Source organism: Diadema antillarum, unplaced genomic scaffold (genome assembly GCF_040938485.1).
Source record: "Diadema antillarum isolate AM-2024a unplaced genomic scaffold, OU_Dant_1.0 seq00000854_RagTag, whole genome shotgun sequence".
NCBI lineage: Eukaryota > Metazoa > Echinodermata > Echinoidea > Diadematoida > Diadematidae > Diadema > Diadema antillarum.
The window spans coordinates 1,573,430-1,645,518 of NW_027271725.1; the positions used below are offsets into that span (position 1 = coordinate 1,573,430).

The 72,089-nt window shown below is 38.1% G+C and overlaps 6 protein-coding genes across 6 annotated transcripts; 2 read left to right on the top strand and 4 right to left on the bottom strand.

The window, feature by feature from the left end:
- The first annotated feature begins 3,639 nt into the window (after window positions 1-3,639).
- LOC139740440 (DNA repair protein complementing XP-A cells homolog) lies at window positions 3,640-13,213 on the top strand. The gene is made up of 7 exons (XM_071651033.1): window positions 3,640-3,678; window positions 5,401-5,596; window positions 8,198-8,319; window positions 8,642-8,747; window positions 9,288-9,453; window positions 12,409-12,526; window positions 13,062-13,213. The coding sequence occupies exons 2-7, from the start codon at window positions 5,415-5,417 to the stop codon at window positions 13,211-13,213; spliced, it is 846 nt and encodes a 281-aa protein (XP_071507134.1). The 5' UTR covers window positions 3,640-3,678; window positions 5,401-5,414.
- A 912-nt stretch (window positions 13,214-14,125) lies between these two features.
- On the bottom strand, window positions 14,126-19,135 carry LOC139740460 (uncharacterized). The gene is made up of 3 exons (XM_071651056.1): window positions 19,128-19,135; window positions 15,014-15,948; window positions 14,126-14,181 (listed from the first exon to the last, which is right to left on the bottom strand). Exons 1-3 carry the CDS (start codon window positions 19,133-19,135, stop codon window positions 14,126-14,128), a joined length of 999 nt encoding a protein of 332 aa, XP_071507157.1.
- A 3,629-nt stretch (window positions 19,136-22,764) lies between these two features.
- On the bottom strand, window positions 22,765-33,544 carry LOC139740441 (tetraspanin-36-like). The gene is made up of 7 exons (XM_071651034.1): window positions 33,361-33,544; window positions 30,503-30,697; window positions 27,143-27,217; window positions 25,334-25,429; window positions 24,847-25,023; window positions 24,315-24,398; window positions 22,765-23,418 (listed from the first exon to the last, which is right to left on the bottom strand). The coding sequence occupies exons 1-7, from the start codon at window positions 33,433-33,435 to the stop codon at window positions 23,308-23,310; spliced, it is 813 nt and encodes a 270-aa protein (XP_071507135.1). The 5' UTR covers window positions 33,436-33,544; the 3' UTR covers window positions 22,765-23,307.
- Window positions 33,545-38,249: 4,705 nt separating this feature from the next.
- On the bottom strand, window positions 38,250-45,892 carry LOC139740461 (NAD-dependent protein deacylase sirtuin-6-like). The gene is made up of 8 exons (XM_071651057.1): window positions 45,761-45,892; window positions 44,884-45,011; window positions 43,551-43,733; window positions 42,578-42,637; window positions 41,752-41,841; window positions 40,820-40,900; window positions 39,594-39,717; window positions 38,250-38,960 (listed from the first exon to the last, which is right to left on the bottom strand). The coding sequence occupies exons 1-8, from the start codon at window positions 45,824-45,826 to the stop codon at window positions 38,250-38,252; spliced, it is 1,443 nt and encodes a 480-aa protein (XP_071507158.1). The 5' UTR covers window positions 45,827-45,892.
- Window positions 45,893-47,409: 1,517 nt separating this feature from the next.
- LOC139740442 (coiled-coil domain-containing protein 124-like) lies at window positions 47,410-50,437 on the top strand. Its single transcript, XM_071651035.1, has 4 exons — window positions 47,410-47,676; window positions 48,711-48,879; window positions 49,317-49,458; window positions 49,868-50,437. Exons 1-4 carry the CDS (start codon window positions 47,518-47,520, stop codon window positions 50,073-50,075), a joined length of 678 nt encoding a protein of 225 aa, XP_071507136.1. The 5' UTR covers window positions 47,410-47,517; the 3' UTR covers window positions 50,076-50,437.
- Window positions 50,438-57,495: 7,058 nt separating this feature from the next.
- LOC139740443 (probable ribosome biogenesis protein RLP24) lies at window positions 57,496-62,017 on the bottom strand. The gene is made up of 5 exons (XM_071651036.1): window positions 61,937-62,017; window positions 60,508-60,621; window positions 59,741-59,877; window positions 58,705-58,790; window positions 57,496-58,002 (listed from the first exon to the last, which is right to left on the bottom strand). Exons 1-5 carry the CDS (start codon window positions 62,015-62,017, stop codon window positions 57,923-57,925), a joined length of 498 nt encoding a protein of 165 aa, XP_071507137.1. The 3' UTR covers window positions 57,496-57,922.
- Between the last annotated feature and the right edge of the window lie 10,072 nt (window positions 62,018-72,089).

Here is a 72,089-nt window from a genome sequence, read left to right on the forward strand (position 1 = left end):
AATCCCAATTCATGTCATAATGTTGCATTCACATGGCATTGTATCAAGAATAGACCATCAGTTTACAAACACATTCAACTTTTGTGTACACCTTCATAATGGATAATAAAAGCCAACAGAGCCACAACAAAAACATGCAAACCATAGCCGGCACCACGTTTCCAAATGTGGGGGTCCCACTTCAGACTTCTGGTGCCACTCGAAATTCCAGGTTTCATCAGATAACAAGCAAAAAAAAAAAAAAAAAGTCTACAGCGCAACATTCTGTAGTGTGCCAGAGATCAGGCACCTGTAGGTCAGCTGACCAAAAAAAAGAAAAAAAAAAAGAAGTAAAAACAAAAAAGGTCTTCAGCACAACTTCTGTAACTCACATTTCAAGGTTTCTATCTATTTCTTTCTTGTACCACTTATGCACTTCCAGGGTGAAAATAAAAGCATGTGTGTGCATGTGTGTGTGTGTGTGTGTGGGGGGGGGGGGGGGTATACCTTAAGTGTTCCTTTGTATGGTGAAAAAAAAAAGCGGGGAGAATGAACCCCCCCCCCCCATCTCCTGTTCAATTTCCCATTTCTATTATTGTTTTTTCTACTGTTTTTTACATTTTTGAAATCACTGTTCCCAAAGGTAAACAGGTCCTTTAAGGGTCAATGATACCTCCCTCATTCTTCTTCTTCCTGGTGAGTGGCCGCACTCAACATGCTGATTATTCTGTCACTTTGTCAGGTAGGTTGGTATTGCACGGTGCAGTAGGTTTTTGAGTTTTGAGTTTTGAGTTTTGAGTTTAACAGCAATATAATTTGTTTCGTTGAATAATAGGATAATCTCAAGAAATGATAAAAGTTCTTTGAAATAAAGAATAAAAAAAGAAACTTCAATGCTATACTCATTAGATTTTAGGCTAATTACAAATCAGATTCAGGGCCGGCGCACTGTTTTCAAAAGTGTGGGGACCCACTTCCGGGTTTCATGAGCTAACAAGCAAAAAAAAAAAAAAAAAAAAAAGGTCCTCAGTTCATCTCTCCCCGTCCACTTCCGGGTCTCTTCAGCTAACAAGCAAAAAAAAAAAAAAAAAAAAAAAAGGTCCTCAGCTCATTCTCTCCCCTTCCATTGTTACGTACTTCCGGGTTGAAAAAAGTGTGGGGGCCCTAAGTGATGACACCTTATGTATTCCTTTGTATGGTGCACAAAAAGTGTGGGGGCCCGAGCCCCCACGGCCCCCACAGCTGCGCCGCCCCTGAGATTTACGTCAGTTGAACATCTAGCCCTATGAGCACGATTGAGGGCGAAATCACATATATATTTTTAAAAAATGTGATGATACCCATCCTGATCGCGCATCCCAATTATTTTTTTATTTTATAATTCTTTATTCGAATTTTGTTTAATTTCATATCACAGAAACAGAACATTCAGAGAAACAAAAACAAAACATCATACAAAGACAAACTGCATTATACACAAACATTGTACAAAGTAACGTCAATCTTACACTATAGAAAGATAAAATGCAGTAACACCAACATTGTGCAAACTATTCTATGTCAAACATACATTGTAACTCTTTCAACTAAGGAAACGAAATCCGCTTTTTTTTTTGTTGAAACACATATTCTCGCAAAAAGCCCACAAAATGGGAACAAAATAGATAATTCGCTTAACACACAAAACTGGGCATATTTCATTGCTTCTTGAAAGAAAGAAAAAAAAGGAAAAAACAAGGCCATTTGCAAGAAAACATACACACATGCACACACACACCACCACACAATGCCAACATACACCACCACCCCCACATGCACCCATACACACACCCACACAATGCCAACATACACCACCACCCCCACATGCACCCATACACACACCCACACAATGCCAACATGCCCCCCCCCCCTCCACCCGTGCCTTCAGCCCTCAGGTTTCAGGTTTTATCACACTTGAATGACTCTGTCATGTAAATTGCCATTTTGTTTCTCATACAATAAAATGCATCCTAATCATAATGTGGATATGATGTGGAATTGGTAGAAGCAATAGAGAGGGGAAAATGAAAATGATGTTACAATAACTCGCATATACGGCAAAATCAAGACAGAAAAAGAAAATCACATATCATCCTCGCGGTATACACCATATATTCCCACTTTAACAAATGCATTCCAACTGTTCCTCTTTTATTTGCTATCTTATTTTCTTCTTCTTTACACATTTTTATATGCTTTGTAACATCATTAAACTTTGATACCTCTCCTTCTGATCTCGCTAAATATAGAATATATTTAACCATCAATATAATATTGTATCCTATCCTTTCACTTTTAATAAGTTTCCGGATATACCTGTATAAACAACTTCCCAATTCATGTTTCCTAATTCTTCTAAATTCAATTTCTGAATAATAATTTGCCACAATTCCTGCACTTTAATACACTCCCAAAATAAATGTGAATATGTCTCAGTGCTCTTTTTGCAGAAAGAACAAATATCATCCGAAACAAACCCAAATCTCAACAGATTAACTTTTATATAAAGTACACCATGAAGAAGTTTAAACTGAAATTCCCTAAGCTTTGGGATAAGAGTTGTGACTCAGGGTCAGAGAAAAATAACTTGGGTTTCTTTTGTAGAGAAGGCGAAATTACTCTCTTGATCTCGTATTTCCAATGTATATAACTGCTGTAAATCAGTTTAAAAATGCGTGTAAATCTTTCTCGAAGATATGTCACCTTTTTATGTCACTTTTTGAAAGTAAATAATCGGCTGTATACCTTTTCCATCAAAATGACATAATCTATAAATATTTTTCCTAAGAAGAGTTCATTATGATTTTATGTCATTTTACCTTTAAATAAACAAAAAAAATCTATTATTAAATACTATATATTTGATTAATATGCCCCTCTTATAAATTTCTCAGACTTCCCAAATCTTGCCACGCTTGTAAGATCTCTTTGTAAAATTTCGGAACTTTCAAAGAAAGTTTATTTGTTTCTAAATTACACTGAAAAATTAAAATGCCACCAAGTGACCTAAAAACATACTTAGTATTGAAAAAATCTTTTCCAGGTCATATTCTTTTCTCCACAAAAAAAAAAAAAATTAAAAAATATATGTATATATATATATATATATATATATATATATATTCACCCTCATTAATCTTTGAGCTTTAACAAACGACTCAAAATTCATCATTCTAAGTCCCCCTTCTCCATAATCTTGATACAAAATAGCCCTTTTAATGCAGTCTTTTCCTTTCCATAAGAATTCAAAACAAATCTTTTTAACATCTGCAAATACCCACGAAGGAACAACAATTGACGATGATATATAATTCAATTTAGATAATGCGTATGTTTTAAGTAAATGAATCTTACCCATCAAAGATAATTCTCTTTGTTTCCACCAACTTGATAATCTTTTTATTTTACTAAGTATCTCCTTATAATTCATTTCTTCTTCAGATCTGTCGAATTTCAATTTCAGATCTGTCGAAAAATAAACCCCCAATATCTTCACCTCCTGCCTCTCACTACATAACGTGTACTCGTAGTACATGTATGTTATTTCGTGCAAATCGTTGTTGTTGTCATTATTGCGCAATACAGTGCAAGCATGCTACTGCTACTCTAGGCGCCCGAGCCGATTCGTCTATTTCGTTGCTGAGTTCACAGGTTTCACAGGTATGTAGGCTACTGTGTGCTTTTATTTTACCAGGAGTTATCTCACAGAACAGATCTGATAACTGTCTCGAGACAGATTCGCATTCCCCATATGTAAAGAAGCTATGAAATTTAGTTGTGTCGGAATGAAACAATGAACTTTTCATTATATAATGTATGACCTCAGTCCCATGTACTAGCTTTAGTGTTTGTGTATGCTGTGCGTCCGCCCCCACCACTACACTCACTGTAACTAGTAGCTACTACCGTTGGTTGCGTTGTTGACCTTTCACAACAACGTTCTGTGACATGACCGGGAGTCTGTGATAGTCTATCTTATACTGTGTGCGTGAATTATGAAAGCAAGAAATATGAAAATGACATTTCTACAAATAGGAGTCGACTGCCTTTTTTTTTTTTTTTTTTGTGGCATGAACTTTTCGCGACTTGCCACAGCACAGCTCAGGCATCCATCAATCACCCATTTGACATAGGCATAGATCTAACGTTTGTTCTACTAAAGCCCGAACAGACGCTGTTTAATACGCTGTGCGAATACAGTGACTGGGCTGTGTATGGTTAGTTCTACTAGAGCTAGTACTACTTTTAGCTTTAATACTAATATCTACACACAAAAATCCGTCTGTCCGGAGGAGCCTTTTATTTATTTATTTATTTATTTTACTTTGTCGGCTCTCCTCCTTAGACATAGGAGGGAATTCCATGAAGCCAGATGCAGTCTCCGCGGAACATATCCCTGATGACCAGATACAGACCAATCTTCTTAATTTGGATCAAAAAGTCAAGGCACCCAATAGCAATGAATTGCCATTGGTGTGGACAAGAACTTAACTTTCGCTTGCATTTCAGTTCTGTGAATCTTGGCTGTTGTGAAATTGGAGAAATTAGAATGCACTCAAAAATTTCTCGTTTTACAGTAGTCTAGTGTATATAGCTGTAGCCTGTAGGGCAGTAGCCCTCTCTAGCACTAGAATAGCAGCTTTAGCAGTACTACTATTGGTATTAGCTAGTAGACGTAATTGTAAAAGAGGCTAGATAAGACCATGGGTCTGGTACTTTTTCAATTCAATTCAATTCAATTCATTTTAATCGTCCAATAAAAACATTACAGGAAATTCTTCAAAGCCTGACCTGTACCCTGACTGCACTTACTAAGTGATTCAAGAAGGTGAAGCAAAGAGGCAAACCTATGTAGGGTACCAGCAAACAAGTACTGTAAAACACGGTATTTTCGCAGCATTAAATTTTCGCGAATTGGAGCCAGCGGCCTTTCCACAGCATGACATTTTTGCGAGTTTCCTCTTACATTAAATGCATATACTATAGTGTAAACAAGAACTTTTGTGTGTATTTTAATTTTGCTAATCTTGGCTTGCAAAATTCACGCAATTCCTCGTACAAGCTTAAAACATGCCCAATGACCCAATGGTTCTACCTCCTTATGCAATGTTGGATGCATCTGCTTCAGAAGACTCTGTTTTGAATCTTCATAGATAAGAAATACTGTAAAAGTGGAAATTTTTGCGGTGTTGAAATTTTCGCGCGTTTCGCGCAACCTGAAACTAGCGCGAAAATGTAAGCACGCAATTATTTTTGCTTACCATATGTTCCAGTAGTCGATGTCTTGAGTCCGCGGAATTAAAAACAGTACATTACAGTACAAGAGATATCATAAGCCTACATGTATGATTATATGTACATCTTTTCCATCTCTATTCCCAGCCTGTGGTGTTGTCATGGATCCAGAACCCAGTCTGTTTGATGCATCTTCCTGTGCCTCAAGTGAGTCTCCAAGCAATAAATCCAAACTTTCAGCTGCGCAGAGAGCAAAAGTAGAAAGGAATCGACAGAGAGCATTGCTGCTGAGGCAGGCAAGACTCTCTGCCAGGCCCTACCCAGAGGGCAAAGGAGACAAAAGGTGAATATTTTGATGAAACTGACTTTCTGAAAGTGTTACACACAGCAGGTTTTTTTTGCTGACACACAGGGCCCCCGTTTCATAAAACTTGTTATCAGTGTCAAGTTACCATAGTTGTTAAAAACTACTGAAATCCTTGCATGTGATTGGCTAAGAGCAAATCTGTCATAGAAATGTGGCAGTTGTCACTGATAACAAAGTTTATGAAACAAGGCCCTGATCTGAAAAGTTTATATCCAAACGTCATAGTTAGTACTTGCTTGATGCAGGCTCCTATATTGCAGGCAGGGTAGGGTGGAAATGCATCACAAAACCAACACAAACTCGTACATTTTTGTAGAATAGTATGATTAAGTATGTCTCATGGGTCCCTTTTCATTTCTTAAAAGCCCTTTACACACTCATCATTTTTAAGACTGATAACTTTTGAAAAGATGGTGCTACTATGTTTAAAGGTATTATCAGTCAAGAATAGAACAAGTGTAGAAGTGTGCAAAATTTCAGCATCATCTCATAATCCCTTCATTGTGGTTGCTACGGAGATTTACATCCTTTTTTTTGTCGAGCCCACCGGAGGTGAGGGGAGACTAAGGGATCGCCTGCGGCGTCTGTCCGTCTGTCATCCATCCGTAACGCTACAAAAACTTCAATAACTCTTTACTCTGGGCTTCAATTGCAATCAAACTTCGAGGGAAGAGGGGTCATACAAAGTTTCACACTTTACTACATATGAAGGTCACCTCAAGGTCATAGCTCACGGGCAGGGGTCAATGAACTTTAGGGCCCACTGTTAAGTTTTTATGGCGTGTTTCTATTATGGGTCATAACTTTTGATCCATAACTCCATTTGTGACTTAACCTGGATGGTAGATGTCCCTTGGGGAGTGGATGATCACCACAAGGTCAAAGGTAAAAAGCAGGGGTCAACGAACTTTTAGAGCCCAATGTTAAGTTTTTGTGGCGCGTTTCTATTATGGGTCATAACTTTTGATCCATAGGTCCGTTTGTGACTAAACTTGGATGGTAGAAGTCCCTTGGGGAGTGGATGATCACCACAAGGTCAAAGGTCACAAGCATGGGTAAACAAACTTTTAGAGCCCAATGTTAAGTTTTTATGGCGCGTTTCTATGATGGGTCATAACTTTTGATCCATAACTCCAGTTGTGACTAAACTTGGATTTTAGATGTCCCTTGGGGAGTGGATGGTCATTACAAGGTCAATGGGCACAAGCATGGGTCAACGAACTTTTAGAGCCCAATGTTCAGTTTTTATGGCGCGTTTCTATTATGGGTCATAACTTTTGATCCATAGGTCCGTTTGTGACCAAAGTTGGATGGTAGATGTCCCTTGGGGAGTGGATGGTCACCACAAGGTCAAAGGTCACAGGCAGGGGTCAACGCACTTTAAGGGCCCAATATTAAGTTTTTATGGCAGGTTTCTTTTTTGCCATAAATTCTTACCCTTTTGTATCTCCTTTTATATCTGTTATATCTCTTTTATTTATCTGTTATATTCCATTCGCGTACAATTTCTTGTACCGGTACGCGAATGGGTGAGACGCATTATGGCACTTGCCTTGTTCATTCAATGCACATAGCGCAGCTGGGTAAGATCAAGTGCTTGAAAAGACCCTAAACTTCAAATCCTTTTTTTCTCAGAAACTTTTCCAGAATGTGTACTTTCCTTGAATTATTTAGATAGATCAAGAAATTCCATTTTTATTGAGTTACAAGTACATACATAATTTTAAAAGCTAAGAGTCTACTCTTTCAAAATCTCCCCTTAAAGGGACTGTACAGTACTGGTTTAGGTGGGGATTCACGTTTTGAACATTCTTAAGTGAGATAATGAGAAACCTCTTATGAAATATGAAAGAGCATGTAATTTTAAGAAGGATTCAACGTTTATTTGATAAAAATTGCTTTTCAAATGGCTGAGATATCCCAAAAAGTGCTAATAATAAAAGATGACATGCCACAACTTAATTAGGATCTCTTTGTTTCACCTCGTTTTTTGATTTTTCAGCCATTTCAAAACCGATTTTCATCGAATAAACTTTTGATACCCCTTAGAACTGCATGCTCTTTGGCATCTCATAGGGTGGTTTCTAAATATCTCGCAAAATGTTAAAAGCTATATCCTCACCTCGACCAGAACTGTACACACCCTTTAACTAAGATCCATGACTGGTGACTTTTTGATGTTTTTGTGATGCATGGTCACATTAAACCAGGATTACTGCTCAATTCTTGTTGAAATATTTAACAGGGAAACAGCAATTATAGGGATGCAATGTCAAGTTGAATGTGAGCTGTTATGACTTTATAAAATGCACAATTGCAAACACCAGTCACCTATAGCTTGATTTTTATAAGAAAAACCTCATACTTTAGAATTATTCTTAAGGTATTGTGCAGTGCTTGGTCATTACATTGACTGCAGTTGCAATAAAGAGTAGTTTATATGACACTTTTTGTACTTCTCTGCTTCTCTCTCTCTCTCTATCAAGTTTGAAATGTATTCAGAAATACTAGTTTTTGACATACAGCCTTTAGAGTGTGAGCTCTCCTTGTTTATGTCTACCCATGAATTTCTTGCAGTGGTGCATCAGGAAGGTCTGAACCGGTATTGAGGACAGGGCGTGTGATTGATACTGGGGCGGGGTTTCTCCTAGAGGAAGGGGATGAAACACCTCAAGAAGTGACAGTTATTCAGGAACCTGGTAAGGAGGTTGTACCTTGATACATTATTTTGAGTGTTTGAAACATTGTGGAAAGTTACTAGCGATAACAAATTTGCTTCAAAATATATATTTTTCTATGTCCCACATATCTGATATCTCTGTACAATAGATGCTGAAATTCTGTGAGTAAAAGATGCTAAGTAAACAAAGCTGAATCTATGACAGTCAGATTTTTGTCTCTTCCCCTGCACTTTCACTTGCCACATATTTCTCTGATTGGCTGATGAGGACAGATTTTTCCTTCAACCTTCAATGCAGAAAAGAATTGACATTATAGTTGGTGTTTTTTATATGTTTTTAGGACCAATTCTGGGAGGAGCTGGACTTCGCTGTGAAGAATGTGGGCGGGCTTTTCAGGATTCCTACCTCTTCAAACACTTTGATCATCCAGTTTGTGATGAGTGCAAGTGAGAAACAGATAACATCTATGTCTCAGCCTTATTTTGCTCTTCAGATTAGCTTGAAAGAGCTTGTTAACCCCTAAAACTGTGGTTTAAATGTATATTACATTGTCATTATAATGTAATGAAAGTAATAAAGGTAATATAACTTTAGCTTATCAAATATAATAGTGTGCTCTTCAAACATCTAAAAACAGTTTGCTTTTGTGTCTTCATATGATAATATTTCATAGGTCTCCCCTGCTAAAGCTCCCTATTATTGCACACCATTTCTAGCCTCTTGAACACTAAATAACACAACATGATTATCATGGGTAACACTGGATTATCTATGTATAGCTTTATACAACAGAGTATACCTCTTATGACTGATCAGTTGATTTTAATATTGAATGTAAAATTTTCAAGCTCCTTGCTCCCATCCCTTTTTAGCCTGCCATTGCGAACATCACCTTGCTTTATAAATGTAAACATCACTCACAATTTGAGATGCTCTGTTTCAGAGGGTTAAACATCTGACATATATACTGCCTTCATTCCCTTCAGAGATCTGGATGAGAAGCACGAACTCATCACCAAGACTGATGCGAGGAATACCTACCTGATGAAGGATGCAGACTTTGACAAGAGGGAACCAGCCCTCAAGTTCATCACAAGGAAAAACCCGCACAACATCCGATGGGGAGAGATGAAACTGTTTCTAAAATCGCAGGTGTGTTACATTTCTAAACCCCCCCCCCCATTTTATTTTCAAACCAGTATGACAATTGTCTCATCTCCCACAGGCCTGTATATTGTTTTTATGATCATGTTTCCTTTTTAATTTTGTTGTTGTTGCCATTCTTCTTCTTCTTCTTCATCTTATTGTTGTTGTTGTTTTTGTTGTTGTGGTGATGATTATGATGATGATCATCATCATCACCATAATCATTTTGGTCATCATCAACACTATTATCATAAGTGTTATCACTACTAGTTTCATGATTAGTATCATATGCTTTTGTTTGATTTTGGAGTAGAATTTGTCAGTTGTCTTTTAGCCCCCTTTTGAGGGTGGCATCCGTCTGCTTAAGTATTTCCATTTTTTCACATTTTTTGTTCATTCTTAATAACCATAAAGATGTTTACATCTGGAGGGGAAAAACAGAATGGTTCCAGATGGAAGTATGTTACATGGTAGCAACGGTTACATCTTTTAATGTCCATAGACAGACAGCTGAATCTTGTTTTATATGGCAAACTGTCCCTGTGACCACAGAAGAATGATGCTGAAAAGGCAACCAGCAGTGAGCTTTCACAAAACATGGGCTTCTTTCAGACATGTTGAGTAGTTAGTATTCTTAAAACCTTATATCACATTCATTGCCAGTGAAAGATTGATTTACATGTTATATGTGATATCCATAGAAAACAATGCTCAAACCATTCTGTCATGTAATGATGCATATTCACACCATGTATTAATGTATGATCATTTAGACATGCAGCACTAGAATAGATGTATATCCACATTCCACAGGACATTTCTTGACACAAAAACTCTAGTTTGAATGGGGGTATATACAGTGAAACCCCGTTATAACGAGTTCGGTTATAACGAGGAACCGCTTATAACGAGGTGATCGCGTCGGTCCCGTTTTCCTTCGCGTGTAAACCTATGGCAGAACGAATCGGTTATAACGAGTTCGGTTATAACGAGATTCCGGATATAACGAGGACAATTTCAGTGCATCATGATAAAGAAAAACATAAGCAATTTGATCGGATATAACGAGGTTCCATTTCTTGACTAAATTGTCGCTTTCAAACACGCGACAAACGAAACATTGAAAACCGAATTCACGCTATCCACGTCTTTTTCCCGTTTAATTTGCAGAGAGCCGTTCCTTCCATATTTTCTTCTAAACCACGCGATAAGACACAGGAATGCCTTTCGATGTTCGTAACTGAATTATTAAACATATCATTTGATTTTCAAGTCTTTTTCGCGAGATACGCGTGCGTGATATTAGGTCAGACCAAAGCGCAATGAGGGAAAAAAAAAAGGATAACGCATTCAAAAACTTTAACTTGTTGCCAAAAATGGACAATTGGAATGCATGTGCAGCTCATCATTATATCCTTTCTATTTTTAGTTCCAACTTCCAGTTCTTTTGCTGGTTAGCAAATATATGAGTGCGGATGATTAAAGCCGAAATAATTAATGAAATCATCGCGATCCCGCCGGGTGACAGTAGCGTAAAAATTGTTGAAGAACGCATGTTAACCTACCTAATCGGTGTTCAGAAAAAGAAACGAACGCATTTATTAGTTTGAATAGATCTTGATTTGTTCATTGTCATTTAACAAATGATAATTTGAATATGAATGTGGATGATTAAAGCCGAAATAATTAATGAAATCATCGCAATCCCGCCAAGGGACGTTAGCGTAAAAATAGTTGAATAACGCATGTTAACCTACTTAATCGGTTGTTCAGAAAAAGAAACAAACCCATTTATTATTTATTTGAATAGATCCGGATTTGTTCATTATCATTTCACAAATAATTTAAATATGAGTGTGTATGATTGAAGCCAAAATAATTAATGAAATCATCGCGATCTCGCCGGGTGACAGTTTATTAGCGTAAAAGATAGTTGAATAACGCATGTTAATAATCGGTGTTCGGAAATAGAAACAAACGCATTTAACAGTTTAAGAACGGAATCGATGTACAAAACGCGAAGAGATTTTCGGAAGAAAATAAAGAACGCATTATTAATCCCTTCGGACGCAACAATCATACTTTGTATAAAATTACAGCCGAAATGATTCATGAAATCATCGCTTTCCCGCTGGGCACCAACAGCGTAAAATAACTCGCAAGTTAAACAACGCATGTACGTTTAATATTCTGAAATCATCGCGATCTCGCCAGGTGACTGTAGCGTTAAAAAAGTTGATGACGCATGTCAACCTAAATCAGAAAAAGAAACATACGCATTTATTAGTTTGAATAGATCTGGGTTTGTTCATTATCACAATTTTAACACTGCATTTCACAATGAAGATTTTTCTTTCTTTCAGAATGGTCTACCATCCAGGTACAGATTTGCGTAAAAAGAATCACAACCTTCCACATTCAATCCTGTCGCATATTTTTCAAGAACGGATGTACAAAACGCGAAGAGATTTTTGGAAGAAAATAAAGAACGCATTTTTAATCCCTGCGGGCGCAACGATCGTACATTGTACAAGATTACAGCCGAAATGATTCATGAAATCATCGCATTCCCGCTGGGCACCAACAGCGTAAAAATACCTCGCATTGCAAGTTACGGGAAGCAATGCCTGTATGTTACTCTATTTGCGCTGGTGTTTAGAAAAAAAAAACACTTCAGAAACAAGAATTATTACAATAATGATTTAACTCATTTCAGCCCATACTTTTTCGTCTAATTCACAAATAATTTCCATTTATTCACTCAATAATAATGGTCCATTATTGTGTAATAACAACGCAAAGGATGTTCTTAGGTTTCATTGATGGGTATTATGATGTTGTGCTTATGTTTTTCTTTGTTTTTGATGCGTACGGATATAACGAGGTAATATCGCCGGTCCCACGGACCTCGTTATAACGGGGTTTCACTGTATATATATATATGCTCTTCTCATTATTAAGGTTGAGAAGCGAGCCCTGGAAGTTTGGGGAGATGAAGCATCTCTGGAGGAGGCTAGAGAACAGAGGATTCTTAACAGGGAGAAGCAGAAGCAGAAGAAATATGACAAAAAGGTCAAAGGTATGACTGCAATATTGACTTACACTTGCACTTAATTTACTCTGTAGGCATCAAGCCAAGGTGTTTTCATGTGTTTTAGGTGAGGCAGTGATCTCGTCACAAGAAATGAGGGACAAAAATTAGCAAAGCAACAATGAGCTTTTCACCTTCATTCCTTCAATGGTTCAAGATGCTACAAGATTAAACAGCACCATATCATTCTTAAAGTTGAATTCCCTGCCAGGTTCATGTGAGCTTTGATGTATTGTAAAGAAGCTGAACAGAAATAGAGAGGTTCATCAAAAAGTAAACCGAGATATCACTGATTTGTGAAAACATATGAAACATCAAATTCTTTACAATTTTCAGTCAAAGACCCATTTAGTTAAACCTCTGTTATTCCATAAATCAAAATCAATTGAGCGTATCGTAGCTGTCCACTTTAGAGGAAATATTCTTATGATTGAACGCTTAATCCACTGGGAATGTATTTGTGAAAGAAAACTCATTACCTGGTAGCTAAGAGAGGTAGGCTATGTTATTTGGCTGTCACCAGAGCTGAGGAGAGCAGTACGCACCAGTATGTGGACCAAAGACCTCAGTACGCACCAGCACACCTATGGGGCTGAGACTTACGATGAGGAGGAAGACATGTACAGCAAGAAGTGCACAGAATGTGGACACGTGGTCAGCTATGAGAAGATGTAGGACCATGAAAGAAGGTGAAGAAAGATGATGAAATGTTGCCAGTCTGAAGAGGGACAGCTATTAAAGGCTGATGGTATATCATGATTTTATAGAAATTGCATGAGAACATTTTTTTCAGGCTCCTAATAAGCTGTCTGCAGAAGGAAAAGCTGTCTTGAGATTAATGTGACAGAATGAAAACTTGAATAAAATCTTACATGGAATGAACAGTTTGATATACATAGGAAAGGCAGGAAAATAGCAGAAAACTGCAGAATGTAGGACACATGTAGATTTCAGCTTTGAGGTCCAAAGAGTTTTACCACAGAATCAAATATCTGTGGATCCATTGAAATGATGTGAATTGATAAATATGACGTGAGTCCAGTGGCCCTCAGCATTTGTAGTAAGTAGCTTGTAAGGCGCCTCAAGTATAGCCTGTTTATAACAAAAACTGCAATCCGCAATTCACATGCAGTGTGTTAACATCAAGTATTTTTGATAAGTTTTTTTTTTCACATATTTGATTGAATCTTTGGTGAAAAAGACTTTCTTGCCTGATGTAAGAATTAGAAATTCGAATGTGAAAACAATTATAATTAACCTGTTGAAGACTAGTCCCAAATATTCTTGGGCTGGGGTGAATGGGAAATGCATGTTGTTCGAAAATCAGTCCGTCTTCAACTGGTTAAGAAAAGACTAAAAGAAAGAAGAGGCATATGAGCGGATGTTTAATTAACCGACTGCTATCGTATAGAGTGACATGTGCACTGATTATTAATGAATTTGGTGGATGGGGTTTTGTCATACTTATATTAGAGCTTGCTGTTGATAGTTGAGAAGTACAGGTTGTGTTTGTTTTACTTTTCTCACTTTCTCACTCTTTTACTTTTTTTTTTTCACTTTTGTAGACATGCTCTTGAAATAGCACTACTAACTGGTGTCACACCAGTCATCAGAGAGGAAAGGGGAGACTGGTTTACATGTTCCTGGATTGACAGTCACAGATGAGAAGGCAAGCCTGGGAAAATCAGCAGGATGTGAGCTAGAATTCACAGCTTTCAGTGGAGAATCCAAGTGTGGGAGAGTACATCCTAGTATGTCCAGCTTGTAACACCATGTAGTGCCTTTTAAAGCTTAGATGAAGCATTCGACCACAACTCAGAATATTGCCGCCGTGCTAAATGTAAAGTACTGTCAACCTTGGTTACCTCGAATCAGTCGGGACTGAAGATAATGTTTTTGGTGCAAGTTTTTTCACTTTGTCTCCCTCTACAAATTAAATTTTTTAACATCGCAACTGTTGATCTGTAAATTAACAAACATGTCGGAAAAAAGGAACCAGTGGGACTTGAACCTGTCATCTACTGCTTTCCGGGCGGCAACACTACCACCAGGCTGTCCCTGATTGCCGGCAGTGACACGATAAACATGGAACAAATACCCAAGTTCCGAAATTCCGACATTGTTATGTTAAGTAGTCCAAGGCGGACAAGGCATATTAAATGAAAGAAAGATATCATTCAGAGGGGTGAAGGTTCAGGTGCAAGTTTCTTCACTTTGTCTCCCTCTATAAATTAAATTTGTTAAGATCGCAACTGCTGATCTTAATGTCTGTGAATGTTCTCAGTCATCCAGGTAAAGTATCACATGAACAATATCGGTAAATCTAGTCAACTGGACTTACTTGTAATTTGGAGTAGCAACGTTTTGCATCCGCTCTGGGACGCTTCATCAGGCCGACTGATCTTTGGCGGCAATTGGTTGTTGACCCGTAACAGGGTCGGGGAATTTCGGAAAGCGCCGAGGAATCTTCCGAACTGCCGGGTTGTAGGCTCCGGCTAGGTTGTGTCTCAGGCCCCCTCCTCGGTTTAGGGATGGCTCCTCCCTTTTTAACGTAGATGGACTCTTTGACTCCCCTCTCGAACCATCGTGCCTCGCGATCTAAGATGACTACGTCCTTGTGGTCAAAGGTGTGGTTACTGCTGTTCAGATGGGAGTATACGGCAGAGTCTCCACATCCAGACGAGCTAGCTCGTCTGTGCTGGTACATACGTTTGGCTAAGGTCTTATTTGTCTCTCCTATGTACAGCTCATCACACTCATCATCCTTGCATTGGATACCATAGACCACGTTGTTTTGTTGGTCCTTCGGGGTCTTGTCCTTAGGATGGACTAACTTCTGTCTCAGTGTGTTGGTAGGCTTGAAAGAGACAGGAATATGATGTTTGCTGGAGATTCTACGGATTTTCTCTGAAAGTCCGGAGACATAGGGAACCGTCACGTTGTACCTCTGCTTTTCTGTCGTTGTCTTGCTTTGGTTCGGTTTGTCTTTGTGTCTTGGTTTGGATTTATGAACTGCCTTCTGGAATGTCCAACCGCTGTATCCACATGTGCTGAGTGCCTCTTTAACGTGCCTGTTTTCCTTGATTTTCGTGTCCTCATCAGAACAGATGATATCTGCCCGGTGGAGTAGGGTTTTGATTACCCCTAGCTTGTGGACCAGGGGGTGATGCGAATCAAAGGAAAGGTACTGATCCGTGTGTGTTTCTTTCCTATAGACTGATGTGTGTAGCGTACCGTCACTCTGAATATTGACCAGGCAATCCAGAAAAGCGAGTTTTCCCTCCTTTGCTCTCTCTTGTATGAACTTGATGTACTTATTCACCTTGTTGATGTGGTCAAAGAAGGAATCCAGATTGTTCCTGATTGTTCGGTTCGGAAGATTCCTCGGCGCTTTCCGAAATTCCCCAACCCTGTTACGGGTCAACAACCAATTGCCGCCAAAGATCAGTCGGCCTGATGAAGCGTCCCGGAGCGGACGCGAAACGTCGCTACTCCAAATTACAAGTAAGTCCAGTTGACTAGATTTACCGATATTGTTCATGCTGATCTTAATGATAATGGTTTTATTAAGAACTTCAGAGTTCCCCCATGCTGAATTTGCCTCAAAAGATTTGTGACGTTGTCTTTGCTGCCCGTGCATGCTTAATCTTTTTAGTTTGTAATCTTGGTAGATATCCAAACCTTTGATTAAACTTCTTGCTCACATTTGAATAAGAGGAAATAAGACAATTAAAGTGATATTTGGCTGATTAATTGGTAAGGGAGTTGGATAGTCTTCAAAGGAAGGGGAAATACATGTGTAGCAAGCATGCAAGTTATATACAGTAAGGTTCTTTTGAGTCAAAGTCAATTAAGCCAAAAAGTTACCTTGGAAAAAAAAAAAAGGTCCAAATTTTTCCCCTTTTCTTCAGAAGCAATAAAAGTTTTGCTTAGGCAATGTTGTGAAGTGATGGAATGGAATATCAAATGAGGTGAAGAAAAAAACTTGGTTCCTTTGCTTGAACTACATGAGACATTTATCAGCAGAGTCAAAATGGCAGTGTCTTCCATTTACCATTGAAATCCTCCCCCCCCCCCCCTTACACAACACATTTAAGAACATTCCTTGGCCCGTGTTAATGCATGTGGATAAGATTCATACAGTAAACTTCAGTCTAAGGTGCTTAAGGAATTCAAGGTGCCTAGCAATCAGACATCATTATGCTGAAACTTGTTGGTTAAATATTGTAAGCAGATATTTGATTCTCAAATGAACCTTCCAAGAAGGTTCAAAAATAGTAATGAAGACTGTGTGGGATAAGTAAAGCCTACATCACCTCTGTTTAGCTGCCACCTTTTACTGTGTGAGGTATGGTTTTAGAGTTAGGTTTGTACTACATCCAACCCACTCTGATAGACATTTAGAAGTACACTGTGATGCAGTAAGTGTTAAACTTTTTCCTTCTCTGAGCACATTTCACACTTGATGTGTTCTGTGTACCGCACAGGTATTTGTAATTTCTTGTATTGAAAATATTATTCCTGAGTATATTGTTATCAAATGTACTAGTAAAGAAAGTGGTTTACATGACAGAATGAAATTAAATTAAAGAGAATTCTATATATGAAGATGAACCAAGAATATCAATTTCAAAAGATAAATATTACGTCTGTACCAGTGATACTACATGTACCTTTTTTTCTCAGAAAGTAGACTTTGTAAGAAAAAAGTGCAGTTCTCTAGTACATATTCAGAGCTGCAAAGCAGTATGTTTAAATGTCATTAAAAATGAAATATGTTCTCATAAATGCAAATTTTATCTCTTCAAAAGTTTGATTTAGCCTGCATTATGTGTGCAATTTTCCAATTTTTAAGTGAGAGCATGACTTTCGCCTTCCGTTTTTTTTTAGCTCACCTGAGCCAAAGGCTCAAGTGAGCTATTGCGATCGCCCTTCGTCCGGCGTCCGTCGTGCGTCGTGCGTCGTGCGTCGTGCGTCGTCCGTCGTCCGTCGTCCGTCGTCCGTCGTCCGTCGTCCGTCGTGCGTCGTGCGTAAACTTTTTACATTTTCATCTTCTTCTTGAAAACCCCAAGACCGATTTTCATCAAACTTGGCAGGTAGCATCCCTAGGGGGTTAGGAACTCAATTTGTTAAAATGGGCACCATGCCCCACCCAGGGGGCCCCCAGGGGGGCCCAAACCCCCCAAAATTAAGGAATCTGTAAAAATCTTCTTCTCTAGAACCAGAAGTGATAGAGCTAAGTTAATACTATGAGTTAGTACATTGATGACTGTAGTTTCAAGTTTGTTCATGGCAGAATCAGGGGTGCCCCCCTTGGGACCCAGGGGAGGGGGGTGGGGAAGGGTTCTAATGGGGCCTAAATTGTACATTTTCATCTTCTTCTTGAGAACCCCATGACCCATTTTCACCAAACTTGGCAGGTAGCATCCCTAGGGGGTTAGGAACTCAATTTGTTAAAATGGGCACCATGCCCCACCTAGGGGGCCCCCAGGGGGCCCAAACCCCCCAAAATTAAGGAATCCGCAAAAATCTTCTTCTCTAGAACCAGAAGTGATAGAGCTAAGTTAATACTATGAGTTAGTACATTGATGACTGTAGTTTCAAGTTTGTTCATGGCAGAATCAGGGGTGCCCCCCTTGGGACCCAGGGGAGGGGGTGAGGAGGGGTCCTAATGGGGCCTAAATTGTACATTTTTATCTTATTCTTGAAAACCCCATGACCCATTTTCACCAAACTTGGCAGGTAGCATCCCTAGGGGGTTAGGATCTCAATTTGTTAAAATGGGCACCATGCCCAACCCAGGGGGCCCCCAGGGGTCCCAAACCCCCCAAATGAAGGAATCTTTATAAATCTTCTCTAGAATCAGAAGTTATAGAGCTGAGATAATATTATGAGTGAGTACATTAATGACTGTAGTTTGAAGTTTGTTCATAGGAGATCCAGGGGTGCCCCTCTTGGGTAGGGGGGGGGGGGGGGGGTGGTTGGAAGGGTCCAAATGGGGGCCTGAATTGTACATTTTCATCTTCTTCCTGAAAACCTCATGATGGATTTTTGTCAAACTTGGCAGGTAGCATCCCTAGGGGGTCAGGATCTCAATTTATCAAAATGGGCACCATGCCCCACCCAGAGGGCCCCAGGGGGCCCCAATCCCCCCAAATTAAGGAATCTTTAAAAAATTGGGCCCTTATTGTACATTTTCATCTTCTACTTGAGAATGCCTGGTCAAATTTTAATTTAGATTAGTGACTGCGTGAAAGGTGAACTTGCGATACTCAGGTGAGCGCTAGACCCGCGGGTCTCTTGTTTAAATTGTGCATCAGCATGGTTTTAGAGGGGCAGAGGTTTTCAGCCCAGGCAATGCGCAGTCTCGAAGTACTGTATGTGTGTGTAATTATGTTTGACTGTACTTTGACTGTGTGTGTGTGTGTGTGTGTGTGTGTGCTTGCTTTTGAATTGACAGAGAAACAAAAGCTCTGGAAATGACAGAGAGTAAGAATACAATCAAGACATGTTACAAGAAGAGGTAGCTATGAGTGACTAAAAGGAAAGTGATAAAAACCCAATGGAGGTGACATTGATTACTGCTTACCAGCACATTGTGGGAAAGAGTCACTTTAGGTTTCAATTCTCAGGACTTCACACTTCATAGATCCTTAAAATTTGAACTTTAACTTTGCTGAAAAATCCAAATACATGTTCAATTTCCTTTATTTTCTTACCTTTATTGAAAAGAAAACATTGAAGATGTTTATAACATATTTATAAATGTATGAGAAAACTACTTCCAACCTTTAGCACTGCCAAAAAAAGAAGTTTGTGAAGTATTCACAAAATCACAAGTTTCATTTATTTGCCTTGTCACATTTATAGCCGGATATTCTTCCATATTTATTTTTGCTCCACAAGCATTGCAATTTGCCCATCAGACATTGCCATGTAAGGATTAAGTTTCAAGGATGTTGTAGATGAGTCATACATGTCATTTTATGTGTGTGTGAGTGAGTGTGTGTTGTGTGTGTGAGTGAGTGTGTTGTGTGTGTGTGTGTGTGTGCATGTGTGTGTGAGTGTGGTTGTTCGATTTTAGTGTTGCCAGATATTGTTGTGGGTATGGAAAAACAAAAACAAACAGAAAATCATGTTCCATTCTGACATCATTGTTTAAATGATGTCATGATGACCTCATCTAGTATCCTCTTGCTATTTGTATTCTGTAACATTTTTCAAAGGTCATGGATGATTGTTTCCTAGAGTGAATACCAGAGTAACAGACTGCTTTATGACATACAACGTATTACAAGCCAACCCCCTGACTCACCATCCTGTTTCATTTGTGTTGTTACAGTGCAGCCATTTCCTTGTGCTGGTAAAAGGAGGTTGATGTTATGACAATCGTGTTCCGAACTACAAGTATTGCTTCATTTTTTATTAGATGTGTAAGCAATGACAGATGTGGAAATTAAATTTTGTTGAACTTTCTTTTTCATATTTTTTGAGCAGGGGATGATTTCAGCGCAAAGCTTGCCTTGAAAGCTGCAGTTAACATGAAGGGTAAAGTTGAAATTGCTTCCTGAATTTTGGAAATTAGTGTCATGATATGAAGGGCATGACTTTTGTTTCAGTGTATTTTTGTATAAGTGCATAAGAAAAGTGCAGTCCTGAAGTATTTTCTTCTGTTGTTTATATAGAGCACTGCACCATTATGGTCAATGTGAATACCAAATTCTGATTTAAAAAAAAATATGTTGCACAAAACCGTTACATGTAAATGATCACTACCTATATCCATAAAAACTATGGCTAATGTGTGTGCATAAGTACAACTCTGAAAATATATTCCCTCTCTCTCTCTCTCCATCTATCTCTGTCTATCTATACACATACATACATACATACATACATACATACATACACATATATCTTAGAAGACTTGTCACAGAAACTCACTACATGTACATGTACTAGCGCTTTTTGACAAAGTAATTAAAGGCATCTCAAATCCTTTTCATACGACTTCTATAATGCTCCATTCCCTTTTCAGAGTAAAAAAAAAAACCTGAAATAGTTATGATCTTCAAGATGAAGATATATTGGCACTGTATTGGTACTGCGATAGTTGGATGACATAAGGATATTGCTAAAATAATATTCCTTTGGTAGATTTACGTACTGTATCTCATACAATACTAAAACAAAAATGACTACAAGAAAGGGGGAGAAATTTTCTCATACTGAAAACTGTATCAATTTCCATTTGTGACCCTGCACCTCAAAACAAACAAAAAGTCGCCAGACATGAATTTTTAGTTAAGACCATATTCTGAAAGAGCAGACTCTAAGCTTTAAAATGATGTATAACTCAAATCAAATGGACTCTCCTAACCTATCTAAATGTTGGAAAGAAAGCACAAACTCAGGAAAAGTGTGAACTGAGAAAAGAGGCTCTGAAGTACAGTGTCTATTCAAGCGCTTAACCTTTACCAAACCGTGCTGGCTGTGCGATGAATGGGACAAAAAACAGGAAGTAAACCACCAGAGTGACAACAATGAAGGGATTATTAGATTAAGCTGAAATTAAGCATGCCTCATTAACACATTCTGTCCATAATTAGTGCAAACTTTCAAAGCAGTAGCGCTATCCTTTCAAAAGTTATTAGAGTTGAAAGTGAAGAGTGTGGACAAGGTTTTTCAGAAATGAAAAAGGGATTCTAAAGACACACCTAATCACACTATTCTACCAAAAATGTTTGAGATAAACTGCTAAAAAAAAAAACACTTTCCTGCCCGTTTCATGATACCAAATTTTAGCATAATGTAAAAGAAGACCCACTCTTTCAGAAAATATGAAAAAGTCAAGTTCGGCTAGGTTGACCCATTTCACTTATTTTCAGTCCTCACGCAAAATCAGTTTGTGCGACTTTATGTTCGTTTTGAGGTGCACGGTCACATTTATTCCATCATAACTCACACCACTTTACAAGGATTGCAACATTCAGGTTTTTACATTTAACATGACACATGTGCAATAATCTTAAGGTAATTTATGGGCCGGGTTGGAGGAGGCTAAGGCAAAACCAGTGGCTAGACCTTCACAGGAGTGCCCTGTGAATTCATGCCATGGTGGCTCAACGCCCTGGGACACGGACATTCACCTGCAGGCAATAGCCCAACTGAACCGAACATTACAAGAGGGTTCATACCTCTACATCTGTCTTCCTTAATTAAATCAGGATCATTGTTTCATCACAATTAACATGATGTAGATACTATTCCACTATAATTCTGTATGTCTTCAACTGAGCCTCTTCTGGTGTGGATATAACTTGAATAAAAGATCCATGGTGCATGTATTGTGAAGCAATTCTACGATAATGGAATAGACTTCTCTTCTTCTTCTTTTCTTTTTTACAAATTCACCCAAGTTTTGTTGTTACTTTTCTCTACTTTCCCTGCAAAACATACAAAATTTCAACATGATATCACAATAATGGCAGGAGACACAAAATACTTTAAATATTTACAAATATAAACATTTTCAGAATTCCATGAGAAAAAAAAAAATGTGTACAAGAAGACCATGAAAGTGGTAAGGCTGTCTGGTTAAATGTGAACAAATACCCTTTCAGACCTGAGGAATGGTACAGAAAACATGTCACAGTACTCTTTTTATACAAGGCAAAAATACAATAGCACAAATTTCTTCAGCATTCGTTGAAAATTCTCACGCAGCTGCCTACAGCAGGTTATGCCATTCACATCTGCAACACGGGCGGATCCAGGAATTTCGTAAAGGGGTGCATGCCCCCCCCCTTTTCTTTTTATTTCTTTAGCTTTAAAAAAATAAAGAGGGGCGCGTGCCTGTGCACCAACGCCTGGATCCGCCCCTGCAACACATCAGCATTCAATATTTTCGTCTACTACAACACGGCACTCCCATCAAACCCATGTGCAGACATTTTGAGAATAAGTTTTTGAAAGACGAGAGGCATAATGACTTCTTATCTAGAGAGAAAATACAAAGGATAATACCAGTCATGTTCGCCTCATCCACCAATTAACTTTGCTTGAAGGACAATAAGTAATCCACACACTTGGCTTAAGGTGGTGCACTGAATGCATAATATATCACAACACACTATTCAAAGAATGCTACAACAACAACAACAAAATCATTAAGGAAAAAAAAATTCATACACTTAATGAATTTGTTTACTGTAACCTATCCCCTGTATATGTTTAGAAGAATCACACCTTTAATATTTCAAATGAATGAATAGTGATAAATAACTTCAGCCTTCATCCAAGAGATACTATTGCCATGTAATCTGGTAATTTAAAAAGAAAAACAGAAAAAAAACCCATATACTACAATACTCCAGCCTGTGTGAACTGAAAGCCCAATGGCAACATACTAACAGCTCTACTCCCATTCTGGGGCTGTACAATAAGATGGGGTGAGTCAGTCTCATATCAGTTTCTATCCATGAAAGATTTGAATATAATGAAGTCTTCAGGGCAAAGGGAGCTTTTCAAATACTCTCAGACTTCACTGCCAGGGAACTGACAATTGCACCTACAGTCTCTCTTTACAAGAAGCATTGACAGAAATTTCATATCAGAGGCCTACGCATATTGCAAAAACTTTTTCTTGCCCACATGTGAGATGGGGTGATGTGACAAAAACTCATGCAAGATATCTTCATATTTGCCTCTTCACAAAATATAACAAATTAGTAGTGACAATCTGCATTCATCTGAGAATCTCTGCTAAGTTATGCCCTGTAGCCATAGCTGGATTCATGCTCCGATGTCTGAAGATGCTGGTACTGCTTCTTGTCTCTTCGGTTGCACACCAAGTAGCAAGTGCAGATCAAGGCCAAGACCTGTAGGGGTGTGCAAGCATAGGAAACTCCATTCATTTGGATCCTTATTTCTGGTCAGAGCTTCTCTGATTTTTATGATCCTAGTCATTTACACAGGAAAAATTAACTTGGAATACTGAGGATTGCATCCTGTATTACATTGCCAGTGACAGCTTTGAAAGTATGGAGTGTAATTTTTAATGTGGGTCGACAAGCACTTGATGGGCTAGATCAGTTCAAGCATGTGAAACTAATGACAAAATTCCTGGCACAATACCAGTGAAATCATTTCCTGAAAAGCATGTAGCCAAAGTTCATTTGTTTGTTTATTCCCTTCATTTTAACCATGTTGCTTTCAAGATATAGGTCCATTTACAGCGAGCTTCGATATAGTAAGAATCCCTTCTTGATAATGAGATAAATTGCAAGTCGAAACTAGCCTTTAAGTGTTAACTCATGGGAATTCAGAACTTTTCTGTTATTGCAAAATAAAGTTTGCCCATCCCCTGCAGAAAAACAAAAATAAAAACAGGAATTTGTACATGTTGTAATTTTATCTTAATCTATGCACATACAACAGGGAATGACACATTTGACAACAAGTATCAGGAATAACAGATATATATATTTTTTCCCCCCTGTGAGAGTACTCTTGGTACATTCCCGTTGCTAATGTCCTGTTTAATATTGTGTCAATATTGTGTCAAACTTTGTATGTAACCCTATCATAGCAGAACATGTTCATACAGTGTCCAAGTGCGAGCAAGTTCCAAGTGTATGGATACTACAAGGTTCATCAACTGGATCCAACAACCTTGTTATAACGGGATTTCACTGAATCATAATTCTTCATCTTATTCCTGTGAGCAACGGGTTCAGATCCAGAGGACTATAAACGAGAATGATGGTACTCTTACCTCAAGGAGGAACAAGATGACAGCAACAACAATGACGTAGACCAAGTACTTCCTTGGCTCCTGGTAGAGCCGGTCATGGCAACTCTAAAGATATAAAGAAGGCAAAAATCAATACTTCTATTTCATGAATTTGAAAAATCAATACTATCAATATTACTGAAGCATCTTGTATAATGAGGAATGTGTATACTGTCTTACCAAAAGTACATTAAACAATAGCTAGTTTTATTTTATTTTTTTGATTTGATACTTGTGGTCCCCTCTGTATTTGTATTGAAAAATCTATAACTGTCTACTTCTTTTTCAGTGCTGACACATGCATGTATATCAAATGCTACATTTGCATGCAATTTTCCAAGAATAATGAGTGGTAATTTTGCTGGAAGCGTCTCACATGTTTTGCTCTGACTAATTCAGAGTGAAAGCATATTTTAACTCTCTAAACATCGGACAATAACAGCAAAGTGATACACAGTGTCTTGTATTATATCTAAATGTTGAAACTGCAGCAAACAAGTCATTCTAAACTTACAGCATGGTAGATTCTATCCACATCATCAGGCAGAGCCCCAGTGCAGTTAGTTGCAGAGCTGAGCAACGGCAGGACAGACTTCTTGGTGCAGCAGCTCTCGGGGACGGCACTGGGGTGGTCCTTACCCCACTGTGTGGTGAACCAGTCTTGGTACTGCTCAGCACCACAGCAGCCCAGCTGAAATTCAAGATTGAATAAAGGCATGATGAATACACTGATAACTTGACAGCATACAAATAATGCAAAGGTGAGTGTGTGCTTAATAGTGGAGATGCAGCACACTTTAAAGTCCCTTTTGCCTACTTTTTTTTTTGTTTTGCAACTGTGACATAAAATCTCAAGCTAGACACAATTTTATTTTACTGGTGTTTTAAAAAAGAGAACTGGGTTTGCCATACCCTTTGCCAATTAGAAACAGCAACAACAGGAAACTCAAAAAACAATACAATAAAACAAAGTTGCCCATTTTCCTTGTTATTATACTCACATGAGACTGGAGCCAGTCCATGAAAGTCTTGGAGTTCTCATCGCTGTCGTAGGTGGCCATTGTCTGGTTAACCCCCTTCTCAATCCCAACGCTGACCTGTTGGTGGGGAAAGGAATACTTTCATTAACAACATGACAATACTTTTCAACATTCAAAGCATTTCTATTATGTTTGTATCACTTGACTAAGCCATGAACTTTGATTTTGATACGTATTCACAGATGCCATCTTGCAGCATGGTTATTTTCCTTTCATTTCATACTTTAATAGCACACATGACACATTTCTGTTGATGAATGAATGCAATGCACATCAGATTTTAATTGATGAGCCACAAGACTGCCAGTTGGAATCTTTTCACCGACAGAGAGCCATTTGGCACATAAAAGGACCTAAATTCAGACTTTTGCATAAAATCTGGCATCCTCTTGGTCAAGATTAGTACCATGATTAGTCTTTCTGCTTCTTCTTTTTTTTTCATGCCAATTTAACCCAGACTGGTTTTCCATTTGTTAATCCATAATTTGTAAGTGCTTGCTTATGGTGCAAATAATCATGTGAATGGCAGTACAATCTTTGCTAATCTTCATTAACCCTGGAATTAATTATTTACAAGAGTGGATGCAATAGCTTTGACTTTTGAAAACAAGTCATAAAACAACATTTCAGCCTATTACTGTCTCTCTCTATACAACATCACAAGCAACTGGTGTATTTTTAGTGCTTAGCTATAATCATGTACACTACAGTTTCTGTGTTCCCACTTCCCACAAAAATATGCCACTTCTATGTTATACGCATGATATGGTACATACAGTGTACAGTATGTACTTTTCTGTGTGTGTGAGCGTGTGGTGGTGAGTGTTTGAACAGTAAATATGAGAATCAGTCACAGCAGTTGGTTAATGCCTGCCAGTTGAGTCTAGCCTATGCTGATGCATTCAGGCACAAAGTCAGATCTGATCTAGCACACACAACACAATGGCAGTTAGGAGAGGATCAATACTCCATTGTAGCGCTAAACAAAGAGATGGGCCTTCATACTGTGATAGTGTGGCTACAGACATAGCAATTATTATGCACTAGTGAACACTTAGCCCTCACTTCAAGACAAGAATAAGTCAATAATTGTAAAATAAAGCTTCCTCCATGGTACTTCCTGCTTGTAGCACAAACCCAAATCCTAAACATCAGTTTTCAATTATTAGACTTGAAACAAGAGCTTAGTATACAGAATGATACAAATGTTCCAATAAATACACATTACTCAACTGAATGCAATCCCAATTAAAGCCATTCTTCATAAACCTGTTGAAGACTTGTCCTATTACTGCTACATGTAAGTATACAATGCATTTGGGCAGGTGTCTATGGGAAATGCATGTTGTAACGAAATCAGCCTGTCCTCAACGGGTTAATGTATGGCAAATTTGTGATACAAACAAGCAAAATATCACACACTACAATGCACAATACAAATTACACATTGTTGGTTGTGAAACTGAAGAATGTTCTATATCAGTGATAACAGTCTTGATGTATATCAACTATTTAACCGTTCAATAGTGTTTTCTTTTATTCAAAATTTGCTCATTCATATGAGCAAATACCGGTTTAATTTCATTCTCACTTTGACTGCACAAAATACAGACAGAACGTTGGAAACCCAAATATTCAAAGAAACAATATGGTTTTGGATCTGTTGACAACTTAAATGAGAATGCCTCATATATCTCTCTTCGGAGGGTTCATAGTGGTGTGCTATAACCTTACTGCCAATGATATTGAGTCATCTTAAAAGTTACTGACCTCATCCTTGTAGACGATGGCAAGAGAAGCTCCTGTTATCTCCAACACGACAATGATTACCAGCAGGGCAAGGAACTGTGTGGGAATAGGTTCAAAATAAGGACATACATTGTAGTATTGTCATATCAGCATTCCTGCATTCTGCAACATACATGTTCTCTACGAAAATTAAGTATCAGGTTTCATCCTTCAAATGCACCTGGTTTGCATGTGTAGTATAATAACCTAAGATAAATACAGTGAAACCTTGTTAGTAAGAGGTCTGATAGAGCAAAACCCTGTTATAACAAGATGATTTTGTAAACTATTTCATCATTTTTGTTGCCTGATATACAGTTGTAGTAAGAAATCTGATACACAATTTAGACTGCCCTCTAGGTAATTGGCATGGTTTTAAGGTCCTTGTTATATCAAGGTTCCCTTGCATTTGGTTGTCATAGTAATGTACAGGTGTGTACTTGTGTTTAGTTTGCTTCGTAAGTGTCACTATAAGCTGTGAAGCATTTTTTTTTCCAGTAATGTGGCAAACACTTTAAGCAAGATTACCTACAGGTTTTGTAATCAAGAGTTTTGTTCACATTTTGAGAGGTACTGTACTGGTATTGTAGTGGTATACCAAGAACACTCATATTACACTGACAGATCCTCTACCACCTCTATCTTTGTTTTCATTCTTCACATTTGTTTGGCTGCCAAGAGATGTGACAGCTACATGTGCAATATTAGGCTTGAAAATTGGCCAGAAAAAAAAAATGTGTCCCTCAATATTTTGTAAACAATTTGTTTCCCAGTCTCACCCCAGCTTCCCAATTACTTTCATTAAAAGTAATTTACAATGCCATGAAAATCATGCACTACATTGATAGGCATCAGATTAAAGGCAAAAAGAAGTTTATGGCGGTAATTGCATAATTGCCAAAGATTTTGTCATTCACAGGCATACCTATCCTCATTGAATCTATAATTTCATCTATGACCTGTTAAACCACAGAATTTTGAATACTTGATTGATGTGTTTTACACTTCCATATACAAGTATAACTGTATTGGTGAAAGAATGCATTAGGTAAGGGATTATTTTCCTTCTAATTTAATATTTCACTTGATCAAGCCCTCCTCACTCTCAAGGTAAAATACAAACTAGGCTATGAAAGTGACATGTGGCAATGACTACAACAAGAAGCCATTTGTAATACAATACTAATGAGCTGAGGGGATGTTTTGATGACAGCCAAGGCCAGCAAATTAATGAAATCATTCTATGGATCTACTCATTATATTTTGCCACATGCCTATCCAATACAGTGGAAAACCACCGGAAGTGGAGGCCTTCTCTTCCTTGTGTATTTAGTCAACCAGATAATGACTTTGAGTGACCTTCCTTGGAATTCAGCTGCTGTGATATCAACAGATACACAGTTATGTACAATGTAATGTACATGTACATCTCTACACTTGATAGCATGCTGATAAAAGGCTTGTACAATTTTGTACCACTGATTGCCGTGTGTCTCATTTTGATACGACAGTACCTACAGCTGTACCACAGATCTACAATTTTTCCAAGTCTGATCTTGAGAGTCAAACATACAAAAGACACTGCAATGTTTTCCACATTAACAAAATTTGTTGCTTTCTCTAATATACTATACAATGACTGTCTGCAGAAATTCAAAGCTACTGTGCCAGTTGTCAGATTCTTTGAATAACTTTCTCGAAATCAACCAAATTAATCTACTGAATACTTCTAAAGACAGATACTTCAATACATTACATCATATTCAGGTGAAACCTTTTGTGCCTTTTTGTACATATTTTTTCTCCCATTTGCACGGCAAGTGCAGTGTAGTATAGGCCCATATCATACAATTTCATACTATATATTCCATGACATGTGTGACATACAATATGTACTGGTAGACAATATGTACAATGTATTTTCATCATTCATATTCAATGTACAATGTGCATGTACAATGTATATGTATGTACGTGACTGCATTTTACAGTAATTGGGTCTACTTGTAGGCTCAATCTATTGTGAGGAAACTAGAAACTTCTAAAAGACTATTGGTACTTGGAAGTGGAGTGATGAACTTGTCAGGTTAGGTACATCCTGTTGAATGGGTAGACAGCATTTTGAGTAGACACACATGCAACTTTTTTTTTTATCTACTGTATAAACAGCTTTCCCATCCTGTCTCGACTTCCTCAAGCAGTGTTATTGCAGGGTATATCCCCTAGTTTGACCTCTGCACAATCACTTCAAAGTAATCCCAGAAACAGATCATCACGACAGATAATCATGCATGCATAACTACATAACATTTGTATCATGACTACTGGTACTGTCTTGAATACTGTTTAGCATGGTTGATAATTCTCATTTTAATTAAATGTTAAAAGTGCCATGCAAGACTAAGTCACTTTCTACATCAAATTGGCAATTTCTACTTCTAGCAACAGTTCAATAACTGGGGTTTTTTATCAACAGTAAGGTTTTTTACACAAAGATATACCAGTACTTGTTGACAATGAATGGAAGCATGACCACAGTTTTTTCAATGCACACATTATAATAGTGCAAGAGTGGCCAAAAAGAAAAAAAAAATTATCTTAGAAGCATTATCTACATGAACGTCTGAAGACACGTGCCTAATATGTACTAATATTTTCATCAACACTTAAAAAAGAAGTGATTGTACAGTGTAGTATGTATGTATGGATTTTGAACAAGTCCTTGGAGTTTTTATAACGGTTGTCTTAATCCTTTCCTACTGTAGGTTTTATGTAAAATTTGTATTCAAACGAAAATTATATGTTTGCGAAGTTATCAGTAATTGGTCTAAAATCATGTACTTGCATCATTGTACCATATTTTGTTTCTGTTTAGAGCAAAGTGGATCTGTGAGTGCTTTGACAACTGAATAAAACCATGCTAAACATAAACTAATATTGACCAATGAAAAGAACAATTACATTTGTATGCTAGGCCTACTTGCCTGCATAAATAAGATTGAAATACAAAGAATATAAGAAATGAACAATGTCATGTTTCAAAATCTTGAAATAATAGAGAGAACACAGTCATTGGCATACTGTAATACAATATATATTCACGGCATGAAAATTTTGTGAATTGGAGCCGACGGCCTTTCTCGCAGCATGAAATTTTCGCAAATTGCCACCGGCTTCCGATGCATACTGTGAAGGAAAGAACTTTCACGTGCATTTTAATTTCGGGATTGTTGGACAGTGGTGCTCGCGAAATTTGCAAAATTAAAATGCACACAAAACATTCCCCGTCTTACAGTACTTAGTAATACTGCCTGCAGTCAACATAGGGTAATTCCTCCTTACCATTCTCTTGAGGCACTTGGCATCTTTCCAGGAGAGTGCAGTGAGTCCAACGATGCCCACCACACAGAAGAGCAGGCTGAGGCCAATGGAAACCATGGCCGGAATGGTGAGGAAGTAGTTACTGGCCACATGTTTTATGTTTCCAACGCAGCGGAACAACTCCACACCGAGGTACATCAGAGCTGCAGAGGCACACTGGAATGTGGACACGAACAGAAAGTGAGAAAAAATTGAAATAATGTCATAAATAGACAGATACACCTAGCAGTATATTTGCATGCAATCTAACTACAAATGTAGTTCATTAAAAAAAAGTAAATATCTGCTACATGTACAACAACACAAGGCACCAGGCTCTACTGTACCTCAATCCATACTCCATTACTGTACATCCATCATATGCAAACAAAGCCTCAAAAGTTTAACTTTCAGATGTGTTTTACACACAAAAATATACAGATACTATTTTACTTCATACAAATTTACATTTAGGGTAGGCCACAACATGAAGAAAAATCATTTTTTAAAACACTTTTTGACTTTTACAGCCCTCTGGCCTCCTCCACAGATATAAAGCTGTACTCTATACGTGTATACTGTAAAAGTGGATATTTTCAAGTGACTAATTCTTTATGCTAGGCCGGGTAAGAGGAGTTTTGTATGTTTTTAATTCCGCTGAATCATGATATCAAGTTCAGGAACATATGGCAAGCAAAAAAATTTGTGTGCTTTTATTTTCACACTCGTTTCTGGTTGCACGAAATGTGCAAAACTTTTGTGTACTTTTACAGTACCTGGTAGGAGATTTTGTGAAGCCAGACATACATTTGTAGTGAAACATAGTCCCGACGACAATATACAGACTGATCTTTCGGTCAAAACACAACATAAATTGCAGACATTAACACATTCTATATACATGTAAAGTTAAAGAATGCCAATGTATAGATATCATATACAAAAGCAAAGTAGACTAGACTCGTGGAGCATTGTATGGGACGACATCGCAAAAACGACTCAAAATATGTCAAAATGCTAATAAATCCACATTTAACCTCACATTTAGAAGATAATGTTAATTTATTACAAAATTTTATCGCACAAATTGTTCTAAAGTTCATGCTAAAGACCTTTTACCGTACAATACAAAATTTGAGCCTCGGGCCTCTTTTGCTGATTTTCTTTTTGTTGTCCGCTCGGTAAGAATGTGTACAGTGAATCGTGGGTATGTTCCATGGAATATACAAGTTGACAAATTCCTTTCAATGTAGGAGACATGTATGTGGACTAGACGGTAGACCCATAAAGGGTCTACATAGAGGTGTCTGTTACTCTTGACCGAAAGATCAGTCTGTATCTGTCTGCGGGGATATGTTCCGCGGAGACTGCGTCTGGCTTCACGGATCCCCCCCTAACATACATTGTATATGTGGAGGAGAGCGATAACGTCTAAAAAATAAAAGACTCCTCCGGACAGACGGATCTATCTGTCTACTGAGGAGAGCGATAACATCAAAAAAGTACGGCCGACTGCCAAAAAGTAAAAGACTCCTCCGGACAGACGGATTTTTCTGTCTAAATTTACTCAACTTTCAAAGTTTCACTCAACAAACTGTATTTACATCAAACTTCAAAGGCCAAAAACCCTTAGAGAACCCTCATTATTCATCATGTCTTTTACTGCATCGATGCATCATCACATAAATGGCATACCCACAACCATACAGGTAAAATCTGTAGTGCCAAAAACTTCAGTAAGACATTAGTATGCAAAAGACCACTAACGTTAGATGTAACGTTAGACAGGTACAGATCACCACCATCACGCGTGAGCTCAGTTCGGGAAACCCACTCACAAGGGGGGCCCCTCCTTATAAGTAACCCGTCCCCCTTATAAGTAACCCCGTCCCCCTTATAAGTAACCCCCGGGGCACCCCTTATAAGGAGTCTCCACGCTTTTTTGCAATGCAACGCGAAAATGAAAGGACTGCGGCAATTCGCTTGATTATGTCCATAAAGCTTCACAAGTTTCCTAGTTACTCACGAAATTTGAGCAAAATCGGTTTGAGGCATCATATCTAAAATCATGGATTTAAATGCGATGTCAAACGAACCATGCGAATGCTGAAATGCGAGCGATTACTGGCGTGAGTGTCGCCAGGCGCGGCGGGGCGGCAATGCTTGAGTGCAGACGTGGCGACTGAGTCTGCCAAAACTCAGTCGCCACGTCTGCACTCAAGCATTGCCGCGCCGCCGCGCCTGGCGACACTCACGCCAGTAATCGCTCGCATTTCAGCATTCGCATGGGTCGTTTGACATCGCATTTAAATCCATGATTTTAGATATGATGCCTCAAACCGATTTTGCTCAAATTTCGTGAGTAACTAGGAAACTTGTGAAGCTTTATGGACATAATCAAGCGAATTGCCGCAGTCCTTTCATTTTCGCGTTGCATTGCAAAAAAGCGTGGAGACTCCTTATAAGGGGTGCCCCGGGGGTTACTTATAAGGGGGACGGGGTTACTTATAAGGGGGACGGGTTACTTATAAGGAGGGACCCCCCTTGTGAGTGGGTTTCCCGAACTGAGCTGTCTCAAAGCCTATTAAAGGTAGGGGATCACCGATAACCGGGCCGGGGTTTCTCATTCCAAGGAGCTATCGTGTAATAGCTCCTTGCTCATTCACAGTTCACCGACTGACTTAGATAGAAAGATCCGTCTGTCCGGAGGAGTCTTTTTATTTTTTGCCATTATCGCTCTCCTCGGAGGGGATCCGTGAAGCCAGACGCAGTCTCCGCGGAACATTCCCCGACGTACATGTACAGATACAGACCGATCTTTCGGTCAACGACTGACTTACCCAGAACAGCACTGACAGGAAAAACATCACACATTTCGCCGACAGAGCCACGGAACAACATTTGGAGAGCTTCATTTTGAAGTGATATGTTGGGTTGGTTGATAACTAGATAAACTTTGCGTTTCAAAGGTGAAAACTTTTGAGGAATTCACAACGAAAATGTAGCAGCTCAGGTCACTGATCTCTCACAAGTCTGCCTAGTAGTAGTACGTCGACTTCGTAAACCACACAGTGCACTCGGCGAAACGTCTTGCTGAATGCAATACGCTGTGTGTGTGGTGATGATGTCACACTAATGATACAACTCCTCGGTTGCTGTATATTTGTTTACCTCGTTGTCAGCTACTGCATGTCAATAGACGCCCGATCGAGGAACGAGAGAGATGCGTACACTGCAGTGGATCCATATACCATTTATATCTCCTACGGCCTACCTGCCCATAGAAATTTTGGACGCACCTATCATACGGGCGGGGAACTGCGATATTTCTATAATGTGTATCGAAAGTTGATAACACTTTACAGTGAATAAAGGGTAAAAATATACTTTTTCCAGAAGTACTCCCATTCCATACAATGGCTTGATATGAATAGGATTCGTCCTCTTATGTTTAAAGTTCATGTGCTCGGCATGAAATACCGAGTTCGATTTACAGTACGGTAGTTGAGATCCCCCTTCAAATAGTTGATCGGTCCTATGATGTCATAGTCTTCATGTGGATAGCATCATTCGATTCCAAAAGAGACAGGTGGCACGTGATGTTAAAGTAAGCTAGTGATGTTGAAAAAAAAAAGAAGAAGTTATTGTTCAGATGATTGATGATAACAAACATACTACACCGTCGGTACACTGTACCTCAGAAGATAAACTATCTAAGAATGAAGTAGCACTAGCAGCGTGATAGACAGTTGTAACGTAAGACTTTCTTCCATCCCATCTCACTGGTCTCTTCCCTGTACAAAGTAGAGATCGGTACCGGGTACCCCGTCTGGATTCCACTGATCTTCCATTGTAACAAATAATACCAAAGATAGGATATTTGATAGTACACAGTCACAGAAACCAATGTCTGATACAAGAGAGCCCAGGCAACAACAAAAAAAAAAAAAGAAAAAAAAACGAACAAAGAAAGTCATAAAATCTTCTTCTTTTTTTTCTTTTATAAAGGAAACCAAATGTAGATCGAGTGAAAGCAGAATCAATGAAAGTTGAAAATCGGACAATCGATTCAAAAGTGATGATTTTTAAAGGAGTTTTGGTGTTGTCATCAATGGATAGGGAGGCAACTACACTTCATGATGTCATTCAATGGACAACCGAGAAAACATAAAGAAATTCAATATAATTTTACTTTTCTACCATAAAAACATGTACTTGACTTCACCTCTTTCAGAAAGCAGGGGGAATGATACTACCCTCAACATATCTTAGTAATAAGTTGATGGGATGTGTACTATAGTCATGATCTTTTTTTTTAATTCTCCTAATGTTTTCTTTGTATTGTAGTCCAAAATGACGTCATCAAGTGAAGTACACACAGTCTCCTATCCAGCTATGACGGCGATGAAGTTTTAAAAAACACTATATTTAAATGAATTGTCCAATTTTCCTCAAACTTTCACTGATGTGTTCTACTAATATTGCTGCTTTCACTCGATCCCTATTTATATTTGAACTTTGGCGATTTCCTTGAGTACAAATTCGTAAGTTTGCCTGTACAGGCAAATACTAACACACACACGCACACACATATTATTATACACTTCATATCTTTCTTTCTATTTTGTGGGCATTTTTTAAAAGCAGTATTGTGGGAAATGTTGCCCTAGGAGGATTTGTTTTATTTCCAAGTAGGCCCCAGATGCAAAGAGTTTCATGCTATGGGCATTGTCACGTGGGAATTGAAGAGACTCAAACTCTTCCGCTCTCGAAGGGAGATCTCCCACCGAAAGCCTATTTTCACAAAATCTCCCGTTCTCCCGCTCGAGATTAAATTTTTCCCGCCCTGGCTCTGTGTCTCCCGCTTGTATGGTTTTGTAGATGCTGATCAATTTCATATGCATGCGTGAATAGCATCTCCAAAAAATGTATATGAAATTCAGTTTTATTAAGCCAAAATATATGAGTTGAGTCGTTGAATTATTACTTACTTAGTGCCATCATATGCTAACGAATAAGCCTGAGAAAGCACGAGAGAGCATCTAAAACCCTAATGACCCAAGGGACTTCGCGCTTCATGCACATCAAGTTGGAGTCTCCTGTTTGCTAGGGGCCCGTTCAGAGGGGAGAATCTCCAGATGAGAAGGTGCTTGGGGTTGGAGTCTCTGGAGTTGTCACTTAGGGATTAGATTAGAAATTACAGGAACAAGTATATCCAGCATAGTGGTGAAGCTGAGGGTGCCAGGGGTGTCATAATAGTCTGAATTATACATTGTAGTTATTTGCAGAGGTTTTTTTTTTTTAGCATTAACATGTAGGTGCCTACCCCCGATACAAATATAAAGATATACATATGTTACTGTAAAATATACATATATATATGCATGTATATATGCATACATATATACACATAAATAATACGTCTATACAGTGGACTCCCGTTATAACGAAGTTCTTGAGACCAGCAGTTTTCTTTTGTTATATCGAAATTTCATTATATCTGAACAAATAAACAATAAAATATATAGAGTGGACAATGTTGCAGCCTGACTTTTTACTTCATTGTAACCGGAATTTCGTTATAACCATGTTCATTATAACAGGAGTATACTGTATACATATATGTACATATATAATATGTTTATATACATATATTTTACAGTAACTCAGGTACAAATTGACATCGCATGAGTCAACAAAATCAAATACACATAATTTCTTCTTCTTTTACTTACATTGTTTTTTTCATGAAATTCTTTGTGTATATCAACAAATGCTGCATAGTCGGGTGTTTCTGACTATTCCAAAACCACAGTCATACTGGAGCACAAGGAGATTTTTATTTTTCTAAGATTACCAAAAAAAAAAAATCTTCCACTTTATTAACTACAGTATGAGTGACAACTATGACTTCTAAAAATTGACGTTATTGTTGACCAGGAGAGAGTTTGTGGTTGAAGTGATTTGATTACACCTGTTAAGATCATAATGTTGTACCCTGGCTGCATCAGATCTTCTCTGTTCCTATGTCAGTTTGTTTCTCAGTATTTCAAATGCCTGCATTTCATATGTGTTTGTTGCAGTACTGGTTGTGATGTCGGCGTATTTCCTACAAACAATGCAATCATTATACAATATATATTATCAATGCCTTTTTTTGACAGATCTGTTGCCAAAATCAGCTTTACTTCGGGAATTATTTTTCTTTTACTATCATAGTTTTTGCAACATCCCTTTAATACCATCTCGGTGGTGGTTCAATGTAAAGAAACGAAACGGAAACATACTGGGAAATTCCAAAATTTTGAATGTTTCATAATTTTCTCTGGCCTTTGCATTGTAGGCTGTTCTCCTCCAAATGCATGGAAAATGTTGCACAGCTGCATGTACAGAGTATATCGATGTCACTTGAGATGTAATACAAATCATCATTCCCGGAACAATGTGTTCCTGTCTCTTATTCTCTGAACATATCGCTAAATGTTTGCATGTGTGATGTGTTTAAGTCAACACTTTGTCAACTTACATGCAGGTGGTTGATCGATTTTCTCTGTTCCCATGTGCCAACTTGTGCAAGTTGACTGTAGGCCTACATACATTTGTTACACAAAAGGAATCAATGCATGGTACATTGTACCACACCACAACTACACTGTCATGGTTTAACAGGAATTCTATAAACTGACAAGATACAAACAATTTTATATACAAAGTCTAACTTAATTGAAATGTATACAGGTCACATATTTTTTCTTCAGGACTTTGTACAATGTACCTTAAACAAGCGCATTCCAATAGTACAAAACTCAAAAGAATCCAAGAATTATTCTTCAAGCCAGCTTGTCTGCAGAGGCAAATAACTGCACCATGTCCTGGGGTGGCTACTTGGGGCAGGAAGAGTTAAAGGTTCACTCAATAATGATAACCCTCAATTGTGATATACCTCGACACTATGATATGGGAATGCCTGTGTAGAAATGACAGGTAACAATGTAAACAGACAGACTCAGAGATAAAAGCACTCATCTGTTTTGATATATATACCACTTGCTTGATGTGGACAAAATGAGTGGTAGTGAATCTGAATAGTTGGGGGGACTATGAATCTGTGTGGTTAGGGGAGTAAAGATGAACAGAGCATAAAGGAAATAGAGAAGAATCTACACATGCCAGTTTTCAGAGGCAACCACTGCTCTAGAACAAATACATATCATTACTCAGAGTCTACTGGACACATCTAATTTTTTGACATTTATTTTTATCACTGAAACCTTATTATGATGACACATGAGAATGCAGACCTTTGCATATCATTATCGTAAAACCACAATACAATCAGCTCAATGAAGCAAATACAAATGAGCACAGCTTCATAATGAGGTTTTTGTTTCTATTGTATTTTTTTTTTCTATAAGTTATAGCACCATCAACTAATTTGCTGTTTTCTTGTTTGATTTGAGCATTGACACTCATCGTTAAGAGTAGATTTCATAAAGGATTGTTGTTAGAAAAGTCACAACTCACAGCTGAAACGTCAAGGATAGGAGGATTTCCTTACGAGTTCTGGAGATACTACTTGACTTGGGCAGGCAGCAGTTGCACTGTAGGGCCCACACTGTACAATGCTTACAATTCATTCTCTAGAATTAGGACATTACTCAACAGAAAACTTTACGCTGTTACTTGTACCACATAAATCTGAGAAAGTTTGTATTTGTATCATTGTATATTAGCTACACTTAATATTGCCATCCAAGTCTCTCTTTACACCAGTGTTCTCTTCCCTTTCTTCTACCTCAGTCCCATCAATATGCTGTTCTGTTTCCGAGTTTGTTTGGTTTGTCACAGCGTCAGTGGCTTCTGCTTGTAGCCTCGCACTGCACACTATGTCAAACTGTTTCCTATCTGTGTCCATCTCATGACATTCCACTGATGACCCTTCAACTTTGACAGCTGGTTGGGGTTTAACACAAACACCAGCGTGGTCTGAGGATTCTCCCTCATGATCTGGCAACCTACTGGTAGCTCTGTCACCGCCTTCTCCATCAGCATCGCAGTTTGATGCTTCCCCCATGTCCTCCTGCTTGTTCCGATCACCATGGTTAACAGAGGGCAGGCAGTCTCTGATCTTTACATCAGCATCCTTGACACAGGAATCACCTCTATCATGGCATTCATGGAGTTTGCTCTCTTGGATGTCCTCCAGTTTTATCTTCTTCTCCCCTTTCAAACTGTTTTCACTCTTGTTGCCATGGTGATTTTTTGGTGCTCTCAGTTTGACAGGATCCTCTCCCTGGTCGTCCCTCGCATCAGTTCCGCTCTGCGACTTCAGGACAATTTGTGGACCTGTGTACTCCGGGATATTGTATCCAAGGTGTTTCATGAGCAGTGCCATTACCTCGTCGACATAGCAATTAATCTTCAGGTCAGCTTGCTTGTCCTAGGACAGAGATAATGAAGACATGAAGTTACAGAGTTATAAAGATTATTGACCTACACATCCATTTTTCCTTTTTCATGTTTAATAGGTTTGCTTGATATTTACAATTTACAAATATCTTATCTCAATTCTAATATTGGATACAATTAACTCATACTCATCTGAACTAATGAACAATGTTAAAGACCTTCAGTTCACCATATCCTTATCAAATACAATGTATCAGATTTTGTTAATACAACTCTTACTTCCTTTTTAAGTATGCATACTCCTATGATTTCATATAAACTCAAGCCTTATATAACAGGATCATCACCACCAAGTCTCTTCACTACTGCCATGGTTTGTTTGAGTGGTGTGTGTGTGGGTGTGTGTGTGCACTTTATTGTGTGTGTTGTTTTTTTCAGTGTAAAGCTCGGCATATGAAAAATGGGCAGTCTTTGCACAAGACTTTATTCTATTGACTTGTTCACTTGGTTGATTTGAAATATTTACAAATGCATTTCCAAGTAGATACAAATGCCTGAATAAATAATAGCAGACAGTCAATGTCATCATTACATGGATTCAAATTAAAAACAAAACAAAACAAAACTTAAGCCAGCTGAATAGTGTTGATTACATTACACTGACCAGTTTGGTAGGTTGCAGGTTGACAATGACCAGATGGCCTCTATTCTTCTTGGTCAGTTTGGGCAGAGTCCCACTGGGTATGATCTGCAGCGATGTACCAAGGCACAGTGACAGGTCACTTTGTCTGTAGGTTGGTTACCATAGAAACATATCCAAGTCAGAAGCGGAAGTAAACTGTCTCGATCCCTCCACATTTATTTCTTTACTTTAATGTATGTGTGTGTGTGGGGGGGGGGGGGGGTGTAATGTACATGTAGAATAGAACAGCAAAGAATTATTGAGTTCACAAATATCTGCAATTCATTACGTCAAATAAATTAATTTGATAATATAATGAATTTTCTTCAAATGCTTTGAGGAAATTGGTAATAAACTCATTATATCTTTTTCTCCTTAGGAAGAAGATAACACAGAATCATGGTTGGATCAAAATGGTATATGTAGGATCCCTTCATAAGATGTTATTGTTTCCTTGTTTTGTTTTGTTGTGTATTTCAGTTGCCTGCCTATTCATAGTCCGCTTTAATACAAAGGGTGGTGATTCTTAATTTCTGAAACAAGTCCACTGTCCCTTATGTTTTCTTCTGAATAAATTCTTTTTGGTAAACGTCAGAAGGATCAAGCTCCAGTGTAACACACTCTTCCTGCTGAACAGTCCAGAATTGCATCTACGTTTCAGAGCCCTCTTGCCCTTTCTTTCCTCATGCCCTATCAATTTGTATTAATACTATGAAAGGGAGGTATTAACCCATTGAGGATGACTTGATTTTGCTACAAGACACATTTCCCATTGACGCTTGCCCGAGTATACTCAAGACTCATCCTCAACGGGTTAACTTCCACATTTGCGGTGTAAAAGCTAAAGTGTGTGCTCCAGCTGATACTGTATATCATGATGTCAATGACTGAACTGCCAACATAATCACATGCAATTTGGACTGCACACAGAACACTATAAAGATTCAAGTACCAGATAAGCTTTAAATAAATATGATCGCAGTTTGTCATGGGATCTAGAAGCAATGAATAGATTAGATTGCACATTGGTCACACCACGTACTGTAAAGCGAGAAATGTTCGTGTGCATTTTAATTTCGCGAATTTCGTGAGAGCCGAGATTCGCAAAATTAAAATACACACTATATCTTGTCTACGCTATACGCATTGAATGGTCAGAGGCAACTCGCGAAAATTTCATGCCGCGAAAATATCGTGTCTTACAGTACCTTAAATGCTCTTCTGCCAGTAGGAGGTCAGATTCTGGTAGGGCATCTTCCCAGTCTAATATCGTGTCATGTAGCTTTCCCCTGATTGATAAGTTATGAGAACACTTGTGTGATCAAAAAGGCACCTATGCTCATCAGGAATTTATGCATGCATTATGAACTTCAGTGAAAGCATTCAGGACCATGCAATTGATGATCAGTCTACTGCATGATCTACATCCACTTATATATTTTTTTTTACATAGATATCATACAGTTGCATATAATGGTAACACACTGATTTGAATGAAACCAAAGAAACATTGAAGCTTCATATTATCCAGGAATAGAGATTTTCTCCTTAAAAGTCATAACTGATGTGAAAATCTTTGTTAAGTGTGCTCCTTCTGTTGGGTTAGATTAGATGAGTTTGCTGAGAATGGTGGCTGTGAACAAAATACGGGAAACTCCCATTTTAACATAGTCCTCAAGACCAGCAGTTTTCTTTCATTACATGCCAAGTTTGTTACCTGTGTTAAGAACCTGAATTTCCACTCGCATTGTGGTAATATAATTTTGTTTTAATGTTACTTGTTATAACGGGAGCAAAATATACTGTACAGGTGAAAGAAATGTCATGAATGTGTAAATGCAAATTAATGTGTGCATGATTCATTTGAGGCAGCCCACGTGGCAGAAACTTCTACAAAAAAAGAGCTCGCACACATGACGCTCCAGGGAGCAAAGTCATGTTTTGTCCATTTTCCTAGATGATTGGTGGTGGTGTGGCTTTATTATACTAGTAGTTGAATGTCAGAGAAATGATGCATGTGTGGTCGATTGTATGTATCTCATCTTGGAGGCTGTAACAAAAGTCCGACAGACAATAGTTCTGGTTGAAAGTTTAGCTAAATAATGCGTAAATGACAATCAGGATTTGTTCTTGTCTTTACCTGCATGTTCCTCTCCCTGGTTTATCACTGCACATAATTCCTGTAGGCTTCAATCCCATCGTAGGCACAGGCATGGAACACACATTTTGTCTGGAGAATGTAAGAAATCATAATCACAGAATGTACTCATAAAATGAATAAAGTTACAGGGTAAATTTGAATCAATATGTACAATATGCCTTGTCCATACCTGGAATCAAAATAATGTTTGCGGAAAACTACAGAAAAACAGATGCCTGGTGCGCTAAGTCCCCAGGAAAAAAAAAAGAAATCTTTGGAGAAGTCATTACACATTTCAGGAAACTATAATGTGTGTGTGTGTGTGTGTGTGTGTGTGTGTGTATGTGCGTGTGTGTGTGTGTGTGTGTTTGCCTTTGTCTGCATACTGTACATTTTTTCAAGAATACACACAATTGTCCTCTATCAGCAAAAAAACTACATGGTAATCGGTACTCATCACCCAGAGATGATGTACAGTGCTCTCCCGTTATAAAAATGACAGTTATAATGAAATTCTCATTTTGACGAAGTAAAAATTTAAGCCCAGATATCATCAGCTTAATACCTTATGTACTTTACTGTTTGGCTATAATGAAATTTCGACATAATGAAAGAAAATCGTTGAACCCGAGGACTTTGTTATAATGGGAGTCATCTGTACAAATCATGGCAAAGACAACATACCAACTACAAATTGTACATGCAAAAGTGAAAGTAAAGTAAAAGTGTAAATCCAGTTTCACTGTTCTTTTTCTACAAGGAATTCAGCATGGTATCCGGCATGGTATTCCTGGAGTAGGATGCATAATTACGGAGGTTTACCTACCTTCCACACCTATTGCACTTCTCAATAAACATGTTTCCATGAAGCTCAGAAAGTCTGTCCCTGAAATGTAACAAGGAAATACAATTTTAATTCTGGTTTAATCTCCCTCTCTTCGCCACAAGCACAAGTGACATCTTACAAATATCGTTGTGCTGTTAACCTATTGAGGACAGGCTGATTTTGCTACAACACACATTTCCAAGAGACACCTGCCCGAGTGTACTCAGGACTCATCCTCAACAGGTTGATATGCAATATTGAGAACGCCTTGCCCCATTTGTAGAGAAGCTTAATTAAAGACTATATATACTATCAGTTATTTATGTGTACAAATGTATGAAGTCATACAGCCATAGTGCATAACACATACACATATTCTTTGAATAGGAGATATGCTGGTGCAGAGCACTTTCAAATCAATACCACCTAGAGTTTATCATCATATGGTTTACACATTGAATTGGGTGCTTGAAGAAATATCATTAATGTGAGCTTCATATAGTCCACTGAATGAGATGATAATGTCAGCAGACCCAAAATACACCATGTCCATGTATTGTAATTCACTGATTTGTCACATGTACTTTGTGACAAGCTACATGATAAACCTCTCCCTCACTGTTTCTTTTGTTAAGCTTGAAGGACATTCATACATTCTTTGTTGTTTTTGTTGCTCTAAGTGACAGGCCAACAGCAAAACAAGATTGAGTTTGTTTTTTGTTTTTTTTCATGTGCCTTTTCCTTATCCTTTCTGAGTTAATTGTAGCTTAATGGAGTCAGTCAAATGTAACTAATTAAATACTGTACAACAAATATCTTCGATTCACACAGAGAGTATACCATATTTTTCTTTTCCCAGTGGCATATGCCTTATCCTTAGCTTGCACATATTCAGTGCATGATATAATTGCACTAAATGATAACAGTTTGTGTATAAATTGCACAGGTCATGATATATCATTCACCAACTCACTTTGGAAAGCCAGATCTGATGTGAAGTCCATCAATGTTCTGGCTGACCAAATACTGCAGTTTTCCTCTCCTTTCAAGCTCAACCAGTGCCATGTGAGTGAGTGTGGGTCTGGCTGTGTCAAAGGTAACGTTCACATCAGGTTTCTTGCCTTGTTTCTCCAGTGTCCAAACTCCATTAGGACCTCTGAATGTGATTTAAATGAGAATGACATTCACAAGAACATTTCAAAGATACAAGAGCAAGATAGCAACCAATTGAGTAATCTGAATTGATACTTACATGACATCATAAGTTTAACAAAGCAAAACAAAGGTATTCACATTCAAATTCTATGGTCTGTCCTTGTGAAATGATTACCTCTCTATATAATGTGGATCACATTGACTATATCTCCTTCCCAAATTGGTAATTCCAGTATTTCTATTATAACTTTGGTCTCTTGGTGGTAAAGTGACATATAGGTGGCTACATAAAAATTTAGCACAGTGAATTTTTATCTAATAATATTCAAAATGGTACAAACATAAAACCTGCATAAAACTGATCCAAAGTGCAATTGCAGGTCAGACTCTATGGAAATCCAGTCATGGAGCTGTAAGCTGTGAATTCACCTCACCATAAACTGTAAATAGCAGCTGAATGACTTAACAGTTTATGACAACATACCGTATACAGTAGGTGCTTTGTGAAATGCAGGAAGACTGTCTTATTACTGTTCATCCCAGATGAAACTCTTAAATACATTTACAAGTTATAATATAGTCACAATATATCACAGATTAACAAATGAGACTGTATTCTTATGACACATGGAAAGCTCCTCAAAAAAAAAAAAAAAAAACATTAAAAAATGAATAAAAAATCATGTGGGATTCTGATGGAAAGCAAGTCCTGTCAACATTTTGCACTTTTACCTGAACATGGAAACATGTTATAGTGATGTAAGTATCTAATCTGAACAGAAAATTTTAATAAGATTACTGTTGCACACACCTAACATTTACGACCAAATATGCTCGATAGAGCTGTATTTGGACTTTTCAAAAGTTGAACTGTACTTCAAAAGAGTTCAACATTACACTGTAGAATCTTAGATTTTCTGTCCCTTTTGTCTTATAATTTACATATTTAATTTAAATGACAACACATAAAATCATCACTGGCTGGCTGATTAAAAAAACAAAACAAAACAAAACAAAAACAAATAGACAAACAGATAAATCCAATCCTGCAATGGCAAAGCTTTGGCGACTAAATAAGCACCGGTAGTTTTGCTTTTGGATGTCTTAAATATACACGATGATACCAAGAATTTGCTACCCATTCCACAAACCTGAAATCTGGAATGCCTGCTGCTGTGCTTATTCCAGCCCCTGTATGGACAACCAAATGCCTGCTGTCTCTTACAAGTTCGGCTAATTTCTTCGCTTTCTCAGCAACTACTTCAGGTTCATCAAACTTCTGCAAAATGGAGCAAACATTTAGCCTAGGTCAACTCGTTTGATAAAAGTTTGTACTTGTACCACACCCGCGTACACCAACTCCCCATATGGCACTCATTCATTCAGGACACTTGACCTGGCATGGCACCATCATAAATTAGCTGACAATGAATTATCATCAAGCTGTTAAGCATCTAGCAAAGAGTGTGAGTGAGAAAAATGTGTGTGGTGGCCACCTCCAAAATCTATGTCAGAGAAACATATTTAGTCATACAAATGCCAGTGGTCTCGGGCAATCACATTACTTTTCAACTAGTGGGTATACCAGATAGCTAGATATAGAGTAGTGTGTTAGTGTTCTAGAATATATTCAAGTTTAATACATTCAAGTATTTTCTACAATTAAAATTTAAATTAAAATTTACCTAAAATGATTCATCAGGGGATTAATTTAAATCACACATCTTTTATGAAACACGTCTAAAACTTAATTTTAAATTACTTGATACTTCTTGCAGTTGAATTAAATTTAGTAATAGAGTAGGAGGTTCTATATGGAAGAAAATGTCCTTTCGTTTACCTGCTTTTGAGCGTGAAGTGATTTTTAACCTTTACTGAACATTGATGCCTACTCAAAAGCTGACAGGTCAGTGGCAAATGTAGTTGAGTTAGAATCTAAATTTACAGGTAACAATACTGCCGTTTTGATAGCATGCCAATTGCAAAACAAACACCAAATAAAGCATGTGGGACTGAAGCTACTCTCACCTCAGGTAACCCGCATTTCCCTTTATTGTCGTACGGAGAAAGACCTTCGGCATAATTTACCGACATCTTGACTTTACATGAGTCGAAAACGGCCACGGGTACTCTTGATGGTAGAGTGCCAAATCGAACTCGGTGAAGGAGTAAAATTTGCCACTGGAAAGACGGGCACACACAACAACTTAGGCTGGCGTGTAAAAGGGCGCTGAGCTAGCTGCAATATGTGCGCTGTTGTCTGTACGTTTTGTGCGTTGAAAAGAAGTTGAAGAAAGAAAGGCGAAGTCAGAGATTGTGAGTAGATAAACCCCGTATGTTGCGGAAATTTACATTATTTCTAGTCTATACCAATAGATTTCATCGTTACATTCTTCATTCTTTCATTTCATTGCTTGGTTATCCTCACTGATTTCATGGAACTAACAGTAATTAAGCCCTCCCATCGACTTCTCCAATTCTGTAGATCGACTGGCGAGTCATTGCCAAGTCCCACATATTACATTATTTGTGGGGAATTCAGGGAGTTCCCTTACCTACGTACGAGAATGCACGATCCCCATGCATGTAACAAGTGAAGTCACGGTGACCAATCAAGCAGCGCAACCGCAAACCCTCCCCTCGGCTGTTGCAGACGTGCTGATGTCGCAATTGATTGCAATACTACTGTACTAGATTGCAATAGTTCTAAGTTGGGCGAATGATGTTGTTTAATATTTAAACGTTATATTCACCAATCAATTCCTTTCTTTTCCAGCAAATGAAGGCTAAACGCTTTAGCTTCCTCCTGTTGTGTTTCATATTTCATACAATGATAGAAACAGGAAGATAAGTAAAGTGGGAGTTATGTCCACTTCAAGGGAATATCAACTTACCAACTACGCCAGGCTGACGATGCGATGGGCTTGATTCAGGTGGATTTATACAGGTATATGCCTTAGTTCTTTCCTTTCCCAAACCGTGAGTCCATCAGCGTCGAGTCAAGGTCGTGGGGGTCAATTGTCACCTGATATAGAGTTGGATGTGTCAGTCAGGTGACCCCTGCCCTAGTCATGTTAAAGTCACAGTCCGGGTCTGGTTAAGGTCGTGAGGTACAGTAGATAGGAGGGGAAGTTAAAACCAACCATCCCCCAAAACCAAATCCCACTACATAAGTTTAAGAAAGCAACCATTGCATTGCATGAAAAAGGCAGTCGGTCCAATTCTTGAAAATTTCATGCCGCAAAAATATTTTGTTTTACAGAAATGTCTTCTGAACAAAGTTTTGTAAAATGTATAAATGATACCATATGGTGTGGATTCCACCTGCCACCTCCAGTGTGAGTATCAAGCATGGTCAGAAAGTCCTTTTTTAAATAATGCTGTGCACAGTGTCATAAAATGTTGTGAAAATGGTCATATATTTTTACATATCAATCAAACTGATCCTTAAGCTAAGTTATTCAATGTTTGCATTCTTTCCCTTCATGTCTAGGTGAATTGAAGGAGCTGTCTTAGTTGCTGTGAGGGTACTTTGGAGCATTTTCTATCAACAGGCCATTCAAGTTTTGAGAGCACTAGATCAGATTATGGCTACAGCTACAGGTATAGAGCTGTGAAGGGGTAGCTTGAGCTGATCACAATCCTCGCCAAGAGAACTTCAGACAGATTGTGAAGTGCAGTGAGGAGATACAACCAGTGGTCAACAATCTGATGATTTCTGGCCAGTTCATGACTGAGGTATTGTCGTAGAATCTTTGCAGTCATTGCACCTTGTGATTGCCATCATGCCTAAGAAAATGAGAGGAGAGAACTCTAAGGCAGTAGAGGCGCGGGCGAGGAAAGCGGATGCCAAAGCTGCTGCTGAGGCCAAGAAACAGAAGGAAATTGAAGATGCCTACTGGAAAGACGATGACAAGCATGCCAACAAGAAAATACAAAGAAAAGTAAGTAGAAAAATGTGACATTATTTACTTATAGTCAGCACGTTGATTTGTGTTTGCTAATCAGGAAGAAGAAAAAAAAAGTCTGCAAAATCTTCTTCACATTGCATTATTATCATGATTGTAAAATAGCACACTCTGTCTTAATTGACCCAGGCCACACTGTGGACCACTCTGGAAATCTGCCAAAACAAACCCCTTTCAAACTCATTTCATCTTGCTCTGTGGTCTGTTGTACTCAGTCAGAAACCAAGGACACAGTTTGTGAATGTCCATGCAGGAGGGCATGTACATGTAGTTCTAACCAGTGGACCATTTGAAAGTCATTATGTGTCAAGCAACTAGCCAATTTTGTCAATTACTGTAGCAGTAAATTAGCCATTTGGGCGAGAGAAAAAAAAAATGTGACAAGTCCTACACATAGGCCCTTTCAGTTCAATAAGATTTGTGTAAAACTGAGTAAACACACTGCATTATGCTTTGACAGGTACTTTGAGGGCACCTATGACTACTTTCTGGAATGATGTTCATTCAAGGCTGTACCTATTAGTCAAACAGATCACTGTTCATGAACATAAATGCACCGTAATATACGTACACATGTACAGTGATATGCATATGCTAGCCTCCCATTGTCTTTAAAAACACAAATAAAAGGATTATTTTTCTTTGCCATTAAGTTTGAAGCTTCTCTGTATTTTATTGTTTTTCTAGTCCTGTTAAAATTACAAATTCACTGGTCCGACAGTAAAAGGAGAATCCACTGTGTATTTCATTGTAGGTCCATGGTATAATAAAGATATTGATGGCCTGCTTGTACCTTGGCTGTGTAGGTGAATTTGATATACATGTACTGTCAAACCTTGTGCTGTATACGGCTACTACAGTGTAAAAAATTCTGTCATAGAGGAAAGCCATGTTAAAGGTCCTATCTATGGCGGCCACCTTTTTCATCTCCCATGGGTGGCCACAGGTGTGACTGTACTAGTTTGCAGCTAGTTTAAATCACAATGCTCACTCATCTGTTCATCTCTTAGGCTGGTAAGGAACAGAAGAGGCAGGAAGAGTTGGCACGCAAGCTGGAGAACAAGAAACTCTTTGATGAAGAGGATAGCAACTTGAAAGGTCCTGCCACCAAGAAGAGTGCACCAAAGGTCACCCGGGCTGAAATTGCTGCCAACCGACAGAGAGTTGAGGAAGAGAACGGTAACAGCAACTCTTAAACACATTTAGTTTCTTATGTTTGAATAAAGTACCTGGTACTGTTAAGTGAAAAATTACATACACGTGTACTGTTGAAAGTTTTGCAAACTTGCATTCCCTCAGAACAAGTGCAAAAGTGAGAACACAATTGCAATTTAGAGACATATGAAGATATGTTTTGAAGTACCCTCCCATCATTAACCCCGTTGAAGACTAGTCCCGAGTACACTCGGGCAGGTATCTATGGGAAATGTGTGTTGTAGCAAAATCAGCCCGTCGGCAACGGGTTAAGATTAAATATGACTGAATTTGGTCCAAATACTATCAATCATTCAAAAGTACTGCTAATTCTGTACTGGATATAGTGCAGGGGCAATAAAATACATGTACTAGTATTACATTAGCTCTCCATCTAAATCCTTCCTCCCCCCTCTTGATAGCTCGTGCAGCTGCCATGGCAGACAGACAACTCTCCCACACTGAAGTTCCCCTGGAAGAGAACGCCAACCTAGCTCTGGCTGAGGAGGCCGGGGAAGGAGTCGTCTCGGCGAGGAACATTGATGAGGCCATCTCAGCGCTGAGGTGAGAAAGAAATAGAATTATCTGCCTTTTCAAATAATCCATCATATATGTGAGCAGAGTTAAGCTGAGAGGAATAAACATGGGCAGTAATTAGCTGATGGACAATGGTGTATTTCATTCTCATCTTGTTTATGCACACCTGTTGTGAACATGATCAGAATGGGGCTCATGATAACGTATATTGGCATGCAGGTGAGCAAAAGCCATCCGCCAATATTGTCACAGTTTGAATCAAGCATCTGGGTTTTATACCAGCAAAAATATGCATTTACATGAATACTGTAAGTGTCTGTTGAAATTGTAAACATTTTTCTAGGTCATAAAGGGAGTTGTCTCAATGCGGAAATCTATGGGGGATTCGTAGACCTTTCGTGTATTACTGAGGTATTTGATCTATTCTATTTGACAGCGTAAAGGAGGCTAACTTGGAGAAGCACCCAGAGAAGCGAGTGAAGGCAGCGTACGCAGCCTACGAGGAGGAGAACCTCCCAAGACTCAAGGCAGAGAATCCCAACCTCCGGCTGTCTCAACTCAAGCAGATGCTGAAGAAGGATTGGATGAAGGCACCAGAGAACCCAATGAACCAGCGCTTTCAGTCCTACAATACAAAGCGGTGAAAGGACTAAAGGACAAAACATGGAGCATATCTCATGGCATATCTAAAACAGCAAAAAGAGCAAAGCATGATGGGAATTTCAAAGCTACTCGGTCCATCAATGAGCATGTGCATATTGACTCAGACTGTGGAATTGCTTGTTGGGAGAAAGGTGTAGTCTGAAGATTTCCCTGAAAGGAGGCATACAAGTTGCCACATACCACTAGAAGAGTCTGTTTAGAGTCTTATCACTGCTGGAATGAGTAATACCAACATGCATGTGAATGAAGCTAAGTAAATTAAATATGAGTCATAGCTTTCATATTCCTCTTTGGTTAGCAACATTGCAAACTGAAAATGTCATTTTTGTTTATTCGCTTTCATCGTGTGCATATGCGCAGCACTAAAACTGATCTCAGATGCACCAATTCTTCCAAACCCCCAACCCCCTCACCCCCAGCACCCATGCACACACAAATGCAAAACAAAACAACAAGCAATTTATAGTAAGAAGGAACATGTAGGAGGGTAAGAAATGTGCCGTACAAGTGCATTTCACATGTTTTCCTTCCACAAGATCTGCAGAGAGCAAATGGCAGTCAAATATGTAAGCATTAATGGCTGTAGGTATATTGAACAGAGTTCCAGCCTGCAGTAATGCTATGGTAGCATTGTACTCGCTTGTACAATGTAGATGTTTTGTCTGTGTTTGGAATAGCAAAAAGGTCTTTTATTTGTTCTTGTTATGGGGGATGTTGTGCTTGTCGATTTGTGTTTTTGTGTGATTATTCAGTTTTACATGGCATGCTTTTCATTTCACAGTCACTGAACTTTTGTTGAGACTATAGCTATGCTGATTGCAAAGAGATTAAAGATCTATTTTCTTTTCTATTTAGTTGAAATTGATTGTATAATATTGGTTACACTTCAGTAAGTGTTATGCTTACACACATTTTGTTTGTGATTTTTTTTTCTTTTTTTTTTGTAAATCAAGTAAAGTATCTAGATCAGTTTTGAAGGATTGGAAAACATTTATCTCTAACTAAATGAGCAGAACTTTAGGTCCATGCAATTTCAGAATTGTTGCGGGCTATTATCACATACTCTTGGATATTCAAGGCATGAAATGATAGCACAAATTGACAGTCATTTCCTGTTGCATAGACCTCCTTTTCCTAAGCTGCTGTTCTTGTGCAGACTCATTTGTTGTTGATTGTTTATAACACTGCTTTGCTCCAAGAAAAGGTGCTGTTGCAGAGCATTTTTCCCACAAACATCTTTTAGTTATATTTTATACTTATTATTCCTTCTAAATGAGACCTGTGCCCTGTGAAAGAATGTCATAAGACAGTGTTGGCATAATTATGCAGATATTGCAATTTTGGCTGATGCTATGTGCCAAAATTACTTTGGACAAATTTACTTCTATCAAAGAGAAAATAGTATTTTAAAATTATGGTACACACAGGTGTGGAGCTTTCGTATGGATGCAATTCTGAGGTCTTCAGAATATGAAATAATTCCCTTTTTCGATTTCTGCCTCTAAAATGTGATTCAGGCATCATATGAGATGTATGTATTAAAGTGACAGTTTAGATGAAAAAAAAAATTGTTGTTAGCCATGAACCAAGAGTTAAAAAACAAAAAACAAACAAACAAACAAAAAGTAAATAAAACAAGAAAGAGGATAGTTAACATGTGCATATCCATGTACTCATATTAATGAAATGGGGGGGGGGGGGGGAGATATGTAAGAAGCAATTTTTAAGCAGTTTGTTCAAAAGAAAGGGTTGTAATACAATAATACACAGAATGAGATATGGATACTGTGCTGTTGATTTTTCATACACCATTGTGGTTGATTGTTGATGATTTTGTACAAGTGCCAAAAACTAAACCCTTTTTTTGCTGTTGAAATGCATGTTTGAATGTGAATGCATTTCATGCTATTACACAAGAGTTGAACTTTAGCACAGTAAATTGCAAATATGCCATGCAAGAACCTTTGCTTCTGAGATAGATACAAACTGTAATCAGAGCTATCATTTAGGAGCAATTCTTCTAATGCATATTTTTACAGCATGTTCTAGAAGGACAACACATCCTTATGTTTAAAGCTCTACTTGGTTACTTATTTGCTTGATGGGACATTCAAAACACAGAAAAGGTCATTTGTTTTTAAATGTGCAATAAAATCATTTTGATTGAAGTTTTTGACCCTTCGTGAAAAACTTGACTTGATAGTTGTGGAAACCAAATTACATGTATTTCCTTACTGTAGAACTTCCGGTGAGATGCAAGTGATTTGTTTGCTGCAAAATTTATACAATTATATTCTTCTTTTTCTCATTTTCTTCTCATTATATCGTAATTATGTTACCATCAATACCTTAGCATTTCAGTACCTTTTTTTATTATCACCATTATTATTATTTTTTTGGTGTTGGTGGTAAATGTCTGTGATTTACTGTACACTGTAGGCATTGTATGTTCTTTTATATGTAGTTATTCAAAATCAGTACACTTCAATCTTAACACCTGTTTCTGAAGTACACATTCTGGTAGTCCTGGGTCATAAAGAGGTAATTGGATATTAAAAGAGCAATAAGATAATAGATTTGCTCTCTTTTACAGCATCAGGAATTCATATCTTGATTTTGCAACACTTCTATCGGTATATTCAGAAGAGCATTTGGTCAAAATACAATTGTTCTCACGTGGTTCTTTGTTTGAAAAGCCGTATCACAGTGCAGTTCAGGGTCCTGTTTTATGAAGAGTTAAAATTGATTATATAGTTAATTTCAACTGTAAGCCTATGGCAGCCTTTGTGGTAAGGAAATTTAAAATCGATTTCATCTTTTGAAAAAACGGGGCCCAGGTCTGTGTAGTTGGTGCTCACATGCGGTGCTGTGCCACGAATGAAATCATGGGGGCTTTCCCAGTCACCTGCTCGATGAGACGTAGCCGATAAACTCTCATCATGTGTATGTACTGTATATGTGTCGTCATATCTGGGCATTACATTGGAACCTTCCTATAAGGACGACCCAAGAACTATGAAAATTACCTCGTTATATCAGGTTTCTCACTGTATCAGGGTACAAAAGCTAAGGAATGTAAAGAGGTGGGACCTGCGAAAATCACTTTGTAATGAGAGGGTTTTGTTATGGCTGACCTCTTTATAACAAGGTTCCCCTGTACTGTACTGGTCATTGTTACCTTCATCACCCTCTTTCTTCCCTGAATCGATGTCTTCTCCAGTTTCTTCTCATGATATTGCATGTACCTAGGAGTAATAGTGTCCATGTTGCCATGCTCCTACACATCACTGACCCTGTACCAATCTTGTCTTTATCCCACTCCTTTGCCTCGTCTTGTCTCAGTGGTAGCAGTGGTCTACTCTCCTGTAGTCCTCCAGTCAGGACTCACATTTTCTGAGATCTCTTATTCTGGCACACAAAGGATTAATGCAAGTGTACTTTTATAATCTGGTCACAATAAAATGTGTACTTTTATTTTTTTATTTCTTTTATTTTTTTGGTATGGGGGGGGGGGTTAATATGCAGAATGGAAATGGACAGTGTTTAAAAATTTCTATTGTGTGATGGTGCTAACATTGACAAGGATTATACTTTTTTGGTATATACTGCGTATAAAGACATTTGATAATTATGGTAAATACTATAAAAGAGGTTCTGTAATGCAAATGTACCTTACATTACACATACAATGTATCATTGATATATCATACAGGGTGACAAATGTTCTTAATATTCATTGCAAAACAGTTGCCAGTCATTTCCTTTGCTTCATGAGTGTGTGTCGTTTGTCCTCGTTGATAACTGAAGGTGTAATTTCAAATCAATTTTGACAATGGCAGGAATTGTTCCATTTCTAATTCTATCTTCAGTTCTACATTGTATTTTGTATTTGGTGTTTTAAACACTCAGGCCAGATTGCACTAAAAATTTCATGCACTAGTGACTTATAGAAAAAGCAGTTGTCAAACCAAAAGCCATCTAACTCCCATAATTTGTGCTTGTTATAGTTGTTACCAGGTTAATTATCATTATTGTACATATGCATATCATTGCGAATATTTTCTGTCCCCCTTTGAACACAGCTCAGTGCTTCTTTTTTTTCACTTGTGTGTCATTTACCCAGTCCAAGCATACGACTGTTTCTTTGTGGGAGGAGATAAGTTGTCCTCGTGTACCTAGGTGAATCTCAAGATGGCAATGCAAATATTGACTATACAATGGCAGTTTGTCCCATGAATAAACGTTTAAATGAACGGAAACCTAATAATGGCATTTACATTCTCTTGTTAATATTTTTGCTCATTTGTTTTTGTAGACTGATACGAAATATGTCTGAATGCATGAAGTTGATGATTATTGCCTGTTACACCCCATTTTGGGAAGAATAAACCCACATAATTGGCAATCCATTGGAACTGAATAAAGGAGGGGTGGAGATTCCTGAAAAGTAGGTTTGTAAGTGTGAAAAAAGACATACGCGTTGTATTATGTCCAATAGGAAACTACACAAGTCGGAAAATTGGCTCAGTAAAAGAAAACTACCCCAGATGGATTATACTGTAAATATGTACATGTACTTGCTAATTTAACGTGTATGTTAAATTTTTGTAAATCTAAAGACTTTCTGTGACCTTTTCAGATTTGACTTGTGCAAGATTGACTCGATGTACATGTATCTATATGTAAAACTGTAGCTCTGTTCCATTTGCAGACAAAGGGGGGAGGGAGGCTTTATGGAATGTATGTTTGGTTCCATGCATGCAACACTTATTTTTCCTCTTTATTCATTGATCTGTGTGCATATACATAATCTTGATACTGCTGCCATGGCTGGAGGTACATGTAGCTACTGTGGATATTTTCGTGTGAGTAATTTTTTGTGCTCGGCCTGGTAAGATGAGTTTTGCATATTTTTAATTCCACTGAATCAAGACATGAACTACTGGAACAAATAGCAAGCAAAAATTTTTGCATGCTTTTATTTTCACTCTGGTTTCTGATAGTGGATAATGTGTGAGCAGTTTGACACCGCAAAATTTTCCACTTTTACAGTAGATATAACATTTCTCAACTGCTTTCCTGATACCCCACTGTTGGCAATATGCTAGCTGTATAAAAGTTTACTCTGTTCTATAAGAGTGAAAAGATGACTCGAGTTCAAAGCTCATATCAGACTGCATGCATTCTCAGGACCAAAGACACAATGACATACCTATCCTTTCTCTTCCATGCATTCACTTCAATCAATATGCAAAAACACTTCTCTCATGTAAAAACCGATATTGGTCATTTAAAGTTTGTTCATATGACACATTTCTTTCAGCACACAGTATGTAAAACAAGGCTTGTTAGTTTTATCATCCCCCCCCCTCAAAAAACAAAAAAAAACAAAAAAAAATGAACAAAATGTACACACATAGACATTACTAGTTTTTGATGTTTACTTTACAACAGATGTTTATGCATTCTGATATGTACACATGTAGTTCAGTTTAGGAGGCAAAATGTGTAAATCTCACATTGCATAACATTAATTGGGGAAGATATACATTTGTTCACATCTGACACACTCTTGAGAAAGGTGTAAAGTACCAGTGTAGGGACCTTCAAGTTCCATGAACCAGACTTCCAGTCACTGGATGAAAATACATGTACTAATGATGATTTCCCTTCACAAGACCACAGTAACCATCACCTACGAGTTGATATCAAGCCTACAGACCAGTTCGCAGTAGGCAATGGTTTTAATAACCTTCAATTTTAAACCCTCGAAACATAATGGTAAAGATAACGTAAACACTCATGTATTGGGTATACCCTAAAGGCATACCTTTTTTGTCCTGAAAAATATATAGAAAGTCGGAAGTACCTGTGTCCGTATTTGGTGAGTTTTTTCTTTTCTTTTCTTTCCTTCTTTTTTTTTGGGGGGGGGGGGGGGGGGTTGTCCATTGTTCAAAGTTGGGGGCGCACCTTACACATGTGTTTACGGTAGATGCCACCTACAAAGCCAATCCATCTTGCTTCTATGTTAACAGGCTCCCTTGAGAATGTTACAAAAAGACATTTATCTGCTCATGCACAGAATGAAACTCCAAACTGGATCATTGCAAAGAAATTTTCTCTACTGGGTCAGCAGCACAGATTGGGACAAATTCATCAACCTTAACTTGTCTTTGCTAAGCCAGATGTCACCATGTGTGATACTACAGAGTTGTATGCACCAACTGTTGGTATCCACTACATGTACACTGCACTTCCGTTATAAGAACACGGTTTTAACAAAATTAGGGATACAATGAAGTAAAATTTGGGGCCCAAAATCATCATCTAGATATCTTTATGCACTTCATTTGTTCAGAAATCATGAAATTTCGATATAATGAAAGAAAACGGCTGGCCCTGAGTCCTCTGTATTTAAACCAACGCCCAGTGCAAGAATGCCTTCGCTCAAGTGGTTGTGTATCCCAGATACACAGAAGTTCATGAGTAGTTTGGCCAATGCATCAATTAAAATTTTAATCAAATTCAAACAAATAACATATTACAGTACCAGTGTGTTTGCATGGTGGACAAATATTAATGAGTCAGATAAAGAAATGAAAACCAGCAAGGAATAATTTTCCTCGTATCGCATAGCACTTGCTATGCATTTTGGATATGACTGCGAAACAAAATGTCATTTGTGTAGAAATTTCATTACATGGAATTGTACACCATCTTGTTTAAAGAATGTGTCCATCAACCAGTACTACAATTCAATTTTAAGATGGGAATTTATCCCGTGTACCTGGTATTATCATAATTATTTTCTTTTTCTTTTTCTTTTTTTTCTTTTTTTTTTTAGGGGGGGGGGGGGGGTGTAACAAGTTTTAGAACATATGAAAGACAACAAGCACAATTCACTTTTTAAGACCTGTCATGCACGCTTGTGTGGGTACTGTGATTTCTATGCATGAATTCCTTAATCAAAATGTTCAGAAAAATGCTATTAAAAGGTCTAAATTTTGTAGATGGCAATCCCGTCCACGTACATATCCTATAGTGCCATATTCGCATAATCTGTGTTCAATGATTCTCAACACTTATATGAAGCCCTGTAGCAAACACTGGTTATGATTTACATGTCATTAGCACTGTATACCAAGTGCTGTGGTCAAGTTAAAAAGTAAGCCTTTATATATGAAACTGAGCTGTGAAAATTCCACTCCATACAAAACTCCCAAGCCCCACAGACTGCGGGATCCAAGAGAAAATGGAATTTTGTACAAGCCAGTGTGACTGTCGGCACTGAAATATGAATTCACTAACACCAGCTCTACCAACACACCCTTTCACACCTACAGGCTAATCCTCTCATGTGGCTGGGGCAAAGTTCACTCTGTCTGCGTGGGACAGGAGAGTCTCCACACCTCAATGAGGGAGGTGCATGAATAATGGTTTCAGTCACACATACTTTCGATGAAATAGCAATCTGCTCATCTAGATCTCTCAGTGCTGCTATCCACACTTGGGTTTCCAGTGTACCGGAGGTTGGGCTCCATACATGGGTGCTGTAGCATTTTGGTTGTTTGTCCAGGTAGAGCACCCTGTAACCTCACTGATGACAATAGTTTCCTGCGTATGGGAGGTTTGCTCTATCCATGGGTGCTGGGAACTTAAAAAAACTTAGTTGTAGTAAAGCACCCTTTAATCCATGGATGACAATGGTTTCCAGAGGTTTCGCTCCATCCATGGGTGCTGGAAACTTATATTTTGTGGAGGTAGAGCACTCTTTAAGTGATGGATGATGATGACAACATTCAAAGTTCTCTCGTCACAAGTTCTTGGCTCAGTTCTCCTCGGCCTCTGCCATCTCTTCATCCTGTTCCTCGATGACTTGAACTTGCTCTTCTTGCCTCTTCTTGAGCCCTGTTGCCACGACAATAGAAAAGTAAGCACAATAAATGAAGATGTCAAAACCAATGACACTAGCCACTTTCATGAAGTGTATAACAAAAGCATACATATTAAACACAAGCAAGGTAAACCACACTGCCACAGTAATTACAACTTCAAAAGTTGAAACAAATTTTTTCAACATGTATGCTTTTACAAACATTCTAAATGAAGGCACATGCTTTTATGACCAGGTATATATTCATTAGAACAGTGGTGATAACACGTAGATATACAAAATAAGTATTATCTTCCCCAAATTACATGCATATATGTATATACCTTTGAAAGTGAAATATACTGTAAAAGTGGAAATTTTCGCAGTATCAAAATTTTCCTGCATTTCGCAGTGTTGAAATTTTTGTGCATTTCGCGCAAAAAGGAACTAGCGTGAAAGTAAAAGCATGCGAATATTTTTGCTTGCCATGCGTTCCAGTAGTTGATGTCTTGATTGTGTGGAATTAAAAACACGCGAAACTCCTCTTACCCGTACGAGCGTGAAAAATTAGTCGCGCGAAAATATCCACTTTTACAGTATCTCGTGGATCAATTTTCAGTGAAAGGCAAGATAAGCTTTTCTCATCAACAGTTTCACAAGGAGACAAAGGTTGATCTTGATTGCAAGATGCAAACTGTTAGCCAACACATTGGTAATGTAAACAGGTGTATTCTTACCTGCTGCAGGGGACTTGATGAGGTGTATGCTCTGTTTGACCTCTTGAATGTCTCTCTGCTTCCTCAGCTCCTTACCCTTCTTTAATCTGTACGTAGAAATCCAAGGTGTTCAATGAAAGAAATTACAAAATATCTTATAAGAATGACATAAAAGAGACAATGAGAGATGACATAAATTTCTGGTGGCACCGTTTCAAAAATGTTACAACTGATAATATGAATGACAACATTATGACAGATCTTTAATTCATCAGGTAAATTGACCACAGCAATGTAATGAAAATCTTTGATTTCTTGACTTTTCTTTGTGATTTCCTGAAATCATAAACAAAGTTAATGATCTGCTACAAGTTTGTGAAAACTTCCACTAATCCATAGTCATGATTCATGTTAACATGGTACCATATCAAATCATTTGTGCTCAGAATTGTACATTGTACTCCCATAACCATGACTGTTCACATGGTTTATCATCAATACCACCACCATTAATGGCACTGCCAGTAGTTTAAAGTAACAAATACCCATTAATGACAACATCTTGAAGTGATATGCAAAAGAAAGCATACATTGTACCATGAGTCCATGACCCCTGTGGAATACAATGTGTATTAAATACACATAGACAGTAACTGCTATGTACTGGTACACTATCAAACATAAAAGTGAAAACTGTGTTTAGCAGAAGTCATTCTGTAATGACAAGAATCCGGCTCGACTATGAATTCACTGATATAATAATACAAACGTAACATTCACACACACGGATATTTCTCCTTGTCAATATGGGCATTCCTAACCACAAAGCTTACCTCATCAAAAAATAAAAAATAAATAAAATATTGACGTTTAAAGTGGCAAGAGAAATGACTGCACAAATCAGAGTTGCTGGGTAGTCAGTTCCATGGGTGTTCATATGACCCAATATCCCAGTCAAACACTTGCTCAACTCAGAGTACCTCAAAGCATGACAGCCTGGTGTGAGTTACCATCAAGAAAATCATGCCGAGTGTGAACATAACTACGGTCTAATTACCTGTTGATAATGTGCTGGCCAGCTCTCCTCTGCTTGATCTCTTCCACTCTGGCCATTGCCTTCATTGTCTTCTGCCACAACTCTCGGTCATACTTCACTGGAACATTCCGCCTCTTCTCAAACTCAAACGAATTGTCCTGCGGCAATAATCAACACCAATTCTTTGGCTATGAGAATCTGTCATAGCAAAATTCTAAACTGAAAATGTTTTTTTCACAAAATCTCACTCAATCAGTTATGTTCTTCCAATATTTATCAGCATTTTTTTAAAGCATACATAAATACACAGACAGATGTTCTAGTATGCTTATTAAATAATTTTCAAACTCCAAAAGCATTCTTCACACTGTTAATTGAATGTGCACAGACCTGAATCAGTGGAACTGCAAATGACACTACCAGAAAATATCAACATGTCACACAACGAATATCTAATCTAAATGGCTAGAAATATCTACATAAAATCATTATCACTAAGAGGGGAAGTTTATGCTCCCAAACTCCAATCAAAGAGAGACCACTGAAACTCAATGTGGGTGACAAATCTTTCAAACTCCATAAAATCTTCTGCAGGTTGACAATGAACTGTATGAATATCAATATGCATTACTGTTATATAGTTCTAGGTGCTGGCAAACCTGCAGTGTAAACTTGCAGATTTTTATGATTCTCATAAATGTTTGCTGATAAGCCCATAATATAGCACCCTCAATCTCCTCAATCAAGTGACTATGCACACAATGTATACTACAGATACAGATACTCACCACAGCCAGCTCCTTGCCAGCAGCTTTCCTGAAGGCCTTGGTCCATCGTACCTTGCGTGGGTTCTTCTTCTTCTTGAAAGCTTTGTGGCATTTTCCTCGGCAGAACTTAAAAATCTATCATAAGGCAAACAAAAGATGAATCATATCTTTCAGAAGCATTCTGGTAGATTACATCAAAAGTTACATCACCAGACTAGGCCTAGGTGATCAAGACAAGATTATCGCGACCAATGACAGTGATACGGCTGTATATGACTGACTGATTAATGACAAACCAAATCCTACCGTGATTCAAGTACACTCTACTACACATCGACCACCCTTTTTGAAAATGACCGCGTAGTTTTGGCACATAGAACGCTTAGTACGCACTGCACTGCACACAGAGCACATAAAAATGTATTGGGTTGGCTTTGACCGTTGATGAGGATGTGTGGGAAAACGCGAAAATTCACTGTTCATTTAATGGTTTTAATCAAGGACAAAATTTCGAATGAATATTTTACCCAAATCGTAATGTAATGTCAATAAAAGCTTCGTACAACACGGTGTTCAATACAACTCAATTAGTGTGCATTGTCAATGCAAAAACACTTGACAGTGGTCGATCTAAAAAAGGAGCGGCACCGCACGGAGCTGAAAAGAGGCCACTCAAGTTCGACGACGATATTTTTGCACTGAAACTTCAAATTGAAAAGGGAACAACAGCATTTCATAGTGCTGGATTTTCTCAACCACGTAGGTCAAGTTTTTACGTGAATTTCGATGTTAAATATTCTTGTCAAGCAATAACTATACACAGCCCAGTCGCTGTACGTACGTACGTCGCACAGCATACTTACAGTGTCTGGTCGGGCTAGTCAAGCAAATGAAAATTAGGTGGTCGATGAGTAGTAGGTCCAACCATACATTACGTCATTACCAGCAGTACTCGAAGTCTTGACAATTGTCAATGGCCTGTCTTTTTAATCTACTAGTACTGAACAACACTGGCAAGTGGCAGGTTTGTAAGCATGCATGGATTATCAATGTACGATACGACAGTTATAATTTTGATCTTCACTCCATCCACAGTCGACCATCACAAATCAAATGAAGTAACGCAAGTGTTAGGCCTATCCAAATAACTGAGCCCAGTGTTTATACTTCTTTGAGAGGACAAACAAGACTGTCGAAGCGCTTTTGTGTGAAAACACTGGAGTTATATCGAGTGATAGAACCTATTTTATCCGTATTTAGGTGCATTCGCTTTGCCCTCTCAATGAACCGATTTTCTGCTGTATTGGTACGCATTGTGAATCATACGCCATATCACCACGACCACAGCAAACTCAAACGTGCGACTCATTCCAGAGAGCATCATGAGCATTCAACAAAAATTTAAATTTATACACTCCTAACAAATAACATATAATTTGAACACACTCACTTTACTATCGTTGCGGACAAATTGAATTCCATGCCCTGGGTAGATGGGGCTTGAGCAAAAGTAGCACTTTTCGACCCTCATGTTTCTCTGTCCTTCTCATGTATCTTGCCGTACAAAGTATGCGTGTTCTCACTGCATGCATGCACTATGATATGCAATTATGCGCAAGGGCCGGGACTGTACAGCAAGCCTACAGCATGCCGATACGATCCATCCATCCACGTTGTTGTCTGTCGCAATACTTGCAATATTGAGACGGCAGAGGGCGCTATTGCTGAGAGCAGCTATCTACAATGTATCTATACATTTATCTATCTATCTATCTATCTATCTATCTATCTATCTATCTATTTATCTATCTATCCATCTATCTATTTATCTATCTATCTATCTATCTATCTATCTATCTATCTATCTATCTATCTATTTATCTATCTATCTGTCTATCTCTCTATCTATCTATCTATCTACCCATCTATCTATCCATCTATCTATCTACCCATCTATCTATCCATCTATCTATCTACCAGTATCTATCTATCTATTTATCTATCTATCTAATAGTATCTGTATATCTATCTAGATCTATATATCTATCTACTGTATCTACCTATCTCTCTCTCTCTCTCTCTCTCTCTATCTATCTATCTATCTATCTGTCTGTCTATCTGTCTGTCTATAATGATCTATATCTTTATCTATCTGGGGTGTTTCATCAATTTAGTCAGCGCTGACAATTTCCACAAAATCCTTGGTTTTGATTGGCTGAGATGCTCTGGTCACTGACTGTTACCATGGTGATTGTCAGAGACTGACAACTTGTCAGCGCTGACAACTTTCATGAAACGGTCCCCTGTTTATCTACTACTAGTAATACTGTATCTATATCTATAACGATTGTATTCATATGCGCGTGTGTGTATGTACATTATTCAAATCTAATAAAGATACATGCAAAACCAAATTGTTTACAGGAGATAAAAAGACAATAAGTAAGCATGTACATACCAGGGGACCGTTTCATTAAACTTTATGTCAGTGATTTACACTGACAACTGCTAAAAGCTACTGAAATCCTTGCGTCTGATTGGCTGATAGCAAATTTGTCGGTGAAAACCTCCGACGAACTCGTTGATGAAACGCCCCCCTGGTCTACACTTCAATGAAAACATCCCAAATAAGATAATCATGTCGGCTCAGTGAAAGCAAAAATATTAGTAAGAGATCGATTAAGTTTTTGGAAAATCAGGTGATCAGTTCAGAGGTTATGGATTTTTACTTTTATGGTTAAAAGCATTTTGTCCCGGATGAGAAGGCTACAAAATACAGGATTTACTACGGAAGGGGAATGACAAAGAAAATCTTAAAGAGAATTTCAGATATTTTCAGCTTTCTAATTAAGAATCTCATGACTTATCTCCGTCAGAAGGCAGGGGAAATAATGATACACTAATTAAATGAAATAATGTTTGCAATAACTCGAGCGTAAGCATATCTTTCCTGAAAAATTAAATACAATTAAGAAGTTTTCCCAATAACAATTGACGATATGAGATGTTTCCAGATTTCATAAATGCCCTTTCGGTCACTTTATTGGCAGTTAAAGTTTTACACCCGTAAAGGTAGAAGGGTGAATTATTAAGAGTACATTGTAGACGTGTTATTCTCTGTTTGGAATAGGATGGCATAACCGATAAGGGTGCTGTTCGTTATTCCGAAGGTTCGCTATTCCGAAGGTTCGTTATTCCGAAGGGTCGCTAATCCGAAACACACAAATTCCCTATACCTAAAGGTTTGTTAATCCGAAAATGAAAAAGGGTTCGTTAATCCGAACATTTGTGGCGTCATTCTGAAGGTTCGTTATTCCGAAGAATCGTTAATCCGAAAATGAAATTCGGAACAATGAACCTTCGGAATAACGGAATAACGAATCTTCGGACTAAAGAGCCTTCGGAATAACGAACCTTTGGAATAACGAGCTGTAACCCCTGATAATGAGTCAATGAAAATTAAGGTATGACATCCAAACGTCTGATACTAGTAGTCACATTACGCAGAGCATATGATTAGTGCATTTGAATCGTGGCAGATGTAAGTGAAGATCAACACAACGACCGTGTGATATTTTGGGGATTTTATTTCTTCCCCTTTCTTTTTGTAATTCATGAGTCGTCTTAGTTTATGCATTGGTTCACTTATAGAATTGTTCATGGCATAAATCGTTCCCTTCGAACTGTGACATCCTCCCTCGCCTCTTTAGAGAATAATCTTATTATCATTTACATGATTATACAGAGGTTCAGGGGTGTTGGCAAATATCTGAAGGTGGCATTATATCCAAAAATTACTTCGCACTCGTCCAATAAGATGATGTGTTATAAAGTAATTGCAACTTAAATACACGGAAACAATCATTCTGAAAGATATGTTCTTATTACTTCCTTTTTGTACATTGATTGGAAAAGATCGAGGCAACATAGCTGAACGTCACAGTCAATGACTGCCTAGTAGTGACAAAGTGATCGTTGAGACCAGAGCACATTCAAGGGGGTAGCGATGCTGAGATGTTTTCTCTCACAGAAAGAAGTCTTTGTTTTACATTTCAAGGGGGTAGCGATGCTGAGAGGTTTTCTCTCACAGAAAGAAATCTTTGTTTGACATTTCTATTCAAAATAGTTAATACATATCACTTATGACACTATAGTGTAAGATCACAACAACCAGAAGGACCAGAACTTTAACTGATTGTATGCCAGGCAGTCTGTAGGTCTACAAAGAGTCGTGTGTGTGTATTATATTGATGGTGTACTTTGACATTTGGCAAGCTTAGACTTCAGCCTCTAATGCCGACACGAATAGTGGTACTCTATCATCCTGTATGAAATTTTGAGTCAAGCGCCCCCAACGGGGAACACTTGCCTGCCATGACCGCTTTCGCTTACACCGTGTTGAGAACAAACAACAAAATAGCCCATGCAGCGATGCAATGGCGGGCGAAATCGGACCACACAAACGAGACGAGGTGACGTATTAACATGACTCTACATTCTATGAGTGTGTCCATGCAAAGCTACACAAAGAAACGCATTCAACTTTTTACAGCCGTCAAGGCCATTGCTGCAGCTATGAAACCGGAACATGCACACTTTCCTTATCATGAAAAATCTACAAAGTTTAGAAAAAGGAGTGAGTGATATGAACAGACATCTATACAATTGTGAAACCAAAATAGTATAAAATAATTTTACCTTGTCATAAAGTCTCCAAATTTAAAACAACTTGAGAATGTAAGTGACGTCTCGTGTACTTATGTATACTTTGGTGTATCTTTTTTCTCTTTTTTTTTATTTGCGAGATGCATAAATAGCGATGTATCAACAAGTACGTGGCGTTAAACCATGGAATGCAATAGCTCATTTTTTACTGTGCTCTGTACAGGGGGAGTGTAACTGATCAAGCTCACAAAATTTTTGTAACTAATTAACCAAGAGCTGATGTATAGTCCATACGCATAAGTATAAACAATTTTGATAATTTGCAATTATATTAAGAGAAATTCAAACTCATTGAAATGCTTTAGCTGTGTGTGTGTGTTTAATCTATTTTGTGTAGCAGTTTATCTTTTTGTGTGAAAATTTGCCCACGTGTATATTTAATACAAGGAATTCATTCCTTTTTGTTTGCCCATAGCGCTGTCATTGTTCTTCTAAATACAATGTACTATACAATTCAAGCTGTTTAGTTGTATATCATGCTGTACTTTTCATTGTTTTTAATGTTAGTGTTGGACGTAAATGGTTTCGGTGTAACGTTACAATGCATTTGTATAAAAAAAAAAGAAATGAACTCAAGAAACTTTTATTCAAAATTACTTCCCGTTTTATATTCTTCTTTAATCATTGTTATGTAAAGAAAGAGATGATGTTCACCCTATTCATATCCCTATTGATGGTTTACAAGTCAGTGTTGGCTAGTTGATAGAACGTCCGCTTGTCTACACATTTCGAGATCAGTAGAAATTCAGCTATATAAAGCACAGCATCTATAACTTTATGAAAAACAACTACCCTAATATCGTGATTTTCCATGTATTGTTCCTCGCGTTTCTAAAGTTTTCCATTGCTATACTTCAAGGTGTAGCTTACAGATGACATTTTGTTCAATATACACTGTGATGTTCTCCTATATAGGCGTAACGGGAACAACACTGAATGACGTATTACATTTACAAATATTTACAAATATATCTCTCATATATATATGAGAGAAAGGATGAGACGATAGACGTAGCTTGAATCCTCACAGTTTGATTTTTTTTCCATGTATTGTATAATATAGTATGCTGATTCACAAGAGTAGTAAAGAAAATTCTATGTAATGTATGTAATGTAATGTATATATATATATATATATATATATATATATATATATGTGTGTGTGTGTGTGTGTGTGTGTGTGTGTGCGTGTGTGTGTGTGTGTGCGTGTGTGTGTGCATGTGTAAATGTGATTATATGTGTAAGCACACAAATAGACAAAACAAAAGACAAAAACAAAAAACAGATAATGAAACCGACAAAGAGAAGGGAGAGAGAGACAGAGAGATAACAAACGTGACATGAGAACAGATAGCTTATACCGCTCATAATCGTCTCATATGTTTCCCCTCTCTCTCCCAGAGCGGCGCCCCTGAGTCTGTCATCCCAGTCTCATTCCCCTCATCTATCTCACCCACGTCAGTCATCCTGGGTTTCTCATGCCTTTATATACGGAGCATCTTTATACCTGGGCGACGGAAGCCTCACCTTGGCGCCCTCCACAAGGCTCTACTACCGTGCCAAATAACTCCCGGCGGCGTGACTAGGTACTGATGCCTTTGGCTAATAAATGAACGGATAGACTCAATCACCGATTATTCTACGGTGTGGGTGAATGCATCTCCGTTTCGCTCTCCTTCTTTCTCTCTCTCCCTCTCTCTGTTTCATCACCTATCTATATACATAATGCAGCTTTACTCTCTTCCCCTCTCGCGCCATGTACAACTCCCCGTCTCCCTTACCGACGAGAATTATGCCTTGCGTCTCTTTTGCTGGGAGCCACTTTTGCGCTCACGCAGTGACAATGAAATATTATGCATGATAAGTGATGCTTTTTGGGCTCCTTGGCCTTGCTGTTTCAGACGTGGCAGATAAGCGCATAATGGCGTGTAATACATCACATTGGTCGCTCACAAGATGCATCAGACACAGACGGTACCTGATGCATGGCGTCATATCCACCACTTGCGATCAAGGGCGACAAACTCACAGAAAATGGGATGTACTCAATAGAGGTGGTACCCTACTTCTAGAAGGGTCATCATTATTAGTCACTTTCTCGTCAGCCAGTGCATTGCCCAACTGACTTTTTGTTTTCAACTGCTTCCGTTCCTTCACCAGAAAATGAAGGAGAAGAAATATGTTTTGAATTTCAAATTTTTGACTTTTGATGGAAGAAGCCATTTCTGTCACACTCCCTTGATTTATATTAGTTTTTTTTAACTGTTCATATCATTGAGCAATAAATTGATATCAATCATGTCAATCATACATCATACGATAGAGGTCAACCAGTGTCAAGTGGATTTGGCAGTTTGAAGTAAACGTCAATACTCTGTCCTTCTCTTTTTTTTCAGTCGATACCTCTTCACTGTGAGATGGAACTGTCAATGCTCTATTGAATCTTAAATGGGTAACTCTAATTAAATTCTCCAGCAGATGAGTGTGGGCCATCTGCAGGGATGTCGTTCATGCTGCTCACACCAAGTTAGTTCTTCAATCCGCGAATCCTACTACCACAGCAAACGACGTTATCTTCAGAAAACCAAACTATCATAAATACAATAACCAAACCCTAACGACTTAATGTACGGCTTGTTTAGGATATACACCTATGACAATGATGTCCATTTACGGACTATAGCAAAGACAGTTTCATCTTTTAAAATTGATAGAATATCAAAGGCCTATCTCGAACCTCGATCGGCCAGTGTGTCAGTCGCATGAGTCCTCTGTTTGCAAGAGGTGATCAGTTTTCCGAGACAAAAATGGCCTGTCGTTGCCAGACATCAGGAAGATTGTTTGGCAGCGGAGTCAATTTTGTGAAACTTGACTCAAAAATGGTAGAAAGACCCTCATCATTTTCAAAACTGGCGTACATTTGCAATCAACCGTCAACAATCCACCGAAGATTTTGAGTTGATACCAGGAACCTTTGTGATTTGATGTAATAAAAATGATAAGTTGTGGAAGTGCTCAGAAGGCATAATCTGTCAACCAAAATTCGGTATCTGCCTTTCTAAATGGAGCGAGATGGCTACTGCAATCTGTTGAGCCGGTACATGTAAATACTTCGACATTACGACTGAACGCATCAAGGAAGATGGACTTTGTGAAACGCCTTAATTCATAGACATGTTTATAAGTGCCAAGACAGATGTCATTATATATTAAGCTTTGTTCATCAATGAGGTCGGCCAAATATTCTTTTAAGGGAGCAAAGAAGTGACAGCCAACATCACTGCTGACACTGACATCCTTCTGAAAGGACCATTCCTAAGATGACCCAACCATTCCCTAATCAGTAATCAAACTGATGATCAAGGGGAGACAACGTTCCACAAGGAGAGCTTGTCCTGGCATATTCCTTTGCATCCTTTTCGCAGACAAAGTGTTATTTTATTCATCGTCTTTGGAGTGTTTCAGCCTTTTACGACACATTGAATAAAAAAAAACCAAACAGGTGCGTGTACTTCGAGAACCAGATAAAATGTATCTAACCAACTTGTATTAAGTGCGCATGATTCTTAGTTGGACAATCAGGGGATATTTTGCTCGACCAGGCAGAAAGATGTCCGCCCTGAAGGAAGGGTCTTATGTAGGATTCAACTAGTTCAATATCTACCTACGACAACGATTAGTCCGTAAATATCAACTCTCGAAGCTTTAGCCGTGTCAAGTATGATTGATATATCACAATTCCATGCGATACTTTACTGAAGCAGAAGCTTTGTGTGCGACTTTATTCAGCGTGTCTCTGTGCAACAAGGAGAACCAGATTAGGAACTATAAAACCAAAACTGATGTAGGTCTCTGGGTCTGCGCCTGACATCTGATATAATAACAGCAAACATTCTGACGAAGTATGCAAATTGTGAAGAATGGATTGGAAATAATGCAGCTTCAAGCTTCATGAAGTGACAATGCTAACTATAAAGATGGGTAACTCCGTGTTGTTCACCTATACATACATAGTTTCTATCATAAAAGGAAGGTCAGTATACAGTCAGTGTTTGTCTTTGAAATCTATAGTACCTCTATACTAGAGGGAGAAATTCCCGCAGATATTTCGTTCAGCAGGTTCACGACTCTGCCACTGAGCCACTGATTGTACCTCTCAATCTAAGAATGTTAGGCCAATGCAAGGAATAATAGATGCTCCACTTGAAATGAACTGTTGATGTAACAGCGGTTACGACGAAAACCCGCTAAAACTAATGGCGTCTGTCTGCTTCGTGGGATCGCGCGCCTTTAGATGTTGGAGGAGGTATAGTCAATAGAGGTGAGTGCCCCAGGCGATCAGTGAAGAAGATACACAAGCTCGATGACCATTCATCCTTTTTCACCCAAGCTCTTGAATTACTCTAAAGTGAATTTTCTTCTCGACGTAGATGTCCTGAGCTGCAGTACCTCGTCAAAGAAGATGAAAACTGTGTGAGAAAGGGAGAAGAGAAATACATCCGGAAAATACTTTCATCAAACCTCGTGAGAAACTATCCTTTCATGAGATCTGATTTACAACGTTGCGTTGTCTTAACTGACTGTACAAACACTTGGAGGCATAGAAAAAAAAACTGCCACGCAGAAAGGCAGATACACCATTAGAGTTGAATACCTGCACTGTTTTATAACTCTTATGGGAGACCAGGGAATGTTTATGGACCTGGAATATGGGATACTCATGTGCTCATGAATTTGCCAAGGACGGACAACATAGTTCACAAGTCTGCTCTCGGTAATTGACGCTCAATAAATTGTCTGATAACACAACAGGATAATGACGAAATAAAACCTGATACACTACGCAAGCACTATTCATTATTTTTTAAAGGGGAAATCCAGTCCAAATATAAGTTAGTCTGATAAGAAAGAGTGAAATATTACGAGTTCAACGTTAAAATTTTGATCGAAATCGAATGAAAAATAAGGAAGTTATGACATTTTGAAGTTTCACTAATTTTTGAGGAAACAGTTCTTGAACGGTCAGTATGAATATGCAAATGACAAAGTGAGCATGTCATCCCCTCACAACTTGCCATATATTTTGTACATAAATTTGTGAAATTTCCATTTTTCCTTCGAATGCAATTATGCCCGAAGCTCAAATCCTGATAAATATCTAACTGATCACTATTCTGAAGTTATTCAACCACGATTAACATCATGTTTCAGACTTCAATGACAGAAACAATGAATTTTCGTCATGTTTTGTACACGATCAATGGAAACTTGTGAGGTTATGACTTAGTCAGCTCACTCATTTTCATATTCATATCCACTGTACAAGAACTGTTATGCAGAAATTCGCAAAACTTCAAAATTTCATAACTATAATTTCCTTATTTTTAGTCAGATTTCAGTATGATTTTTACCTTAGAACTCATAAGATTTTACTCTTTTTGATTAGACTAACTTATTCTTGGACTGGATTTCCCCTTTAAAAAATATTGGCTTGTCTATACATTGAACCTCAAAACACGTGAGCAGCGGTGTCCCTATCAAGTCATCACTACCAATGGAATGCTTTTAAGGTCAACTGCATGTTATTGATTGTATCTTCTCAAGGCACATCGGAACAATTTTTGTTGAGGGTACAAACATGCAAGCTCGCACGATGATAGCTATATAGGATTGTATCTTAAAGCGTATTTTGTTGGATATGATTTCCTAATAATCAGGGACGTCCCTGGTTGTTGTTTTTTTTTTTTCATTACAGCAACTCCTTGAACGAGATACCTCACTGTCACGTGACAACGGAACATTTTTCCACCATATACCCGTTCGAAGGAGCCAGCATATAAAAAGGGAAGAATCTACAGAATTATTACATACAGTGATGTACCACACTGCGTCCTGGTAAGGCGCGAAATATCTACATTTATGAGACATGTGGTAAGATAATCATGTTCTTCATAATGATTACCTACTGTTATCGTGTATTCAAATCACCTGCGGATGGCAATCCATGTCCATTTTTCCACTTGCAAGCAAATTGATTCTTTTGGTCAACGTGAATTAAATTCAATCTTCTGAGCATTAGTCATAATTGCTTTCCCATAACATATTCAACGCAAACAAAACATAGTCGATGCAATCCTTCACATTTTAAACTTTGGTTTCCTGTGGGCACTGTGGCATAGTGGATAAGACTCCCGACTCCCGATCGGAGGACCCGAGTTCGAATTCCGCCCAGTGCTTACGTCCTTGGACAAGATGTTTTTACCCACTGTGTCCCTCTCGACCCAGGTGTATAAATGGGTACCTGGCCACGCTAGGGTAATAATAATAGCAGGGCCCTCTGGTAGAGCAGTGGCAACACTGAAGAGGCTACCCTGGGTAAATAAGACATTATTATTATGATTATTATGATTATGATTATTATTATTGTTATTATTATTATTATTATTATTATCATTATTATTATTATTATTATTATTATTATTATTATTATTATTATTATTATTATTATTATTATTATTATTATTTAACTCCCAAGCAAAACGTGACAGCGCGCCAAGAGTCAAGACTGGATATATTACTAAAAAGAAAATACAAGGAATTAAAAACTGCTTCAAGAATGATCAAGATTACAAGTAGAGAGAATGCAGGGGTACAGAGTAACCAAGGCAGTCAAAATTAATGTGATTGCAATCATTCAGAACATCATGATTACAGTATAATTTATTTAAAAGCAGTTTAAACTGCTTTTGTTTCTAGTGTTTTCTTTTGATTAAAAGAGACAGGGGAAAGTGAAAGTGAATTTTCAATTTTGCAGCATTATGAGATGTTCTAAAATGAATCATTACTTCACAAGTGAACAACTCGGAAAACACACAAAC

Coding starts and splice junctions, on each gene's coding strand:
- LOC139740440 (XM_071651033.1), top strand. CDS start 5,415: ATGGATCCAGAACCCAGTCTGTTTGATGCATCTTCCTGTGCCTCAAGT. Junction 5,597..8,197: donor GAGGGCAAAGGAGACAAAAG/GTGAATATTTTG, acceptor AATTTCTTGCAG/TGGTGCATCAGGAAGGTCTG. Junction 9,454..12,408: donor AACTGTTTCTAAAATCGCAG/GTGTGTTACATT, acceptor CTCATTATTAAG/GTTGAGAAGCGAGCCCTGGA.
- LOC139740460 (XM_071651056.1), bottom strand. Junction 14,182..15,013: donor CCGGAGCCTACAACCCGGCA/GTTCGGAAGATT, acceptor CTGTCAATCCAG/GAACATGTAAACCAGTCTCC.
- LOC139740441 (XM_071651034.1), bottom strand. CDS start 33,435: ATGAAGCTCTCCAAATGTTGTTCCGTGGCTCTGTCGGCGAAATGTGTG. Junction 27,218..30,502: donor CCAAGTGCCTCAAGAGAATG/GTAAGGAGGAAT, acceptor ATTCCCACACAG/TTCCTTGCCCTGCTGGTAAT. Junction 25,430..27,142: donor CCATCGTCTACAAGGATGAG/GTCAGTAACTTT, acceptor CCCCACCAACAG/GTCAGCGTTGGGATTGAGAA.
- LOC139740461 (XM_071651057.1), bottom strand. CDS start 45,826: ATGTCGGTAAATTATGCCGAAGGTCTTTCTCCGTACGACAATAAAGGG. Junction 42,638..43,550: donor ATCAGATCTGGCTTTCCAAA/GTGAGTTGGTGA, acceptor GTTACATTTCAG/GGACAGACTTTCTGAGCTTC. Junction 39,718..40,819: donor CTGGCAGAAGAGCATTTAAG/GTACTGTAAGAC, acceptor ACCAACCTACAG/ACAAAGTGACCTGTCACTGT.
- LOC139740442 (XM_071651035.1), top strand. CDS start 47,518: ATGCCTAAGAAAATGAGAGGAGAGAACTCTAAGGCAGTAGAGGCGCGG. Junction 47,677..48,710: donor ACAAGAAAATACAAAGAAAA/GTAAGTAGAAAA, acceptor TTCATCTCTTAG/GCTGGTAAGGAACAGAAGAG. Junction 48,880..49,316: donor GAGAGTTGAGGAAGAGAACG/GTAACAGCAACT, acceptor CCCTCTTGATAG/CTCGTGCAGCTGCCATGGCA.
- LOC139740443 (XM_071651036.1), bottom strand. CDS start 62,017: ATGAGGGTCGAAAAGTGCTACTTTTGCTCAAGCCCCATCTACCCAGGG. Junction 60,622..61,936: donor TTGTCCGCAACGATAGTAAA/GTGAGTGTGTTC, acceptor GCCTTATGATAG/ATTTTTAAGTTCTGCCGAGG. Junction 59,878..60,507: donor CTGGCAAGGAGCTGGCTGTG/GTGAGTATCTGT, acceptor TTATTGCCGCAG/GACAATTCGTTTGAGTTTGA.